At 41.5% G+C, this 72,089-nt stretch overlaps 2 protein-coding genes across 2 annotated transcripts; one reads left to right on the forward strand and one right to left on the reverse strand.

The window, feature by feature from the left end:
* Positions 1-28,187: 28,187 nt before the first annotated feature.
* Positions 28,188-34,506, forward strand: LOC306919864 (uncharacterized protein; the record flags this gene model as incomplete). Its single annotated transcript, XM_079496413.1, has 11 exons — positions 28,188-28,252; positions 29,379-29,399; positions 29,529-29,602; positions 29,744-29,878; positions 30,732-30,900; positions 31,014-31,193; positions 31,314-31,614; positions 32,668-32,735; positions 33,521-33,594; positions 33,758-33,801; positions 34,449-34,506. Exons 3-11 carry the CDS (start codon positions 29,531-29,533, stop codon positions 34,504-34,506), a joined length of 1,101 nt encoding a protein of 366 aa, XP_079352539.1. The 5' UTR covers positions 28,188-28,252; positions 29,379-29,399; positions 29,529-29,530.
* Positions 34,507-40,373: 5,867 nt separating this feature from the next.
* On the reverse strand, positions 40,374-45,262 carry LOC306920284 (uncharacterized protein). The gene is made up of 18 exons (XM_079496987.1): positions 45,170-45,262; positions 44,947-45,076; positions 44,722-44,796; positions 44,253-44,636; positions 44,047-44,148; positions 43,720-43,952; positions 43,453-43,634; positions 43,238-43,331; positions 42,985-43,111; positions 42,676-42,887; positions 42,391-42,508; positions 42,210-42,301; positions 41,979-42,096; positions 41,751-41,861; positions 41,481-41,556; positions 41,037-41,146; positions 40,745-40,918; positions 40,374-40,614 (listed from the first exon to the last, which is right to left on the reverse strand). Exons 1-18 carry the CDS (start codon positions 45,257-45,259, stop codon positions 40,385-40,387), a joined length of 2,658 nt encoding a protein of 885 aa, XP_079353113.1. The 5' UTR covers positions 45,260-45,262; the 3' UTR covers positions 40,374-40,384.
* Between the last annotated feature and the right edge of the window lie 26,827 nt (positions 45,263-72,089).

Genomic DNA, 72,089 nt, shown 5'->3' on the forward strand with positions numbered 1-72,089 from the left:
AGGCAAACAAACGTTGATCGAAAAAACTTTACATTCTCTAATAGTGTGTAGACTTCTTGTAATTTATGCAATGCAGATGTTTAACAATAATTTAACTCTTGAGAGCGTAACATAAAACCAAATTCATTGTACACTCTCAAGAGTTAAAGATCTATGAAGAAATACACTCCTCAATGTCAAATAGTTTATTTAATGACAAAGATGAAGAAGCCCTGCAGTACAAACAAACAATCATAAAAAAACCTTAACTAAAATAAGCAGGCTAATTATCACATGAAAATGTATACAAGCAAACATTTACTCAGAGTGTAAACAAAATAAAGAGACAAAAACTATACCATAGTTCCATATATAAGCATAACATAAACAAACTTACAGTTATTAGGTGAAGAACTTCCAACCAACACAACATGCATCTCTCAATGTGAACATGAAACTGACAACAAACAAAATGGCTCTCTTCTTCACTCTACAGAACAGGTAAGCTAAAGAGATACTGCCCCCAGTGGATGGCAGAGAACCCTTCAATCTACAGTATAATGCTCTAGGTTAATTTAGCTGGGGACCACTTGGAAGCCACTCAAGGACCAGTGGTGTAGCCACGGACCACTGGTTGAAAACCACTGCAATATAGTGGTTTCATTTTCCTCTAGACTTTTCAGAAAGTATTTATTTAAAGACGTTTACGCCGCGGACAAAGCCAACTCTTGTCGCGACAAATCATGACAATAAACACAATGTTTTGGGCCAAACAAAGAATTAGAAAGTAGAAAAAAACGGCAGGTTACAACACTTTTTTTTGTTGTTTTTCTTCTTTGTAATTATTTGTTTGGTCCAAAATATTGTGTTTGTTGTCATGATTTGTCACGACTCGAGTTGGCTTCGAGTCGTGCCAGATGCGAAGCAGCTTGGCCTACATTTGCAAGCACCACTAGTGATGACCATAAAAGGTCTTTAAATAAATACTTTTTGAAATGTCTATGGGAAAAATGCATTGGGATTCATTTCCTGGGCCTGGCGTCGTCATGAAAGGGGGCGGGACTGCGACGCTCTATACCCCTATGGTTGTGGCCCTAACAAAGGCTGGCCCTACATCATTGAAAGTAACCGATACTGGGTAAACGTCATATCCAGCATTTGTCTAAACAACATTACTTTGTATCTAAATAGCATGGCCTGTGTGAACTTATTTTTTTACATCTCAATAGCATAACTAACATTTATCAAAAATAGGCACCAATCAAAGGAAAGAAGAGTGCTAGGGGGTGAGGTAGGTTTCCAGACTGTGGTTGAAAATGGGAAGTGAGTCTCCAGTCCTGACTAGGTGTTTGGGAGGTGGGCAGTCATTCCACAGCTTTCACCAGTAGAGAGAACAGTCCAGGTCCGCGATTCCTATTGGAGGTGGGCAGTCATTCCACAGCTTCCACCAGTAGAGAGAACAGTCCAGGTCCTGACTAGGTGTTTGGGAGGTGGGCAGTCATTCCACAGCTTCCACCAGTAGAGAGAGCAGTCCAGGTCCTGACTAGGTGTTTGGGAGGTGGGCAGTCATTCCACAGCTTCCACCAGTAGAGAGAGCAGTCCAGGTCCTGACTAGGTGTTTGGGAGGTGGGCAGTCATTCCACAGTTTCCACCAGTAGAGAGAACAGTCCAGGTCCTGACTAGGTGTTTGGGAGGTGGGCAGTCATTCCACAGCTTCCACCAGTAGAGAGAGCAGTCCAGGTCCTGACTAGGTGTTTGGGAGGTGGGCAGTCACTCCACAGCTTCCACCAGTAGAGAGAACAGTCCAGGTCCTGACTAGGTGTTTGGGAGGTGGGCAGTCATTCCAACGCTTCCACCAGTAGAGAGAACAGTCCAGGTCCTGACTAGGTGTTTGGGAGGTGGGCAGTCATTCCAACGCTTCCACCAGTAGAGAGAACAGTCCAGGTCCTGACTAGGTGTTTGGGAGGTGGGCAGTCATTCCAAAGCTTCCACCAGTAGAGAGCACAGTCCAGGTCCTGACTAGGTGTTTGGGAGGTGGGCAGTCATTCCAAAGCTTCCACCAGTAGAGAGCACAGTCCAGGTCCTGACTAGGTGTTTGGGAGGTGGACAGTCATTCCACAGCTTCCACCAGTAGAGAGAACAGTCCAGGTCCTGACTAGGTGTTTGGGAGGTGGGCAGTCATTCCACAGCTTCCACCAGTAGAGAGAACAGTCCAGGTCCGCGACTCCTATTTGATACCATTGGGAATATTGGGGCGGCTGTGGTTCAGGAGGTAGAGCAGGTTGTCCAATAATCGGTGGATTAGCGGTTCGAATCCCGGCTCCTCCTGTCAACATGTCGAAGTGTCCTCGGGCAAGACACTGAACCCCACCTTGCCTCCAGTGATTGGGCAAGACACTGAACCCCACCTTGCCTCCAGTGATTGGGCAAGACACTGAACCCCACCTTACCTCCAGTGATTGGGCAAGACACTGAACCCCACCCTGCCTCCAGTGATTGGGCAAGACACTGAACCCCACCTTGCCTCCAGTGATTGGGCAAGACACTGAACCCCACCTTGCCTCCATTGGTGTGTGAATGTGGGAAGTGAGGACGCTGGCGTTGACTGTTCGCCGCTTCACCTCCCAATGTATGAATGAATAGCCCATTGTAAAGCGCCTTGAGTAGGCTCGTAGTGCATAGAAAAGCGTTATAAAAATGCAATTCATTACACCATTTGTTTTTCTATCTGGGACCACAATCTACAAACTGAAACCCAGAGTTACAGACCACCAATGATCCTTTTGGGCCTGTGGTGGTGGTGGGCCCCGGACCCTATGTTGAGAACCACTGATAGATGAACAGGTGTTCGGGGGGGGGTAGGGGGGAGGAGGAGTAAGGGCCAGCGGAGGAGAATGGAAGCAGGGGAGAGAGGGGGAGAGGGAGAGAGGGGGAGAGAGGGAGAGGGAGAGAGGGGGATAGGGGGAGAGGGAGAGAGGGGGAGAGAGGGAGAGGGGGAGAGAGGGAGAGGGAGAGAGGGGGAGAGAGGGAGAGGGAGAGAGGGGGAGAGGGGGAGAGGGGAGGGACGTGAGGCAGCAACAAAGATGACCCAGATCTAGCGGTGCGACTGGTTATGAATCCACAATGAGGCTTGTTGCCGGGCTTGTTAGCAGCGCGGCTGCACGGGGAGCCAGGGGTGATGGGGAGATGCACAGTCGGCTATCTCGGCTAACCCCCTCTGCAATTCTATTACACTTGTTTATAGCTCTTGGCAAACAGCACACCAAAGATATTTTAGCTCGCGGAGAGAAAGGTGGGGTTAAAGGAGGGGACGGCTACTTAGCATTTCACAAGGAGACAGAGAGGGCACGCCGAGAAAACACAAGTGAGCAACGGAATGCGAGGAGGAGGCATGGGAGAAATATAGTAGTAGATTGAAAGATACAGAGTGGGATGAATTGTTTTTCAAGCAGTATATAGTAGTAGTACAATATAGCATAATAGTGATTAGAGCCAGGCCGATGTATCAGTCTGTATACGGTCAATATTTGACTTGATTTATGCAGCCAGTGTGCATGTGTGATTTTGTCTAACTTTAAATATGCCCACAAATGTCGGTTTGATTCTAGATTAAAATACATGAACCTATAGGATTTTTCAAACACTAGTGCGATATAGAGATATTGCAATCAATACATAACATTGCATAATTGTTGCTGCCTTGTATCTCCATTGATCCGTCTTCTGTGGATTCAGGCAGAGCTCCGACGGGCTCAGGTAGACATGCAGACTATGACTAGATGAATACACACAGACTAAACTAAATGTTTCAATAAATGTTTCTATTTACGAACTCAAACGTGCCTTTATAGGGTTTTTATTAATGCATTATTAAACACAAAACACATATAACATACACACGATGGATCACTCTCCCCCAATCACAAGATGTAAGTAACTCTGGACTCAGTCCTATTAGTCTGACTCCTAACTTGCTCTATCGGTAGGAGCTCAACTCTTATTGAAACACCCTAAACTGCATGCTCTACGATCGGCTCTTGTTATGTTCACCTATAGTGATTAGAACCATTCAGATCATGGTACAATTTAGCTTCCTTCATTGATTTCAGAATTAGTTCAGTTTGGTGAACGGCTATACCGTTTGTGGCAAAAGCTTGTAAATAAGCTATTAAGAGGCTACCGTTTGTGGCAAAAGCTTGTAATTAAGCTATAAGAGGCTATACCGTTTGTGGCAAATGCTTGTAATTAAGCTATAAGAGGCTACCGTTCGTGGCAAAAGCTTGTAAATAGGCCCACAGAAAACCCTTTACCTGTACTTTGTGTGGCGCTCAAACAAAGCGCTCAAACTTTTTTTTTCTGCCCTGAACACCTTCGAGAATGAGAATGAGGTTGATCAAGAATCCACATACCAAACAAACCTCTGAATGATTCCCAGAGAATACAGTTGCAGACTGCAGGCACACACAGACCCTCTGATGAACAAATTAAATTAGTGTCTAATTTCACTAGTCGGAATAAACACACCATTGGGGAGGTTTAAGGGATTTATTGACAGTGAAGAAATGGAGGGATGAAGGGTTTTAATCGTTGGCAAGGTGAATGTACTGTAGTAGTTCTAGTACCGAAAAAGCTCCTTTGGGGGGAGTGGGGAGAGGAGCTACTATGGAGGTGAAGGGGTGGGGTTTGGTTGTGAGAAGCCTGTGGGAAGGCGGCTAGTGTGCGACGCAGCGAGGCGGGCGAAACATGGAGGATTCTGGGTGGTACTGGGCAGGTAATTATAAATGGGGACAGGTAGATTGACGTGGGGGGCGGAGAGTGGCATGAAGGGCAGGGCCAATGTTTGTTCTCCTCCTCCTGAACATCTGTTGTTCCAACTCCATTTAATTTGGATCCATTGGAACACATTTTCTTTTATACATTTCCTGAAACGGTTTTGGACATAGGCCTACAAGGTTTCTGAGTGACAGGCATGATAATTTGAGAGGATTTGCGTATAAGCCTAAGGATACTGTTTCTGGTCTGCCTGAATATTGTGAACTCTTGATTGACAATTACTCATTTGGTTTCTAGTCCTTTGCCAACTGGCAGACAGCTAACTGTCACGGCCAGTGTACATTTGGAGTTGTCAACTATACTGTACACGCTGTCTGCTATAGTGCACCTGCAAATGAACAACTGTCATCAGTCACGCACGCAAGCACGCACCCACTAAATTAATGCCAATTTAACTTTTTATTCCAAACCTAACGCACGCACGCACACACGCGCACACACACGCATGCACACACACGCACGCGCGCACCCACGCACGCACGCACGCACGCACGCACGCACGCACGCACGCACGCACGCACGCACGCACGCACGCACGCACGCACGCACGCACACACACACACACACACACACACACACACACACACACACACACACACACACACACACACACACACACACACACACACACACACACACACACACACACACACGTGCCATGTGCCAGTGCATTGAACTGTAAATGTATTATAGTTATTATACAAAAGGCGGTGATGGAGCTCTGTCTTCTTTAGGGTGTGCAGTTTATGCATCAAAGTGTGAAACATTATGCTGAATATTTGAGTTGGAACCCATATTGCATTAAATCTAAATAATCTACTGAACAAAACAGGGTGGTTTGAATTAATTATGCAACATTACAGACACAGGTGTGTTCTACCGTTACGATACACTATACGTAGTATAGCTAAGAGACCCTTTGGTTGTACAATTTGTAGCAAAAGCTTGTAAATAAGCTATAAGAGGCTACCGTTCGTGGCAAAAGCTTGTAAATAAGCTATAAGAGGCTACCGTTCTTGGCAAAAGCTTGTAAATAGGCCCACAGAAAACCCTTTACCTGTACTTTTTGTGGCGCTCAAACAAAGCGCTCAAACCTTTTTTTTCTGCCTTGATCTCCTTCAAGGTCCCCCAGTTTGACTACAGGCCCCCATTGAATGGCATTTCTATCTCTGGGACCCCCAATTTATATTGTAAAATCAATGTTATTTTAACTCTGAGAGCGGGTACATTTGGTTCCATTTGTACACTATCTGAGTTACAGACCCATAAGGGTCCATTTGGTTCCAAACTATCATTTAGCTGGGTACCCCCTGGGAGTCCCTCAGGTACCCCTGGGGTTCCCCGGACCCCACTTTGGGAACCACTGGGTGCAGGAAATGGTTATCATATGCCCTTCTACGTACCTTCTAACACATCGCACATAGAGTTACAGTTGCAGTGTCACTTACTCACTTGACATAAAGAGAGCAGATATTCAGGCTATCAACACCTTGTGGCATGGTGATGCATGGGTAGCCTTTAGATGTGGGAATGAGGTTGATCAAGAATCCACATACCAAACAAACCTCTGAATGATTCCCAGAGAATACAGTTGCAGACTGCAGGCACACACAGACCCTCTGACGGATTCACAGAGAATACAGATGCACGCACAGACCCCGCTCAAGCAAATGTTGACTTATTCACTGATTAGAAGTTGATGTGTTATTTTCACTTGTTATTTGCGTTGAAGCACGAGTGAATGGAGATGATTATACAATACAGATTTAATGGGCTTTAATTGCTGATCTTCGGTTGGATGCAAAAAAGCAATTATACATCAACATTCGTCATCAACAAAATGTATGTTGTTGACGGAGTGAAAGCATTCTGGGCATTTTGGCATGGACTTACTGTCCATGCTTGATGTGCTGAATACAGCTCAGCCCTACGAATTCAATAATCATGAACCTGCTCACATGACGGAATCATGCGTACACGTGACAGACAGACAGACAGACAGACAGACAGACAGACAGACAGACAGACAGACAGACAGACAGACACAGCATGTACAGGTTAGGTTAGCAATTAATATTGTCCGAGAACACGGTGGGGGCAGAGAAATGTGTGGAGGATTTCTGCGCTGGAGGTATTGGCCTGTTGCTTGTCAAGTCTGTTCGATTTGTTTGTGCAGCACCCGCCGCTGTCTGTCATCTGTGTCCTTCTGAGATTCAATTACATACAAAGACATTAACCTAGCAATGGCTGCACGGCACTGATGTTGTGACGGAAATCGCCTTAGACACCTATATGCTGATGATTGCATGTCATTCCATATCAAGTTGAAGTGAAATAAACATTTGAGTCAAGAGAGAACATGTGCTTATGTTGTACGTCAATACAGTCAGTGTGTTGCCTGGAAACCATTCATCCCATGCTGCTCACTCAATAGGACCCAGACATGAATTTACCTGTGCAAGCCATTCAACCCATACTTGCAGGCAGATGATTCTAAGAAATGTCTCTAAAGTCTTCTGACAAACCTCTGTTTGGTATCGTTCCTCTTGAGCACAAACCTCTTATCTGCATGATTTTAACTTATGTTTTTTTTTTTTTTTTTTTTGTAAATTAACACAGACAACCACAGACAAAAAAACAGTCTAACTCAAATATCATTCTGACCCCTCCACGAAAAGGCCTCGTTGTCCTGACCCCTTATCTATCATTTATACATTATGGATAAATAGTGTGGACTTTTTTTCGTCTGTGGCATTCAGTTGATCATACTACACAAAAGTATTCGCGTCACGTTTCCAGCTTGTAGATAGCTATACTTTTGCTACTTTGAAAAGTATAACTATTTTCACAAGGCCTACTTCAAACATGTATGGAATTTCTTAGATCTTTCTTCATGAAATTGTTTTTAATTCATGAAAAATTAAGCTTTTGGGGGGAATGTTTTTTGAAAATGCTTTGCAATTAATACTACAAATACTACAAAAATATAGGGACCAAAAAAAACCCCAAAAAACCCAAAACAGGGTCCCGACCTAGTGTTTGGGACGGATGATACTTTGACTACAGTATTATACTTTGTCCACTGTGTTGTATTGGATGTTGACACTGGTAAGCAGACGGCTCTTCCAAACAGTGTTGTTTTTGGCAGCAAATTTAGATTTTAGTTTTAGTCATAGTCTTTTGAAAAGTTTTCATTTAGTTTTAGTCACATTTTAGTCACCTGGAATGTGTTAGTGTTAGTCTAGTTTTAGTCGACTAAATGTCATGAGATTTTAGTCGACTAAAACTACAGTTGATTTAGTCGAACAAAATGTGTTTAGGCGGGCCCTGATGCTGTCGTAATGACTGTTTTTTTCACGTGCTGAAAATAGCCGATCTACAAGTTGTGTTGAGCTTGTAGATCTGCTATTTTCAGCATGCAACCAAGTGTAAAATTACTTATACTGGATCTCTTGTCCACTAGTCCCTTCCTAACATTTTAGTCTAGTTTGTATTTGTTGACGAAATTGTCAGTATATTTAGTCTTAGTTTTAGTCATCATAGCTTAGTTTTCATTTAGTTTCCATTTAGTTTTCGTCAGTGTTTTTCCACTGACGAACATTTTTCGTCTCAGTTTTAGTCGACGGAAACACATGGCTGCTCCTCACACCTCCTCCTCCTCCTCCTCCTCCACAGTGACTTTGCTCCCGTATGGTGCAACAACTCATGTGTTTTCTCTCCTCAGCCGTTAAGCCAAAGCCCTGCAGCACATGCACCAGCCCCAACCTTCAGGTTGCTGCCTAATGATGCCTTCCTAATTCCTCAAGAGGTGTCATTAGTAGATTCAGATATTTATGGGGTCTGGAGAGGATGGCAGTCAGGCAGGGAGGAGGAGGTTGCAGTGTGCCGTGCTCGGATAAATGTGCCAGCAAAAAAAAAGATGAATATGCATATCGCTGCCATGATCCAGCGGGCTAAATTATTCAGCTCGACCCTGATGTCTGCATGCTGCCTCCTCCTCCTCTCTTGTTTCTTTCCCATCGCCCTGGGCAACCACAGTTCCACTTGCAGCATCATCATCACGTGCATGAAGATCAACACTCACCGATGACTTGTCACCCACAGTCAGCGTTTATAGTTAGGTGCATGTTACGCATATTCATGTAGGCATACTGCAAGTGTTACTAACTACTGCGGGGGTCATTAACCACTTAGGTGCATGTTACGCATATTCATTCATACTGCAAGTGTTACTAACTACTGCGGGGGTCATTAACCACTTAGGTGCATGTTACGCATATTCATGTAGGCATACTGCAAGTGTTACTAACTACTGCGGGTGTCGTTAACCACTTAAGCCCTATTTTCAAAAAAATGTGTGGACATAGCAGATGTACAAGAGCATAACTGCAACATAATTGTGTGTGTTGTCGTGTGCCCGTAGATTTGCTTATATATATATATATATATATATATATAGTGTTTTGACAACACTGTATATATATTATATATACAGTGTTGTCAAAATATTACTTTAACAGTAATATACTACTTATTACTTATTACTTTAAAAAAAAGGAATAAAGTTACACTACTTATTACTCCCTGAGAAAGGTAACTAGTTACTTATTAGTTATTACTTTACTTATTACTTTTTTCTCTCGCCTCCAGTAATTGCGTATTTTGTCCCCAAAAGTTGTTTTTGGGGTTGTTGTTAGGGGTTGTTTTAGGTTGTTGTTCCGTGTTCCGGACGGTTTAAGGCCCGCACTTCTGCATCCGATACTTCACACATACGTACCGACGAGTGTGCATCGTTTCCGTATCCGCTCTAGAGTCTAGATCTAGAGCGGATCAGCAGTCTGCAAAGCAACTTGACCCCTATCCAGTCTACCATTATAAATAAACACTCAAACCCACAGTTCTACCAAGGCTTGTGAAAATAGTAATAATGTTACTTTAGGAAAAAAGTAACATGTAATATTATTACTCAAAATGTGAAAGTAACTAGTTAAGTTACATATTACTGGAAAAAAGTAATAATATTACTGAAATTAGTATATTATAGTACTTAAGTTACTTGACAACACTGTATATATATATATACACACATATACTAGGGGTGTAACGATATAGTAACTGCATAAAAATGTTTTTAATTTCAAGAATCGAAGTATATCGAAATGAAAACGGCAACATTGACTATGTATCGTATCGTTTTGCAATGGAAATAATCGGTATCGAATCGTTTTGCTATGCAATTAATCGATTGTATCAATGCTACATTTTTGTGCGTGGTATTTAGCAATTTTTAGAAGAAAATTTTAAAAGAGGGGTTTAATTACTTAAAGGGGAAAACCACCCATTTTCAACATTTTACTATGTCATTAATATACCTTAGAGCTGTTGTGTGGAAATAATAAAAAAGTCCCCCCATTCTGTGTTTCCTAGAACTGTAATTATGAAATAAATCATTAACATGGTGAAACACATCTTGATGACATCATCAAGATGTGTTTCACCATGTTAATGATTTTTTTCAGACCTCTAGTTCTAGTAAATACAGAATGGGCGGGACTTTTTTATTATTTCCACACAACAGCTCTAAGGTATATTAATGACATAGTAAAATGTTGAAAATGAGTGGAATGCCCCTTTAATTTAAAATAATGTCAATGTATTTTAAATAGTTACTGTATCGATTTCAAATCAATGAATCGGATCAGATCGCCATAATGAACCAATATCGTCCATGTATCGTATCGTCAACCATGTATCGTGATACGTATCGTATCGCTGTTAAAATATATCGTTACACCCCAAATATATACTGTATATATATATACACTGTATATTTTTTTTTACAAACAAATACACAAACAAACAAATAATAACAATTTTGAAAACTTCCACCTATAATGATGTGCCCCATATCAGGTTCAAGTGGCTCACAGACATACCAATTAACCATCACCTGCGTGCACACATGTGCATTGTGCTCACGCATTTGTGTGTGTTCCCATGTACAGTAGAGGACTTGTGCGACCGCATGTCTTAACATGCCAGCCCACAATTGAGTTACAAACTATAATTAAATGAAACCTAATTAAAATATTGCTTCCAACGCCGCAAGCGATGCATGGAGTGGGACTGAAATCTGTCCATTACTAATGCGTCTTTTTCCACAGTTTTCCTTTGTGTATTCATTAATAAAACTGGCCACATGATGCAAGAGAATGAACCGAAATGCAGGCAGTGACTGTATTATTATTATTGTGTGTATCAGCACTTTTTCTAGTCGTATGTATATGTTCAGCCCGCGGCGCCATCTGCCCATGATTGACACGGACGCCCCTGGATTAGAACGATGATAGAGAACGATGGCATGCCATTGCAGACGTTACGTGTCCCGAAGGGTCTCCATTTTCCCCTGATTTCACTCAACGGGAGATATAATATGAAAAACTGCTTTCAAGGACTCTATCTAAAAATAGATATATCGCCTGAAAGCCCGCGTGGAAACAGACACCGCGGCAGACAGCTGTTTCTCACACATTACCTGCCAAACCAAGTGTACTCTATGTACTCTATGTACTCTATGTACTCTATGTACTCTATGTACTGTACCCGCTCTTCAAGTCACCCCTGGATGAGCATTGTCTCTCACTAAGTTCTGAGATGAAGAATGCCAGCACTCATTGTATGTCCTTTTACATGATTTTATTTACCTCTGAGACTGAAAAACGGACGCGCTTCGGCCTGCGCATTTCGGCCTGTATGGCCTTCCTCAGGACTGAGGAAGGCCATACAGGCCGAAACGTGTCCGTTTTTCAGTCTCAGAGGTAAATAAAATCATGTAAAAGGACATACAATGAGTGCTGGCATTCTTCATCTCTACTTATATCTTCGAGCCTTGCACCTAGAAGGATTTTGTTTGAACCTGGAGTGCTGCGGGTTGTCTGCTACGGCAGTACTATTCTCTCACTAAGTTCTTCATTACATTGTCCTAGAGTTGGACTTTTACATTTTTTTCCTTTTTTTACAGCACAGCTCTGCAGGAGGCTGGTTGGCCATCAATAGAGAGTATGCGCATGCTTAAAGTGAATGGCACATCGAGTGGCAAAGCAACAGGCAAAGTGAGTTTAACATTGTTTAATGTTGTTTAATGCAATCAGATAATGACTTTTCTGTGTGGATGTATGGGCTGTCGAGGCCAGAAAGTCGTTTTTTGCCACTCAGTAGGCGTTCCTGCATAACTTCCTGGTTTGATGATGATGTCACGCGCATACCCTCTATTAGATGATTGGTCTGTGTCTCTGATCAGCACCAACTTTTTTATTTTGTATGCTGAATGATACCATCACTGTGTATGCTATAAATAGTTAATCTGAATGATACCCATCACTGTGTATGCTATAAATGGTTAATCTGAATGATACCATCACTGTGTATGCTATAAATGGTTAATCTGAATGATACCATCACTGTGTATGCTATAAATGGTTAATCTGAATGATACCCATCACTGTGTATGCTATAAATGGTTAATCTGAATGATACCCATCACTGTGTATGCTATAAATGGTTAATCTGAATGATACCCAGCACTGTGTATGCTATAAATGGTTAATCTGAATGATACCCAGCACTGTGTATGCTATAAATGGTTAATCTGAATGATACCCATCACTGTGTATGCTATAAATGGTTAATCTGTGCGAGTCTCACAGGAAGAGGCTTGTCTTCTGCCCGAAACGTCACAGATTTGTTTGATGCAATGAAGCATCTGTCACATATTTATAGCCCTTGGTGTGCGAGAGTGTATTTATGCGTTTATTTGCTTCACTATACTGTTCTATATACTCGCCAAAACATGGGTTGGGTATTCTCTCATGGGCAAACTAGCCAATCAATATTGTACCGATAATGAAATAAACCTTTACTGATGCCTATGTGGGAATATTCAGGTGTCATACTGTGAGTACTTTCCCCACCATTGTACAAAAGGACATCATTCATAACGTCTTGTAAGACTGGTTTCAGCTGTATTTGGCGTAACCCTCAACCATACTGTAAAGTTTCATAAACCTGTGACTCTGCATGTATGTATTAGGGGCAGAAGAAGAATTTTCATAAAACTGCAATTTAAAATGGCAAGTTTGCAATTTCAATTGAGTGCTATAGTGCCACCCTTTTGGCCAATGGTCGTGGCCTTCGTGCCCTCACGGTTTGGCCCTGCATAGCCCTCTACCATATTGCCAAGTTACGCACAAAACGACCACGGTTCAGCCAGAACTGGTATTTTTGGCGGAAGAAGAAGGAGAAGTAAAAAACAGATACATATAATAAGGGATCAAAGTCCCGCACTTCAGGCTTGTCCTCTTAATAAAATACAGATACCTGCACTGGGTCTGTATCTCAATGAAGAAATGATGATGAGATGTACATTCTATAAATAGGAATAAATGTACAATAAATCACCAGAATATATGCATGAATTATGCATCCATCACATGATGTCAACAGTGAATATGAGATTGGATATTATGTACATTGTCAAGTTGCCTTAATCAGTGATCTGGGGAGACGTGTGAGAGAGACAGATGAAATTAAAAGAGGAATAATGAGAGCATTTAACCCATTTAGGCCTGACATTGAAATTTAAAAAAATGTCATGACAGTTTTCTGAAATACCTATGTTTCTGTGTCGGTGCTCAATATTTCATGTCAAGAAACACAAAAATGTATTTGGCCGCCGACCCCCATCTGAAAATATGTTGTTCAAAGATTTGAGTTTAAAATGTTCTCTCTGAAAGAATATATATTCAAAGATTTGCGCCACATTTTCACAATTTTTCAAAAATAGCAGATCTACAAGCTCGTAGCGCGGCACTCGGTGCCGCGCTATGAGCTTGTAGATCTGCTATTTTTCAATAGCTAAAGTATAACATAATGCTTGAAACACCAACAGGGGTTCCCGTTTAGAATGGGTTAATTGCTGACAGTTAAATTGATGAACTTCTTTCAAAGTGACTAATGGATCCCCCGGCAAACAGGCACTTGAATATCCTCGCTGTCAGGCACACATCTTATATCTACATAATATTTAAACTTTTCTTTTCACTTGTGGATTAGCTTTTTTTGTTGCTATATGATATGATATGGCATGCCCAAAATAGAGATTGAAAGGTTGAAAGTGTTTATTGTGTCCGTGGGTTTTAGACACATTTAACCAGTAAATTGCCTCTGTCGGGTGGAAACCTCATTTAGGGCTATGTCCAGAACTGTTACTTTTCAAGATGTCACATCCTGGGTCTTACTCTGTTCCATGCCTTTTCCCTGTTCTGTTCTACCCCATATATAAAGGATAGAGGTCGGATTGCTATTTACACCCTCCGCGCTATTGGCATAGATCTAGGTCAATTGAAGCCTATTATGTATTACTACGCTTAACGCCATTGCCGTAGATCAATGGCAATTGCGCTTTTATAGAGGTTTCGATCGATCAAGCCATAATGCTACTTACGTTAGCATCGGGTAGCTACCTGTTGTTGTCATGACAATGGGTCGCCCATCCTAGATCGTCCTCGCCATAATAATCCATTCTATCTGTTTCTTTCAATCGCCTGTATCTCCTAATCCTTGTCCCAGATGGCATTTTTTGGTCAAAACAATGTTTCTTTGATGGCACAGAGCCGGCGATGAGGAGCCCTCCAGTGCCCCGGTATAGATCCATCTTGTAAACAAGGCCTGTCCAGGACCCGTTTTGCTTACTACTTTATGTTCACTTCCGGAAGTCTGGAAATGTGGCTTTTCAAAATAAGAGCTCAACTGGGAAAAATGCTGGCGTGAATTAGATCCTAATTTGTCAATAAATGCTAGCGGGCTAAGTGTTAATTTCAATGTAAGTTGCTCAGTGGCATTTTGAAGCACCCAGGAGAACGCTCTACTTCCGCATTTGCCAACAAACTTTTGGTTGGCAAAATGCGGAAGTGCTAACGAGCGATCAATGTTAAACCGCAGCTGTGCACCACAGGTGCAAGCTGTTGGCATTTAACGACTGCCTAGTTGGCCAGAGACTATTATTTAAGACTGTCTGAGACTGCTCTCAGACAGGTTCATTGTATTCTATGTAGCTTTATTCCGGGTCTCTGTGCACCGCTGTTTACCTTAAGTACAGACGTAGTTTAAACTGTCCGCCTGACTTTGAGGTTGAGTTCTGAATTTGGGTCCAAAACACTTTGCGGGTCCTGACTTGTGACACGAGATTCAAATTCAAAGGTAGCAAAAAGTAGCTGAACTACAATCTCAAAACACAGCATTTTGAGCTTTCAGAACTATTACTTGATACTGTTAGTACGAAAAAAATCTTACTGTTACTTTTCAGGATTCAAATTCAAAAGCAGCAAAAAAAGTAGCAGATCGACAAGCTCAAAACGCATCGCTTCGCGCCACATTTCTGCTACTTTTGCTACTTTTGTGTGACGCTGTAGTATGAGCAATAGGACGTTAATTTACGAAAAAACCACAACGAGCACAAATATGGAGATAAGAGGTTTCTGCCCGACAGCAACCACATGAAAGGCTATAATCCCTCCACCCACTAGCTTGTGGTGTCTTTTTACTCGGCTGAGCAGAGGCCTCCATCCACGCGCCCGGGGACCGTCGTCCCCGAACCGACCCGTCCTCTCTGTCTACCCTTCAGTTAGACAGAGTGCGACGTCTCCGGCCCCCGTCATTGACTCATCACAAGCCTCTCAACGAGTGTCAGGCTCCCCCACAGCCTCCATCTGTCTCCCCCCTAGAGCCAGCCAGCCATGTCCATCCCAGAGAGCAAGAGAGAGAGAGAGAGAGAGAGAGAGAGAGAGAAAAAGTCATTCCCAAGACAAAGTGCATTATGCCATGCGGGAGCGCATTCCCCTTGAAAGTGAGAACTCCATTTTCGGGGGTGGGGGGGTGGGGGACTGGGTCCAGTTTGTGCACGACACAAGTCACCCCCCCCCCCCCCCCCCCCCCCCGACCGGGTGGGTGTCAGAGAGGCCATGGGGAGGAAACATGACCCAACTTTAACGCAGAGGAAATGTGCACGGTGGCAGATAGAGAGGACATTTGTCATCCTGAACAGTGTCCTGACTCCTGACAAGATGCTGTTGGGATGCTTTAACAACTTTAAAGCATCATTGCCAAAATCCCATCATGTACAAAACCTTTCTCAAAATGTTCAAGTTCTTAAAAAGAAAATGTTGTTTGAAATTGTGAAAACAGCAGATATACAAGCTCAGCAGCGTGTTGTATGATGATGCGTTGCAAGCTCATAGATCATATATAATTATGTACATACACTCCGGCAAAGCCCCAAGCACATGTTGTACGTTCATGGTGAAAGACCAAGCCACCCACGCACGCACGCACGCGCACACACACACACACACACACACACACACACACACACACACACACACACACACACACACACACACACACACACACACACACACACACACACACACACACACACACACACACACACACACACACACACACACACAGCTTATACACTCATTTCCAGCATGTAAACAGAGATAAATCAGACAAACAGATTAGCACTCTGTGTGAGTTATCCCGATGCATAAAGGCTTACAGCGATTGGAAAAGTACAGCGTTGTAGGCAAGTTTGCTTTAATCAGACAGCAAAGTGTAGAGAGGCAGCGAGCTGGGGGGGGGGCAGGGTGGAAGAGAGCACTTGAGTAAAAGTACATAAGTATTGGCATCAAAATGTAGCATACTTAAAGTACCAAAAGTAGTAGTAGTCTCAGTAGTTTCATTTCAATTTTTCAAAATGTATAAAAATCGTTTGAAAATAGCAGTTCCACAAGCTCACAATGTGTCACTTGCGACGCTTTGTGAGCTTGTAGATCAGCTATTTTCAAATGGCCGAAATGTGTAGGGCTGAAGTGGTTAATCTCCATCCTGAGCGCTGAGCGTTGGTAGGACGGAGACCTCCGTTTATGGCGCTCAGGGTGTTTTAATGTAGCCTAGTTTTGTAATAATTATAAAAGTAACAGTTTTCAGTAGTGGAGACATTACAAGAACAATTTTGTCTCTGCCTCTGAGATGTGGAGTAGAAGTAAAAGTAGGCCTACTGGAAATTGGAAATACTCAAGTAAAATAAAAATAAATACCTCAAAATTGTAGGCTATACTTAAAGGTTTCATGACATTAATTTGAATTTATTTTAATTTTTTTGTTTTTCTTTTAGGTTTTATTACCTCAATTACACCCCACCCGACCTGAACTTTGAACATTCAGTGGATTTGCTGTGGTCCGGGGGTTTCTCTGTGTGTTCTGAAGCCTTTTGAGCTGCAATGAAATCAGGCAAAAACAGTGACATCTGCTGGCAAATTCCTATGTCATATATGGCATTTGTGGACTCTTACCTCACAGTCCACAGGAACATCAGAGCACTTGTTTGAGCCAGAAAACCCCAGACCACATAAAATCTATACTGAATGTTAAAAGTTCAGATTTTTTGGGTGCAAATGAGCTCAGAAAACCTACAAAATTACAAAAAACGTTGTTTTTATGTCACGATCCCTTTAAGTACAGTACTTAAATAAATGTACTTATAGTTTCTTTCCACCACTGACAGAGAGGAGGTATAAGACGTGCAACCCTAGGTCTCTGGGTTGTGTCAAACAACTGATGGGAACATTGCGATAATATGTGGCTGACGCGTTATTCTGTCAGCATGACAGTGTACCCCAGATAATATGGTCTCTGTCGGCTGGAAACCTTTTACTTTACTTTACTTTATTTGTTTATTTAGTCGGGACAGTGTATATTAATGAACATTACATTAAAAATGCAGTGTAAATATACCAGATTTAGCAAAACATGCTAATTTCCATCTGCAGTCCCCAGACATCAAACATCAAACAATACAAACAGGACTGACATACAGGACATAGCATACAAATACCTAGTACATTTCAAACGTAATAAGACTAGTAAGAATACAAAATAAGAAAAGATTAAACTATTATTAGGGTAGGTTTACTCTAATAAGCTCTCCAACACAGCATAACAAAGAGATACACCTAAAATAATCATGAATGGTTGCAGCTTTGTTTTCAAGCAACCATTTTTTCAGATTGTATTTAAAGGAGGAAAATGTAGCACATTCCCTTATATGCAGAGGAAGTCCATTCCATTTTACACAGCCCTGTACTGAGAGGACATTTTGGCCGAATGTTGTTTGCCAGTGCGGCACTTCGCAGTCTCCTCGAGTTGTTGCTCTGGTACTGATTCCCCTATCAGGCTTTCGTTTGATGAATTCACTTAGGGGGGGCGGGCACAGACCATGTAGGGTCTTGTATATGACCCCAACCTGTTTGAAAATTTTAAAGTTATCAAAGCTAAAAAATTGAGCCTCCGGAGGATGTTACAATGATGATATGAGTGGGGCTTCCTGTCAAATACCTTGAGTGCACTCTTGTAGAGCTGTTCTATGGGTTTGAGAGTAGTCACACACACATGTGCAAGACCAGTTTGTGAAACAGTATTCAATGTGTGATAGGATCATACAGTGAAGATACGATCTGGCCGCTCCAACTGTCAGGAATGATCTAATTTGTTTAACATTTTGAAGGTTGAATTTAATTGTATTAGTGACTTTCTTCACATGTTTTTTAAATGTTAGGGTTGAGTCTAAAATGACTCCGAGGTACTTGAACTCTGTGACAAGGTCAAGTTCCTCTCCACCCAGTAACACATTTGATGACTCCAACACAACTGGTCTTTTGGCGAAGGCCATGCAGTCTTTTTGGCATTCAAGAGCAGACATGAATCTATAAGCCAGTCTTGAATGCTTGTCAGGGCTAAGGTTAGAATTATTGACACATCTGCATAGCTTTTACCATGGGCAGGTACAACAGCATCATCTGCATACATCTGGATACATGTAGATTATTACATACTTCAGGTAGGTCATTTATGTACAGAGAGAACAAAATTGGACCCAGTATTGAGCCCTGGGGGACACCGACCGAACAGGCGTGGTAGGGAGATTTTACACTTCTTTTGACACTTACACACTGTTTTCTGGTGGATAGATAGGAACTAAACCATTCTATAGCTTCTGGAGAGAAATTAAAATGTGTTAATTTGGATAAGAGGACCTGGTGACAGGCGGTGTCGAACGCCTTCTTGAAGTCCAGGAACACCACCATTGCACAGGGAGCTCTGTTCAAAGCACACTTTATTTTTTCTATGAACAGGCAGTTTTGCTGATTCAGTGGAGTGGAAGGCCCGAAACCCAAACCTGGAAACCAAAACTGTGTTACTTCAGGATTTACATTGAAATCAGATCAAAACGTGACGCAAATGCAGATCTGCTATACTTTTGATGCTTTTGTGTTATGCTGCAGTATGATAAAAATGCACGTTAATTTACGTCCAAAACGTTTCAGTAAACGGGGAAAAAGAGCCTTTGTAGCAAAGGACAAATACATCAATAAATTATTATTTAGTCACAAGATCTTGTTAACACTTTTCACTGGTTAAATATTTATAAAACCAAGAAACACACGTACAAAAACCTACAAGCTCACAATCTGTTACTTCTGTGACTTTGTAGATCGTCTATTTTCACTGTAGTTAGTAAACGTTGAAGTATGGAGAAGGAGATAGGCTACAAGGTTTCTGCCCGACAGCAATGATATCTAAAACGTCTGAAATCAGAAATGAATGTCCCTATATATCTATCCACTGTCTATATGCTGCCACGGTATAGGGGGTATATAGAAGATAAGCCTGCTGAAGGAGAGGGAGTATATAGGGTATATAGAAGGTATATAGGGGGTATATAGAAGATAAGCCTGCTGAAGGAGAGGGAGTAATTAGTGACAACTGCTCTGGAGTCACTGTACTTCCTACTTTTTTTTTTTTTTTTATAATTTTTATCCCACGATTTTGCAACCCAGTTTTTTCACCCAGTGCCAATTTTCTAATGTAATCCTGGGCGCTACACTTCCTCTGCCAACCTGGGGGGGCAGCGGACTGACCTCATGCCTCCTTCCATGCATGAGGCGCCCCGGCTGGCCAGGGGGAGGTAGTTTAGAGACCAGGATTACTGCATGTTTTTGTGAGGGTACCTACCGTAGGGGACACGGGGAGAACATGCAAACTCCACACAGAAAGGCCCTTTTGCCAACCCCACCTCGGGTATGGGCACTGATGACGCGGAGGAGGGAACACGCCCCCAGCGCCCACAGCGTCCGCAGCGGGAATCGAACCCAGGACCTTCTAGCTGTGAGGCGACAGCACTACCGACTGTGCCACCGTGCCCCGACTGTACTTCCTACTTGTCGCGAATGTCGCGCCCGCCACTAATGTCGCGCCCGCCACTAACGTCAAGCAAAGCCCGCTACAGTCATCACGCCAAACCTATAGCTAGGGATGTCCGATCACGCATGTTTTTGCTCCCAATCCGATTCCGATCTTTTGATTTTGAGTATCTGCCGATACCGATTTTTCACAGTCCGATATTTGTACTTTTTATAGAACAGCTATATATGCAATATCCATAATCACAGACAATATCTAGTCTAATTGCGACTGTAGGTCGCATTTACTATGAAAAAAGCTGAATGGTTTGTCACGGTCACGCCTCCATATATGGTCACACCTGTGACATCACACTTCCATATATGGTCACGCCTCGTGACATCACGCCTCCATCTTCATATATGGAGCTGACCTGTTCTGACATTCCATTATGTTGATCCTTATGTCTCCCTTTTGACTGATGCCTGTCCATTCAAACTCTAGACGGGCCTGCCCTGAAGTTATTAGTGCCCGGCAGCCGGCGAAAACTAGAGTTCTCAACAGGCCCGAAACTCACGACAGTGCCCCTGCTGCCACCCTTAGATCTCCATATGGAGCTGACCTGTTTTGACATTCCAAATGTTGATCTGACCTCATCAAACCCTGTACACTCAAGACACTCTCCATATATGGCTAGACCTCATCAAACCATGTACATTCAAGACACTGCCCCGCTGCCACCCTTAGATCTCCATATATGGAGCTGACCTGTTCTGACATTCCATATGTTGATCTGACCTCATCAAACCCTGTACACTCAAGACACGCTCCATATATGGCCAGTACATAATTCATTCCATTATGTTGATCTGACCCCCATGCCAAAGCGCCAGCGCTCGCCCAGCAGTCTGCCGTCGCCCAGGCTGATGTGAGGTCGCTTCTCGCCCTCTGGGCGTCTTACTGGTATCATGATATACAGTTGGGTGCCTCCGACTTTGTCCCTTTTCCTTTTTCTGTCCTTCAAATGTTTTGCTCTCGATCAGATCACATCGGAAATCCGGAATCGGATCGGGAGCAAAAAATATATAGCACACATGTCTCACAAAGCCCTGTCTATCACTCAAGGATTCCGACTGCATCAAACGTTATCAGTAAACTACCGTATATAAAAACTGCTCAAATACTTGCCAAATTGTCACTGGCTTTATTGTCTCCACCAGGCCGAAGGCATGGGGAGAGAGTATGTTTTGCACTCCGTCCGTCAGTGTGTGCGTGCGTGCGTGCGTGCGTGCGTGCGTGCGTGCGTGCGTGCGTGCGTGTGTGTGTGCGTGTGTGCATACAGCTAATCTCCGGCACCGTTAACCCGGTCGATGCCAAACTTTGCACACACACTCCCTGGATGGCAACGACGAACCTCTGCCCCACATTTTCCAGAACGGCCTCAAATATAATTATTTTGGGAGGTTGTGGCCTGAAAATGTTCATTTCTTTTAGTCTTGCATAGGCAGACGACCGAAGATCTATGCCTATAACCCAACAGTACATTCAAAAATTAAATTGTCTCTGTCAGGTGGAAACCTACATTCAATGCAGTGGCCAAACCATGTTGCAATAAGTGCAGTGCAGAATCAATCCTTCATGTTGGGATGGTATCAGGAGGATGAGTTCCTTAAGGGGCGACTCACACCTTCGCATCTAGCATACAACATTGATGCATGCTAGATGTATGAAAGGGTTTGTTTACATCTTGCCCCAATGCATTTCCAATGGAAGTCACATGGTTTGACGCAACCTTTGTGTTGTACGGCTCTCGGCTGTGTTTCGACTGCCCCCCACCCCCTCATACAACAAAAATGTTGCGTCATACCATGTGTGACTCCCATTGGAAATGAATTGCGAGCTTGCATCAGTAAATAAGTCTCATGCATCAGCTATACATCAGTCTGTTGTAAAGGGGCGAGTCAGGCCAAACAGTGCAGAATCAATCCTTCATGTTGGGATGGTATCAGGAGGCTTGAGTTCTTTAAACAGTGTAGGTGTAAGTTTGCTAGCATAGTTTTCTCCACTGTTCTAGCCCCTATTACATTTGGATTTCCCCAGACATATCAGTCAGTATACATGGAGTCAGTATTTATCCAATCATCTGGATATACAGACTAATACAATACAAATAAATACAAAATATATATTGACGGCTGTTTACTTCGTTTTTCTGGACATTATTTGGGATAACAGACATTATGCTGACCTAGATGCAAAAGGAACTTTAAAGACACACACCAAAACAGATGGATGGTAATTTATTTTTGGTAAATTTTTTTACTAAACCCTAACCAGCTCAAAGGAATCCTGTTGAGATGTGAAGCTGAACATTTTGTTTTCCGTACAGGCAGCACTTTCTTCTCCACCTCCCCAGCTTCAACTCAAATTGCTATGCTGTAGGCCTACTTATAAAGTTATACTGTTGCGTTAAGGCTCATTCATAGTCTGGATTTTCGGTGGTGAGGTGACCACCGCGGTGGTGAGTAAAAACAGAGAGAAGGCCTGGAGCGGTGGCGGTGGTTTGCTCTTCACCGCCTCGTGACGTCATGTTGTAGTTCGGTGGTCACCTCACCACCGAAAATCCAGACTATGTATGAGCCTTTATTGCGACGTGCATCTCCTGCCCGTCCGTCACACACCCATGCCTCCATATATGGTCATGTCTCCCTCGTGACATCACGTCTCCATATATGGTCACGCCTCGTGACATCACGTCTCCATATATGGTCACGCCTTGTGACATCACGTTACATCATGAAGTCCCTTAGTTATCCATATATGGTGCCTTGTGACATGTCACGCCACCATATACGGCCATCTCCATGTATGAAGATCACAACACTGACCTCATCTAACTCTGGATAACATGGAGAAGACTGGATCATCACCTAGATCTGCATATATGGAGCCGGCCAGCAACTCTACATCTGACCTCAAACCTCAAACCCTCTGCATATATTTAGCTGACCTGTTCTGACATTCCACATGTTGATCCTTCCATTCTTCAATCCTTATTCTAGAAAATACACTTCATGCATAATGTATCATTTCAAGTTTTCAAATGTATATATATTTTGAAAACAGCAGATCTACATTTCCACAACTATATATATATATATATATATATATATATATATATATATATGATTTATGATACTACAGTAAATTGAAATTAAAAGGTTGAGTAATGCTGGGTATATTGTTACATGTTTCACTCCTTGACAGCAGCAATGACAATTACCAATCCCTAAAAATGCAGTGCAAATTACTTGGTTAAATTTCAATGTGCCAGCTGGAACGTATAGTTGCTCTGGCTTTTGTCCTACTGCCATCTACTGTCCATTTATTGTATTACACAGTGGGTGAAAAAAAAACACACCCCTTAAGGCTAAACCCCACCCATCAGAGGTGTGGTTACCAAAGGTACCTTTCGCCTGAACGGTACCTTTCAAAACCTTGCAAAACCTACAAGGAAGAGACGAACAGAACCCCACTGTATTGGCCAGTACAGAATTCATTCCATATGTTGATCTGACCCCCCATGCCAAAGCACCAGTGCTCACCCAGCAGTCTGCCATCATTCAGGTGGATGCGTGCATGCGACCTCGTCGCTTCTCACCCTCAGGGCATCTTACTGGTACATACTTATTGGGTTACAGTACTGTGAGTTATGATACTGTACTGTTTTATTGAGTTGTGATACTGTACTGTTTTATTGAGTTAGGATACTGTGCTGTAACTGTTGTATGGAGTTATAGGATACTGCAAGGTTGTATTGAGCTGGGATACAGTTTTGGTAAAGATCCATGAGCCCAGCAGAAACCTAATCATGCAAAACAGTAGGCCTGTACATGCATGGAGTTTTAAAGACAAGAAGGACATGAAAGCACACTGTATGGCTGAGCAGCAACACACATGTGCATGCTCACACATGTGTGTGTACACTGTACACACACATGTGTACACTGTACACAGACATAAAAAGTGTGCACGTGCACGCACGCACGCACACACACAGAAACTGCAAACAAAGACAAAAACAGAACAATAAATAATACCTGCCTTTCTGCAGGCCATCATCAGTGTGGATGTGTTAATTCAGTCATTTCCTTTGATCGTTACAGTGTGGGTATATATGTAAAAGCGAGCTCAGGGTCGTGCTGAACTTTTCACTTCTGTGGCTTGCAGCATTACGAATGGATTAGTGCAAAGACAGGGGCAGAATGTTGAATATCCATATCTCTCACCCATTATACAGTGACCCCTTTTCCGTCACATCTTGAATGCCCCACGCCACACATCTCATTGAATTTCTCCCACACACATCTGTGCAGCTGATGTGTGTGAATGCTTCAGAGTGTGAGTAGTTCACACAAAAGAAATGTGTATTTTCTATCAATTTCTATGCAATAATAAGCAGTGGCGTGACATTTAGAGGGGCAGGTGCTCAAGTGAAAAAAGGGCACCTTGTGCAGCGCGTGGAACCGGCCGGTTGCCGCTTAATAGTGTGAGATTTATAGATTTTGGGGCATAAATAATATATTAGAACCTCTTTTTTTGGACAATGGTCCACATACTGTACACTGTACTTTTTTTTTGTTTTCAAAAGGGCACATTGCTGTCCAGAGGCCAAGGGCAGGTGGTGTTCTAGCACCCCCTCGTGTCTATCTGTGCACGCCACTGATAATAAGATGATCGCAGACTCCGTCAGTCGGGTAATTATTGGCTTCGGAATGGGCCAAAAACAAAAACAATCCTGCATGAATTCAAGGCGTCATGCATGTATAATTGATAGAAAAAAATATATTTTTTGAACTACTCCTTTAATGTATAATGCTGTTGTACGGCTGTATCACTTGCCATTATCGCAGTCCGAAAATATCCTACGGTCTCTACAAGCTCGAGCCTGTAGATCGGCTGTTTTCAGCCTGCAACACTGACGAACGGCTTCTGAATCAGGCTTCTGAATCTGCTTACTGTTACTCGGTCGTCAGTCTTAAAGGACCACTTCACCACTTTTCAACTTCTCTTCCTATAATAGGTCCTCACTAATGTTCATGATAAAATACCACCATTTTTTTCTACTCAGTCTGTGTCTCATAGGAGGGCTGTGGGCAGTTCAGAAACCCGTCCACCAGTGACATCATCGATGGGGAATACAAGCTAATATAAACGGCAGGCGTTCTTTTCCTGAAAAGTTGCAATGCAAAAATGGAAGTCATGGTTCTCACAATAATAAAAATCTAAATATATTTTAAAAAAAATCTTGTTTAAGAAAAATCTGCCTAACGATGATGTCACTGGTGGACGCGTTTCTGAACTGCCCACAGCCCTCCTATGACACACAGACAGAGTAGAAATAATTGTGGTGTTTTATCATGAACATTAGTGAGGACCTATTATATGAAGATAGGTTGAAAAGGGGTGAAGTGGTCCTTTAAGAGATGAGTTTCTGCAAGCAACCGCAGCCTTTTCTAGATTTTCACTGTGTTGGCCTATCAGAAGTATAGCTCATTGATGGTGCATATAGTTTCTTCTTTTACTGGCCTGTAAAGAATCTTACTAAAACCATGCAGCGTAATTCAGTTTTTCCTCAAATAATCTCATCGAGGGGCCATTTATTATATAACTGGCTGAATTTGTATGTGCTTTGCATTCATCACAGTCTGTGGCAAGACAGTGTTCTTGCTTGCAGGCACGGAAATGGGTGTTTGCTGTCTTGAAGAAGGAGATAAGACTACATTGGCCCTATCTTGAAGAAGGAGATAAGACTACATTGGCCCTATCTTGAAGCAACCCGGTCTCCCCCAAATACGGTGAAATAGCACGGATTGGCACACAGCAAATGCGTGCATATGACACTAGATTCCCCGACATTCCGTGGATATGTACTTTATTTCCTCCCCGTTCACTTCTATACGTTTCTCGTCGGTGACGTCACGAGGACAATCCGTGGATATGTACTAGATTTCCTCCCCGTTCACTTCTATACGTTGCTCGTCAGTGACGTCACGTCACGAAAATAAAAAAAATCGATAGGTTTGCAATATTAACAACACTCAATAAAATATATATCACTACTGATGATGTTTGACGACTATTTCTATGTATTTGATGTATGTGTAAATCACTCTGGAAGCTAAATGCTATAATAGTTCAGCCATTGTGCTACTTAGAATAATAATAATACTTCTATATTATTATTATTATTATTATTATTATTATATTAATGATACATTAATAGAAAGCCCAACAATCTGTAGGCCTACATATTTACTGCTTCTATATTATTATTATTATTATTATTATTATTATTATTATTATTATTATTATTATTATTATTATTATTATTATTATTATTATATTAATGATACATTAATAGAAAGCCCAACAATCTGTAGGCCTACATATTTACTGCTTCTATATTATTATTATTATTATTATTATTATTATTATTATTATTATTATTATTATTATTATTATATTAATGATACATTAATAGAAAGCCCAACAATCTGTAGGCCTACATATTTACTGCTTCTATATTATTATTATTATTATTATTATTATTATTATTATTATTATTATTATTATTATTATATTAATGATACATTAATAGAAAGCCCAACAATCTGTAGGCCTACATATTTACTGCTTCTATATTATTATTATTATTATTATTATTATTATTATTATTATTATTATTATTATTATTATTATTATTATATTAATGATACATTAATAGAAAGCCCAACAATCTGTAGGCCTACATATTTACTGCTTCTATATTATTATTATTATTATTATTATTATTATTATTATTATTATTATTATTATATTAATGATACATTAATAGAAAGCCCAACAATCTGTAGGCCTACATATTTACTGCTTCTATATTATTATTATTATTATTATTATTATTATTATTATTATTATTATTATTATTATTATTATTATTATTATATTAATGATACATTAATAGAAAGCCCAACAATCTGTAGGCCTACATATTTACTGCTTCTATATTATTATTATTATTATTATTATTATTATTATTATTATTATTATTATTATTATTATTATTATTATTATATTAATGATACATTAATAGAAAGCCCAACAATCTGTAGGCCTACATATTTACTGCTTCTATATTATTATTATTATTATTATTATTATTATTATTATTATTATTATATTAATGATACATTAATAGAAAGCCCAACAATCTGTAGGCCTACATATTTACTGCTTCTATATTATTATTATTATTATTATTATTATTATTATTATTATTATTATTATTATTATATTAATGATACATTAATAGAAAGCCCAACAATCTGTAGGCCTACATATTTACTGCTTCTATATTATTATTATTATTATTATTATTATTATTATTATTATTATTATTATTATTATATTAATGATACATTAATAGAAAGCCCAACAATCTGTAGGCCTACATATTTACTGCTTCTATATTATTATTATTATTATTATTATTATTATTATTATTATTATTATATTAATGATACATTAATAGAAAGCCCAACAATCTGTAGGCCTACATATTTACTGCTTCTATATTATTATTATTATTATTATTATTATTATTATTATTATTATTATTATTATATTAATGATACATTAATAGAAAGCCCAACAATCTGTAGGCCTACATATTTACTGCTTCTATATTATTATTATTATTATTATTATTATTATTATTATTATTATTATTATTATTATTATATTAATGATACATTAATAGAAAGCCCAACAATCTGTAGGCCTACATATTTACTGCTTCTATATTATTATTATTATTATTATTATTATTATTATTATTATTATTATTATTATATTAATGATACATTAATAGAAAGCCCAACAATCTGTAGGCCTACATATTTACTGCTTCTATATTATTATTATTATTATTATTATTATTATTATTATTATTATTATTGTTGTTATTTCTTGGCTCGCTCCACATGGAACTTCCGGGACGGGGGGGGGGGGGAGTCGCTCCACAATCCACATGCGACTTCCGGAGAACAAGGAGCAGCTTTTCAGGTGTATGTTTAAGGTGAGTTTTTATTATGGATAGCTTTTTTATTAATCTAATGATCTGCCCGTTCACACAGGCAGATTAAACGATGCGGTCTACCATTCGTTGTCAATGGAAGCCAGCGAAATCACGTTGATAGACGGAACGATGCATGTAGCTAACCAAATCTGCCCGTGTGAACGCTCCATTGTTGTTGATGTTGATGTTGTTTACGTTAGGGACCATGTCTCAGATTTGCAATTTATCTTTGTATTTTTTAGCATGCTAGATGACGCTGTAGCCCCGCGGTGGCTATTCAGCAGCTATATGTATTGAATGAGTACTTTTTTCTGCAGTTTGCAGAAAAAGCAAATGAAAATATAGCCCCATATGTGCCCTCTCCCTACGCTCATTCTGTAGCTCGGAGCTACAGAATGAGCGTAGGGAGAGGGCACATATGGGGCTAATGAAAATACAGTTCATTACATGGTATGCTAAGAGGATCACCTCATGTGTTGCTCAAACCCTTACCACAATGCAATACCCCATTTGAAAAGACATGCCAGGGACCCCCATAAGAGAAGTTTTTACAGTTTAATTTCAAGGACCCCCAGTTTGACATGCATTAGTCTACGGACCCCCCATTTAATGGCATTTATATCTCTGGGACCACCAATTTATATTGTAAAATCAATGTTATTTTAACTCTGAGAGTGTACAAATGGAACGGGTCCATTTGGTTCCATTTGTGTAGACTCTGAGTTACAGACCCATAATGGTCCATTTGGTTCCAAACTATAATTTAGCTGGGGACCCCCTGGAACTCCCTCAGGTACCCCTGGGGGTCCACGGACCCCACTTTTGGAACCACTAGGTTAGATAGAGATAGGTATGTAGGTAGTGGTTCTTGGTTTACTATGAATCTAGATTACTATTTCTATGCATGTGGTGTATTAATATTACCTTATGTCAAATTGAGTCATTTGGTCATTGTAATTCAAATCTCATCAAAATTGTAGGAGCCAAAATACATCTTTTTTTTGTATAAATAAATAAGATAGAATAAAGACGACAATTACATTACATAGTTATTTAGGATTACAGTATAATATAGTGTAGTTATGTATGTTAATTCTCTCTCTCTCTCTCTCTTTCTCCCCCACAGTGAAGCTCAAGCACAAAAAGAGTAGGTTATTATATTATAACGTAGTCTACTATACAGATTGGAGAAATGTACATTATATTCATTACAATGTTTAATTAGTGCTGCTTTAAGTAATTGTTTCCCCCCTTTCCCTTAAAATAATAATTGTAGAAATGCCCTCTAACACCAGGACCTGCCACCAATGCAAGGCAAAGATGCCATGTGGCATTCAAACATGCAAAAAGGTAGGTAATATATACAGTACAGTATGCCTTTAGCATATACTGCATTTGAAATAGAATTTGACTACGTTTTAAGAGAACCCTTGTATCTTAATTGTACCTCTTATAGTGCTCTCATCCTTGCTCTCTCTCTCACTTACACAGTGTGGGCAGCTGTTGGGCTTTAAAGAGCGCCACACCAGGAACCTGGTTCTGTTCCGCAAAACCGCTGACCAGTGGGCAGCAAAGACCAAGAAGGCCGGCAATGGCTCAAAAGTCGTGGACCGTGCATTGGAGATGGTAATACATTTTTTTTTCTTTCTATTTTGTATTATTGTATTTTTGGTCTATTGTATTTATTTTGTAGTTTTATACTATGAATGTTTTTGTCTTATTTAGGGACTTGGTTTATTGACTTATGGTGTTTCCCTTCATCCGAATGCTTGTTACATTCAAAATAATTTCTGCCTAAGTCAGAAAGTTGGCCTCATAGCATAAGTGCCTGCGTAACTTTTGGAATATAACAAGCATTCTGATTTGGATATCCGCAGTCTTAGATGGAGAGTGGAAATGTCAATTTGGTCAAAACATGACTAGAAATTGAACCATGTAGCACCTGCACAACCTATGTCTTGTCTTAAGCCCAAACCACACCAAAGGGTTGGGACAAAACCGTTTTTAAGGTCAACCACACCAGTGCAACTCAGGAGTTGCATACTGTAGGTGTGGTTGACCTTTAAAAAACGGTTTTGTCTCTACGGCTTGGAATAAACTCCCATTATACCTAAGACAGGCAGTAGATAGATGGCTTTAAAGTTCAAGAGCAATTTCTTAATACTTGCTTTTAATTGATTTTTAATCCTGTGTTATTCATGTCCTCGATGTTTTGCCTTATTCACTGCCTTTTTTGATATTATTTGAATGTATTTTCATGCTTTTGCTTTTATTTTTTCTTCATTGCTCTGTAAAGCACTTTGAGCTACATGTCATGAAAAGTGCTCCAAATAAAGTTTTATTGTGATATTAGTCTGGCCATGCCAGGCTAAAGCATAAAGGGCTTTTTTCAGTGAACGACACCAGCTGAAATAGCCGTTCATTGGGCTTTGTGACCCTGCCATGACAATGTTTGCTGTTATGCTTTTCATTGCTTTAGGTGGAGAGAATGAAGGCATTGGGGCACGTTCCCTTGCTCCTCTGGGGGAAGCCCACAAAGGGAAAGAATGCCGGCTGGAAAGCCGACATGCACTTTCCCTTTCAGCTTCCCCCAGAGGGGCATGTGTTACTGCGCAAGATGCTGGCCCTTTTTGAGGGATTACTCCAAGGTAGGTTAGAGCACGATATCTATATCCATGACATTGGTCCTGTATTATGTCCAGATGGAGCATATTTAAATGTACTATACCTTTTTTGTTTTTCTGTTTTTGTTCTTTAAAAGCATGCAATTCTGTGAGGGAAGAGGGGAGAGACACGCAGGACATAGGAGAAGGAGAGGAGAGCGAGAGAGTAGAGGAGAGAGAGATGGGGGCAGAGTTGGCAGGGGATGCAGAGGGTGAGGTGGAGGAAGACGTGGGTGATGAGGATGGACAAGTAGGGGATGTAGAAGGTGGAGAGATGGGTGAGGGCGGGAATGAGAGCAGGAAGGAGCAGGAAGAGATGGTGGAGGCAGAGGAAGTTGAGACGGAGAAGAAGGGTGGAGAGATGGAGGAAGACATGGGTGATGAGGATGGACAAGTAGGGGATGTAGAAGGTGGAGAGATGGGTGAGGCCGGAGAAGAGGGCGGGAATGAGAGCAGGAAGGAGCAGGAAGAGATGGTGGAGGCAGAGGAAGTTGAGACGAAGAAGAAGGGTGGAGAGATGGAGGAAGACATGGGTGATGAGGATGGACAAGTAGAGGGTGGAGAGATGGGTGAGGCCAGAGAAGAGGACGGGAAAGAGAGCAGGAAGGAGCAGGAACAGATGGTGGAGGCAAAGGAAGCTTCTTCTTCGGCTGAGCCGCCGAAGAAGAAGAAGAAGAAGAAGGAGGGACCAACTACAAGGTAAGTGACGATACAGAATAGAAGATGCTGAGCAATTGAGTATATGCAGACCGCAGCCATCTTGCCATTAAAGGAGAATACTAGAAGGCTTTCTTACCTTTATTTGTAGTTGTTACGTCCCCACCAAAGAGGTCCAGGTGTTATTTTGTGCAAAAGCGCATTATTGGCTATTTCCCCTACCATAAGCCCTCAATGAATTGCATTGAATTGAATGGGGCTATGGGGTGTTGTGCCAATTCGCTTATTTCCATCGCTCAAAAATCTTTTTTTTTGTATCCTCTTCAGAATGTAAATAGTATCCCAAGTGGCACACTTTACTACTTATTTCGATGGAAATAAGCCAATTTTAGCACAAAAACCCAACCCCCATTGAGGGTTTATGGTAGGGGAAATAGCCAATAATGCACTTTTGCACAAAATAACACCTGGACCTCTTTGGTGGGGACGTAACAACTACAAATAAAGGTAAGAAAGCCTCTAGTATGGAATTCTCCTTTTAAGTTAATTGCAGGTTGCTAACTAGTTGCAATTCCTTGCAGGTGATTATTTATGTGTTGGAGTTTGGAAGCGCTTGTTCGATATCACTCAATGGCCCTGCCCTGCATACCAACTGTTTTGAATTTGCACATAGCCAAATGCAGAAAGCAGCAGGACGTTGCTTTGCTGAAAGCGAGCGCTTCCAAACTCTTATCTCAAGATGGCCACGGTCTGCATAAGTCAATAGAGGTGATCATAACTATGCAGAACAGGTGGGCAATCTTTTGCTCTTGCTCAGCAACTTAAATTTCATTTCAATAGAGGGTATGCGCATGCATAAAGTGAATGGCAGATCGAGTGGCAAAGTGAGTGTAATGCAATCATATAGGACTTTTCTGTTTGCATGTATGGGCTGTCAAGGCCAGAAAGTAGTTTTTTGCTACTCAGTAGGCATTCCCTCATAACTTCTGGGTATGAGGACCAGACCAGAGACTGGAAAGGTGCGTGGTGTTTGAGAACCTGGCTTGCGAGGCAAAGACCACAGGCCTTAATTCCCTTTTTTTCCCCTCCATGTAGCACGCCTGGCCCTGTGGTGACCATCTTGGCCAAGAGGAGTGAGGAGAGTGAGGAGAACGGGGATGATGGTATGAATGACTATTGTTATAATCCTGGATTCCTGTGCATATGTTGCCATTTATATGATTGCACTAATGGTGCTTGCTCAGGGGATACATTGAATCTTGACCTTCTGGTCAAAATCTGTGTCTAGGTGAGACTCCATTACCTTGCACCATAGAGGGTGTCTCTGAATCTGACAAGTCAAATGAACTTGGCAACTTGTGCCTTGGACTTGTGACTGTGATCATGTCTTGCCCAAATTGCATTAAATGCACAATGTATGCACATTTTGTTCAAAAGAGCTGGAAATAAACTGAACTGAACCAGTTTCAAGGCCACGCTTGGGTAAATGGAGAAGCCAGAAGTCTCTGCAGACCCATTTAATTTGTACATCTAATCAGGTTTTTCAATAGGGCCTGAAAAGTGTTCTGTGTCGACTGAATGAGTCTCAGAATTCTAGTATGCTGCTGTCTAACCCCAGCCTCTGAGTTATCATATGTCGGTGTACTTTTTGGAAAACACTGCTCTTGTAATGGCATTCTTTATCTATGTAAAGTGTTTCTTATGTTGTCTACCTGAGTCTACACACATAAACTTGACTGATAAAGAAAGAGAGGTAATATGTGTCACTTCACTTACGGGGTAAGGCAGTGCATGTCAGCAGCGGAGCGGTGTGTTGAATGTGCAAAGAGTAGAAGGCAGGCACTACGTCCTCTGGGTGGAGGCTCAACAGTATGTGAGTGAGTAGGGTATAATACAGAAATTAATTGTGTAACAAATAAATTTGAAGTGGTATGGTTTGTGCTTACAGATTGTGACTTTCACAACAACCCCGCCGAACCGTACACAATAGTGTACGTTGATAAAAAGAGCCGCACCAGAAAGGTTAGTATCTACTGTATATGAAGTATTTGGAACATGTAGAGTTTGAGCTCTGATATTAAACAAAACAATTACATTTTGGTTGTATGCTGACAGCATTTTAGAAGCTGGGAGTAATTATTTTATTTAATTTGTACTTTATTTTCCTGTTTTCCTTTTACCCAAGGGCAAGAAACAGTCCCTGGTCCATTGGGCCCCATGCCCCAAATGGTAACTTGAACTTTGTTTCTCTGATGTATTTGATTTGACATAAAGTTATATATATATATTTTTTCTGGAAGAAGCATCTACAAATAGGTTATTATTACAAAGCAAGGCAGTTTTATTTGTTATATGTGGTGTCTAAACACTAATTAATGCTTCCCCACGTTCAAGCAGACCTTTCCTAGCCTGGTAAACCATCCCGGTCACGTGAATTCAGTCTGTCAATCACAGGGACCTGAGCGTCTTCTACGTTTTCACAGAAGACGCGTGAATTCACTGGAGCAGGATGGTTTACCATGCAGGCTGACCTGCATGGGCACCTGAGGTGTCTGGGTGATTCATGTACAAGATCAGAAATTTATTTTGTATTTCGTTTAATATACCAGCAGTATTTTGAAATCAATTATTTGACACAGGGTGTCAATTTAAGGATTAAACTCCTTGACAGCCATCGACCCCTTGGTGCTTTATTCGTTTTTTATATTGCATGTGCAGAAATTCACAACGGAGAATATTCTGTACTCTCCAAGCTCAAATTCTACCGGCTGAAGCAAACTACCATAGAGATAAATAGGCTGGCTGTCAAGGAGATGCGGAGTGATATACTACACTTTCTTGGTATTTCATAGGACTATCATCTGTTTTCATTTCAGCAATAAAACCTTCCCGCCCTCCTGGATCCTAACAAAAGATGTCCTCCTGAAGACCTGATGTTTTTTTTTGTTTTTTCTATTTTGTACAAATAAAGTATTTGTTTATAAATCACTGTTTCATCATTTGCTCAGTAAGGCTGTGTTGGCAAGGAACTCACCCTATACAATTAGCTGCAGGGGCCAAAGTATTGCACTTAACATCTTTACAGTTCCACTGCTCAGATTGTTAGATTTTCTTATTGAATTGGTAGGTATTTTGAAAATTGATAATGATTGGTGAAACTTCAGAAAATGTGTGAAGACCATGCTATTTCTTCCTGTACCTTAACGTGTACTTAGTATGCAATACAACACGATGACAATACACAAAGCACATACATGAATCATTGTGTTATAGATCTGTTACTGTACAATAAGCCTACTAATGGTTAGCGAAAGCATGAACAGGAACTCAAGGTGTGTAACAATAGCAACAGAAATAGGTATCAGAAGTTCTGTTTTGAAACGTTGCCTAGTCTGTTAGCCATTGAACAACTCGTCTCTCTCAGTGGGTGAAACACAGTACAGGAATAGGGTTATAATACATGTTCTATAACATGTTTATAACCCTATTCCTTACAATATAACCATATGCAGAGTTTATACTTATGCTAGTACAAAATGAGGGGCATATGTTTCAAAGCCTTCATGGTCAGAGGGCACTTAAAGTTTTAAGGGGTAGACCTAACAGTGATGGGCAAATGTGTGTCAGTATTCAATTTGAACAATAATAGACCTGTTTTACCCAGAATGTAGCCTATTACATCAACATAGTACATCACACCATTCCAGATCTCCTTAAATATCCCATTCTCATAATGTAGCTGTTTTGAAGCACTAAAGCAATGCCTGTACAGTTTGGTGCATACTTTCTAAAGTATTTAGGAAAAAAACCACAAAATGACATAATTATAGTTAATCCCATCCACATGCAATAGGCCTACATGAAGATGTATAGGCTATACATGACTGCGTGGTGGATCTGGTCTCAGAAAATATCACAGAATGAAAGGCCACCAAAATAGGTTAATGCAGTGCACCAGTACTACTGTACAACTTGACTGGTTTGATCACAATGGTACAGATGTCAATTCAGCTCAGATTCTGTGAACAGAGGTGAGCCGCATGGATAACTGCATGGATGGATAAATGTATAGCACCTTTCATGTCATGGAATGCAGGTCAAAGTGCTTTACTAGAGACACACAGATCCCCCATCACTATTCTTCATATATATTTCTCTACGACATTTCTACGCAAACTCTATAATTAGCCAACTAGGGGCCAATTAAGGCACTTCTGGTTGTCGGATTGAGATATAACCTACATATTCTGATTCAGCACCATTGGTTTTCGTTGGGGTAGAAGGAGTTTTGGAGCAAAATGACTAAAATTCGACAAAATATGATTTTTTTTAACTTTCAAACAGCAATTTGACCCATTTCTCAGTCTTCTAGACAGTTAAAACTAACACCATTAGATTTCCCTTACTTGACATAGGGGGGAAGTGTATTTAGAGGAATCCTTAAAAAATTGGATTTTTAGTGGCCTCCAACGCGTTAAAATCAATTAAAAATCCAGAATTTGTCCGTTTGTTTTGAGCAGGCAATTTTTTTCTTCGTCTCATCAAGCTGAATCCATTGAACTTGGGTTCAATGAGTTCCTGAGTCTCTACGACACTTCTAACTATCAAAGGTCACGCCCGTGACCCCTGTGCGGCGTCGAGCCCCTTTTAAGCTATGGTCGACAGGGAAAAAACAAATGTTCTAAAACAAAGGGTGTCTATCCATGTCTGAAGCACGGGGAATCCAATGGAATTGGTTTCAAGTCTCTACGACACTTCTAAATATTTTAGATATTTTTTTAGACACGTTTTTTGGACCCCACAAACACAATTTTTTTTTTTTTTTTACAAAAACTACTTAGTCTGACTCACTTTTTCACGCTGGATTTAATGGAATTGGTCCCGTGGAAAAAAAAATTGTTGTTATTGTTCTAGCCTCTCTAAGGCCTCTAAGTCAAAATCCATTGGATATTAGAGGCCCATCTTTTAGTATGTTATATAGCTTGTCAGGACGAACAATCTGATATGTGTTTCTCCAAACACGGTCATGTGGTTCAGAAAACTAGGGTTAGACTTTGACGCGCGATAGCTCCTCCCACAAAGGTCGAAAATGGGCGTGCTTTACATCCACGCATAGCTATCAATCTGACGAACGCGCCAATATGTGTCTCCCCGCGCACGGACGTGTGGTTCTCAAAATTAGGATTAGCATTTCATCATTCAATACACTGTAAGGTTTATCATGTCTCTAAGGCTTGTGGATTACAGGTCAGAGTTGGACTCTTGCTACGGGTGTCGCACGAGAATGGCGGACCTATCGGAGCGTAGATCTTGGAGAGCTGTACGCGCCCATGTGAATTACTTGGCTGACGGACCTATTGTTCCCGAGCTATCGCGCGTTGAAAACGAACCCTAACGCTAGCCAATTAAGAGAACCGTAAGTCTGTGTGCTGGGAAACACCGTCGAAGGCCGGTGGGGGCAATTCCTGCTAGGACTGGCAGGTAGGGCACAGGGGTCGGCTTCAGGCAGCCAGTTAGGATCCGAAGAGCATTATTGATGACAGGGTCAACCTTCCTCACGTGTGGGGTGTACAGTACACTACAGAGGCTCTATACATCTACGGCATAGGCGACAACCTCAGTCCTCTTGGCATTCAGCCGGATGGTGTACAGTACAGGACTGTTCAGTACAGTGCTAAACTGAGGAATCCTTGTTGTTCCCTTCCTTACACTCCTCTACACCCAGCAGCACAATATTGTGGCCTTGCTATGCATCCCATCTGTAATACTTTATAAATATACCCCTAATGCATTCAATGCGTTCAATCCCCGGCCGGGTCATACCAAAGACCCAGTGCCTCCCTGCTTGGCACTCAGCATCAAGGGTTGGATTGGGGGTAAGTCCCTGTGACATACTAGTGTCATGTCCAGGGGGTGTACATCAAGCTGCCTCACGCTACAGAAACAGGAGATAGGCTCCTGCCCTATGGGCCTCATGGCTCATCAAGGCTACTTACTTATATTTATACTCATAATGCTTTATAACTATAATAAATAATTATAAAGCATTTTATAATGACTTAAGATCATCACATATCATTATTATTACTGGTCACTCGCACTAAATTTCATTATTCATAGTTGTAATACATATTATAAACATTTATAAAGCTTTATAATCACTGTTATAATGCATATAGGGTGACTGCAGAGTTCAAAAGTTCATTACAATATCTATGACAACCTAGCATCCACAACATCCAACATCAAAATCATTATACAATTGCATATGGTAACTTGCAATGGGCCTCGATTTAGAAGAGAAGCAACAGTGCCCATGTACTTGTCTTACTTCAGTAGAGAGCAGTGGTCATCAAAGGTTCTTAATGGCCTTAAATTGTCACTTTAGAGATGTGCAGCCTATACACATGTACTGTATGTTGAGAGAGAAAACCATGCAATTTTTTCCAAGACATTCTGCATGCAGCAGCATCCACTCTTAAATCCCTAGACTCTGTTTATCGATTCGATTTATTACAGGTGATAGCTATGGTACTCACCATTGTATCTTATATACCAAGGTTGGATGGTCCTCCCTGACAGAGAGACGATAACTGCATTGGCACCTGTTCTTGTATAAAGTCATGCTTGGAGATTGTCCTAAATACATCATTTCTGAAATGGGACTCTGAACCCTATCACACCAGATCAAGAAATGTCCCCAAAAGTTAACTCTGAACTTGGTAGATCTGCTTTTGGCCTCTGTGGCCCTAATACATGGAATCACCTGCAAACTACATTACAATTGACCACATTGGTACCCCTGGGTCGTTTTAAAACCTTGGTGAGCATACTAGCATACTATTACTCGACACTGAGAAAGATCACACCCGTGTGAAGTAAGTGGTGCAACTCCGTGTGGGGTGGGGGGAGTTCCAGACAAACAGGAACGCACCCAGGGTGAGGGTGACAGAGTTACCGTGTGGGGGTCTCTCTACTGTACCCACTACTGTACTGGCACACCTGAAATCACCATATATACAGTTAATATGTGCGTGTGTGTTTGTGCGCATGTTAGGTTGCGCACAGGTGGTGAAAAAAAAACCATGCTGTTTTCATGCTCAGACGCACCCAGGCAGGCAGGCACCCACACACACTCACTTAAGGAAGTGGTTTGCACCACTAATGAGTTAAATTACTGTAATCGAGAATAAAAAAAAAACTTGAATGAATTAATGAATTTTATGGCCAAAAACAGACAACTCAGCTATGTTGCAAAACAAGGAGTTTTCAGTACAATAAAACATTGAGAACCCATTGGAGAAGAACGCTATTAAGAACATCTAAAGTTACATCAATATTAAAAATGCAGATTACAAAAACACAGAAAATAGATGGACATATGTATGTTACTGTCGTCGCAAAAATAGCCGATCTACAAGCTCAAAACGTGACATTGTGACGCGTTTTGAGCTTGTAGATCATCTATTTTTACTATATTTGAATTGAAATCCTGAAAAGTAAAAGCTAATACATTGGACATGAAGACAATGTATTACTAGTCATTAAGCTACTAATTTATAGATTGAAGTATTTAGTAGGATTTCAAAGTCAAGAAATTACAAATAGGTTATTAAAAAGCAAGGCAGTTTTATTTGTATAGCACATTTCAACAAGGGAATTCAACATGCTTTACACAGATCAACAAGCAAAGGTAGTACTATTGATGCTCCAAATGAGTCAAGGATGCATTTTTCCCTGTATAATAGGCCTACAAATAGCCATCTCCTTTTTAAAAAGGTAAATAAATGTAATAGCTCTACAATAATGAAATTACGACCGATATCAGAGCTACGATTAATCACAGGGTCATATTTGCCGATACAGATTCTGACTGATTCCGATATTATACAGAATACCACAATGGAAACAAGCCATGGCCCTATAGGGGCTTAGCCCAAAGCCTGTTAAGTATTCAATCAATAAATATACAGTGAGGACCTTTAGTCGTAGGCTCACCTTCCATCCGAGAATGAACACAGAGCAGTATACACTCTCCTTTCTGCCTGCTTATGGTCCTGTGTCTGAAGTCTATGGTCTTGTTGTGATTATGTCCAGTTGTGTCCAATGTGTTTTTCTGTTGTTTATTTTTTACATTTTACATTATGCTGCTGTTTGTATTGTAGAGAGATTTGTATTGTAGAGACAGGCCTAAACATTCTCCCCCTCCTCCCCCCACACACAGGAACAGTTGACATAATAATGTCAAAACTGTAATAATTTTGGAAATATTAAAATTTGAAATTGACATTATGCTGAACGAATGCAACGGGAGCACGTCTGACCCAACACTGCAGCAAATTGCCAAAAACAGCAAGCATAAATGAAAACTGAACTGACATGTGTAGATCGGAGATCCATCTGCATCTATGAGGAAAAGGGGGTATATTCAAACGTTTTGAACGTTTTCGAAACCTTGCATGGTTTCCTCCGGCATCGGTGTATAAATGTGTGTGTGAATGTAATGCACCTTGGATAAAGGCGCTATATAAGTACCATTTTAAAAATGAGACAGCCAAAAAGTAAAATGACATTTACAACAGGTCTTTCTGGAAAAACCTTCAAACACCGCTTCATGTCATTGCGCTTGTGTGTAGTGTACACAGTCCGTTCAGCGCAGGACGTTCCTGAGCCGTGCGCACGTTAGGGGTGCCCCCAGTCAAACAATACCGTGAAAAAAAAGCAAATAAAATAATCCACTCCAAAAGGAGAAAAAAAGCAAATAAAATAATCCACTGGTCAACCTTGTATACATCCCAGGCAATATGTAGTCTCATATCTCAGTGTCCTCCTCGTCGTCGTCATCGTCCGAGCTTTCTGGTTGACACTCTCTTTCCTCCTCCATCTCTGCCTCCTGTTCTTCCAACAGTTGGAGACTTGGCCCCAGAATGGCCTTGTAGGCTCTCCCTGCAATCTGCTGCTTGAGTTTAAGGTCCTCCAATCTTCTCTTGAGCAGACAGATTAGGCCCCTCGAACCCTCCTCGGTCAATACATTTGGAAAAGCTAGAATATATACACAAGAACATTAATGGAATTCAATTCAAACCACACATGTTAAAATGAACGGTAACGAAAAACCAACATGTCTCTCACTTGGACAATTTCATAAAAAGACAGATGGAGTTGTACTTACTTCCCGTCTGTGACAAGACAGTTCCCATCTGTGTTTGCACTTTTGCTACAGAGTCCTTTAAGAAGGCACAGTGTTGCATCATCTCCTTTACCAGAATCTGCTTTTCCTCTGCCAGTCGTGACAGAAGCATCACCTGGTCAAAAAGCTGTTTCTTGCAGAGGATGTTGACACCATCTGTGATATGACAACATTAATAATGAAAACATTGAATTATTAATTATAAATAAATACAAAAAGTCATCTCAAACGAGCTCACAAAGTCTAATAGAGATACCGGTATTATAATAAACACCTGTGTTCTGTTCCTGCCATGGCCATATCATGCTCTCCACAGCTTTGTTGGACAGTTTCTGCACAACAGTGCTTATATCCACAGGGGTTGCATCAGGTTGTTGGTTGTACCTATAATGTAAAATATTAATACCAGGCAGGGTGAAGTGTTGAGAATGAAGATTAAGCCAGAACAGCATACAGATCAACAAGCCTCCTGGCCTGTTCCCCAAACCCAATCTAATGTGCTATACTGTAAATACCTGGTCATAAAAGGATATATTCTAAAGATGAGACAAATACACTTCGCTGACAGAGTGATAGTAAGCATGGAGGACCACTGTGGTCTAGTCAGCAAGCTCTCTCACCAATGTGCCATTTCAGACTGGACTATTGAATGGAAGGCAGAGAAATACACCAATATATTTGGCAATCGATTTAGGATTCGAAAATATCTATTACATACCTCTGGACATCATCCAACAAGCGTTTCTTCTCCTGGCCAATCTTCTGGGTGATTTTCTGACGCCTTTTGTTGCGATCTGCAAAATAGTATTACAAAAAGCTGTGATTTGGGCTCTGTCCAGTAAATGAATGAAATGTATTATGTATAGTTATAGTTTTACAGGCAATGTAAGTTTTGCCCTCTTGATTAATTGGTTTGCAATTTAATTGCTGTGTAACGAACAAAACTGACATACTGCAAGAGCCAGCAAAATAATTTCACAATACATACCATTCTGTCTGTAGAGGTAGTGTTTCTTCTGACAGATGCTCACAAAAAGCGAGTCAATGGAGAGCTGCAAACAATGCATCTCTGATGACACAGAACTGGCTGCTGCACTTCCTAAGAAACAAAAAAGTGTTCACACAAGTTCTAAAAATGTACTCATTGTCAGCCGTCAGATTGATTCTTCCCCACACACATTGATGCGTGTTGTCCATGTGAGGACATTGTTCTTACCGGTACTGGCCCACTGCTTCACATCAATGACCCACTGTTGCAGCATGTCATCTGTGCACTTAAACTGTTCCTGCAGCTTCCCGAGTCCCTCCGTTACCTCCAAAGTCTTCTCGACAGTCTGCAAAATTGCAATACAGAACACTGTAATTTACAAATGTGTTCATGAAATAGCATTTGAAGTTGAATCATGATCAGAGTTACACATTACGTTTTTTTAACAAAAGAACATACCTTTTTGTATCTGGAAGACAAAGCGGAGTGTAGGCCAATGGCTTTACGGAGATTCCACCCCATGGCATGGACCGCAAGCATGTCAGTTCTTACTGTAACACAAATCCAAATAAGATTGTTGAAAATGTTTAGTGTACCTTTGCAGGCTAAAAGTAGCAGGGGGTTAAATAAGCTTACAAACCTGACTTCATCATATACTTGGTGGTCAGGGCACATCTGGACAGGAAACTGTTGACCTGCTCAACCTCTTCACCGAGAGTGGTCCCAACTCCCTCCTGGTTCCTCGCATTCCACTGGATCTATAGGAAGTATGAACAGTGTGGCCAGACGCATGGTCAATATTGATGCATAGCCATAGGTTACTATGGTTATATAGTTTGGGTCAGTTCAGACCATTGTTCTGTGGCTAACATTGCCATGCATTGTGACAATCTAATTTACATCATCAAGCAATATGACGCATCACCTCGCATTTTGTAGTGTGTGCTTTAGCATGCATGACAGACAAGCACGGTTTCATGCTCAGAAGGGGTTGAAGATGGGCCAGGTTCTCCGACACCTTCGCCAGGTAAGGTACGTATCTGCAGGTCACATCCATGGCCAAGAATGTGGCACTCTTGTACTCTTGCTGGAGAAACATCGGGTAGGCAAAGATTTCTCCTCTGTACATATTCAGACCTTTGGAGGGGAGGGGTGATTAGGAGCATATTATTGTGCTTTAGATAATCATGATATCTTTTTGTATGTTCAATTTATCATCAATACTAATACTAACCTCTAAGAAGGAATCCGTGCCTACAAACGGCAACTTCAATGCCTTCTTCGTCCAACCTGTTGGCCTGCTTGGACGTCTCCCTAGCAGCTCTCCAGTGCGAATTCCCACACGTCGCTTTTCCCGCAGTCTACCAAAGCACATAGTTAGAATATACAGTATTAATAGTTAGACAATAGATAGCAGGGCTCAATACTGAAACATACAGTCAAGACTTTTTTTTGGCTGAGCCATGTTTCACTTGTTTAAAACTTACACTTGTTACAACTCCTCTGACCTCCTCAACAAAAGTTGACACCTCAGAGTCTTTTGCCAAGAACAAGCCATCAAAGAACCCTGGCTCTTCACTCCTACATACACACATTTTCAAAACAAGGTCACAAAGTAACAGTTATTACATTCAACAGCTGAAGTGTCATCTTAAATAAATAAAAAACATTACGATAGTGTTTATAGGAAAGACAAACTAACTGTTTTTTTTGCTGGAACCTGTACAGTTTTCTGTTGCCATCAACTGAAACAGCCAGCATGTCCGGGGTGCAAGCAGGACAGACAAAGCGTTGTTCATCTCCGTGAAGCTGGTTCTCAACAGACTTGCAGTACATATACTGCAGAAAGCTTGTCTGAAAAGAACCTGCATTCACTTTGCCAGTCTGAAAAGATATCATAATTAATATGACTGCTACATAAATAAAATTAAATAAACTGGCTTAACGACATGACAAACTAATTACTCACTCTTCCAAACTGCTTTGTCCTCTGGTCCAACATGGTTGTGAAGGCTTGTCTAGACAACGCTGGAGCTGATGTCTTCATTGCCTCAAAGGAGTGGAAGACATCCTGGTGGAACAGTGTCTGGGCTTGCATGGTTCCAGGCCAGTAGCCACTTCTGACAAAGTCCCTGACCTCCGGAGACCACTGCTTAGAGCACTGTTTGCACGACAGCACTGGGAGGCGAAGATCATAGCGGCCTGAGAGTAAATGAGACATAGCAAGGAACTTAAGTAATGTCTATTAAACACATACGGTGTGTGCATCTACATAGATGAAGACTTAAATTCCTACCATTTATGGAAACCAGTATGATGGCTCTACCAGCTGAGACTGAAACATCAAACGTGTCACAGGTGCATATCTTTCCAGGATATGCTGTTGGCAGCAAACAATCTGAAGGGGCAAAGGACAATCAGGATGAAATGTTTGGGTTGTGTGAAGGTACTGGGATAACAGGTTATAATGAGCCAATGTTGTCTGTTAATTGAAAAAGAGACCTTGTTCACAGATGATGTATTTCCCATCACTGAGATTCACCGACTCTGTTGGGGGAATGTATTTATAATAACCACACATGGTGGTTTGCCTATTGTGCAGAGTGTGACGTTCATGTACCAAACGATCACACTCTGCACAAAACGACTCTGAAGGCATACATTCCCCACAACGGATGACAGCTTCTCTCAAGTGACAGTGTTGACACGTCCTCTCCACGATGTTCTCCGCTGACAACACGTTGTCCACATTGTGGTCTCTTGCCTGTTGCCAGCCTAGTTGGACATCTTTCTGCCTTTGACTCCAAGTGTGAGACTGTGTTGGCTGCTCTACACAATCATACGCAGTGTCCTGAAGAAGCTCTTCGAGCATCTGCCTATTAAAATCTTCAGGGAGAGAAACACAAGAAAAATAAAACATCACTGCCATAGTCTTCTTTGAGTAATTTATTTTAAGTACATTTATACTTACCAGGTTCTTGGTAACCGAGCCATGGTGTTGACACAGATGGTGTAGTGGACGTAGATGGTGTAGTGGATGTACCAACTGGAGAAACAGCAACCACATTAGACCAAATATGTTCAAACTCTTTGCCAGCATAAATCAAAACAATAACAGACACTATCAAATGATTACCCTATACATACTCCAACCACTTCAATCCATCAAAATCACTCTCCATAGATGGAGACTAACCATAAGATGAAGCCTTTCTCCTGCGTTTGCTGGTTTTTACACGAATCCCATCAGCATCCCTCATCGACCAGCTAACTTCAGGCTTCTGAGTTGTCGCTGTAGCTTGGCTGGTAGCTTGGCCTTTAGCTCTCTATACGGAGATGTCATGAAATGTAGAGAAATGGGCATCAACTAACTGGAGTTAAAATTATTTCACATGCATGTACAACGAGAATGTACTTACCTCCGTCTCAACAAACGCATCCGCAACCTCAGCAAGCGCTTCCAGTCTCTCCTTGGCGGACAATGGCTCGCTCTTTCTGCGTGTCGACATTTTACTGAAACAAAAATATTGGGAACAGTCAGCAACCAAACAGATATAAATACACAGACAAAACATGTGAAATTTCTCTCGTTTGTTTTGTCCACTCCCTATGGAGCATTTATGGATATGGGCCTTAACAGGACCTTATTACCTACAAATGTCTGTACAGGGACCTAAATTGATAGCAGTCAGGAGGATGAGGCTAGTCATCGAGACAGAACTCCCTGGAAAAAAGCTTGTGCTGTGGTAACCAACACAAAGCTGGCATCAATCAGTAGGACATCACATTCTCAGAAGTTGAAGCCGTTTTAAAGGACCCACTTTTAGGCCAGTGCAACAGAGCATGCTTGCACTGGCCTTCCTTTTAGTCCCCTTCAGCCTATCCCAGTGTTGATTGTCAATTTAGTATAGGCCCTACCTGTGTGTGCCATCTGTTATCCCTGTGTCTATTTAAACCCCGCATTTGCATTGTATTCTTGTTGGTTTCTAGCTCCCTGGTGAGTGAGTCTGTCCTGTATTCGGAAAGTCCTGTTATTTACCCGTTTTCCCATTTATGGAAGTTCCTGTGTTTTGTTAAGACATCCTTCTAAGTTTACTTGTTCTGCCTGCTGTCGCTTTTGGGTCCAACATACTCATTCGTAACAGATAAAGCCCTTTGAATGAAGGTGTGTGTGTGCGTGTGCGTGCGTTTTCCATATTTCTCCTTACCTTAATTCTCTTCCCTTCCCTTCCCTTCCCTTCTCTTCTCTTCTCTTCTCTTCTCTTCTCTTCTCTTCTCCTCCTCCTCTTCTTTTCTTCTCTTCTCTTCTCTTCTCTTCTCTTCTGTGAAAATGAACGGTAGATATATTGGGAACAGTCAGTATAAATACACAGACAAAACATGTGAAATTTCTCTCGTTTGTTTTGTCCACTCCCTATGGAGCATTTATGGATATGGGCCTTAACAGGACCTTATTACCTACACATGTCTGTACAGGGACCAAAATTGATAGCAGTCAGGAGGATGAGGCTAGTCATCGAGACAGAACTCCCTGGAAAAAAGCTTGTGCTGTGGTAACCAACACAAAGCTGGCATCAATCAGTAGGACATCCCAGACTTACCTCTGGAATCTGGACGTAGACAGATGCTGGTGTGGGAAGCACTAAGGAGATGGTCAGATGTCTGGAGAATTAGGATGACTGGAGACTCCAATGACGGGCTTGTCTGGAAAGAAGACACACAGACACAGAATTACCATACATAACTACTACACCATACTGTATTCCTAACTACTCCAGCACGTAAATGCAGAGCTAACCATGCTCATGAACACAGCAGAAAACAGCTTTTACCATGTATTTTTCTACCTCTATTGCCAACTTTATTCTATTGTATTTGTTTTAATACAATGACTCTTTAGATTTACCATAAGCAATGTCAACATACGGTAATACACCACATGCATAGAAACCGTAATCGAGGATCATAGCCTATAGGTAAACCAAGAACGTATCAGTACAAAGGTTGAATATAGATAATAATAAAAGTACATTGAAACTATAACCCGGGGCCTATAAATCCTATAGAGCCATAAGAGCCATGGCCTAATACGCAAGCAGCACCGTATAGCCTACACTATTGATTGATTGAAATATATATTAACAGTTTGCAGAATTACAGTACATTTCGAGCACAAACTCAATACAAAGACTGTTAACTGTGAGTGGACGACCCAATTAAGCATTACACTTGTTTACAAGAGGGTTCATCAAAACATTTAGAGACGTACAAATAGACACTTCTATATAGTCAAAGAACAGAACAGGAATTCATCATAAGGGAGGTAAAAATGCTAACAACAACAATAGCATGCTAACGAGCTCTGTAAATAGTAGTTAGTAGCTAGCTTAGCCTAATATTTAGACTCCCGTAGACGCATTCATCGATTCTGCTTGAAAACGAATATATTTAGAATACGAGTCTAAATCTTAGGCTAGCTAGCTACTAACTACTATTTACAGAGATCGTTAGCATGCTATTGTTGTTGTTAGCATTGCCTTTAACTATGGACCACTGCTAGCAGCTAACATGCTACTAACACTGAAAAAACATTTATACAGTTGTGATTTATAGCAACAAATCTTACCTTGGCTCGAATATTCACCTGTACAATAAACAGACTGGCTGGTAGTGGGTACTATAGGCTGTGGCTAGGCTAAGTAAGCAAAGTCTGAGGACAACCATTCACGACAACAAAAACAACGCAATGAATGTTATTATGCAAAAACATTAGGATTAGCCTGGCAGCAAAAACACTTCCGGTTCCGGTTCCGGTAAACATTTTTCTTTTAAATAAATACAATCCAGAGTGATTTACAGTAAGCAAGAACAACACCTGGTACATCTAATACATAGAAATAGTCATCAAACATCATCAGTAGCGATTAAAATATGATTTTATTGAGTATTGTTTAAAATATCGCAAACGTACGAGTCCAAATAGGTGATTATGCACGGGACCAGGGCACTTCCGGTCAAAGATAATATCAAAAAGAATTATTCTTATTAATGAATATAATAATAACACTCCATAGCGATTTGCAGTAAGCAAGAACAACACCTGGGACATCAAATACATAGAAATAGTCATCAATAAATCATCAGTAGCGAGATTTGATATTGTTTAATATCGCAAACGAATCGACACGAGCAACGTATAGAAGTGAACGGGGAGGAAATCTAGTAGATATACACGGATTGTCCTCGTGACGTCACCGACGAGAAACGTATAGAAGTGAACGGGGAGGAAATCAAGTAAATATACACGGAATGTCGGGGAATCTAGTGTCATATGCACGCATTTGCTGTGTGCCAATCCGTGCTATTTCACCGTATTTGGGGGAGACCGGGTTGCTTGAAGAAGGAGATAAGACTACATTGGCCCTATCTTGAAGAAGGAGATAAGACTACATTGGCCCTATCTTGAAGAAGGAGATAAGACTACATTGGCCCTATCTTGAAGAAGGAGATAAGACTACATTGGCCCTATCTTGAAGAAGGAGATAAGACTACATTGGCCCTATCTTGAAGAAGGAGATAAGACTACATTGGCCCTATCTTGAAGAAGGAGATAAGACTACATTGGCCCTATCTTGAAGAAGGAGATAAGACTACATTGGCCCTATCTTGAAGAAGGAGATAAGACTACATTGGCCCTATCTTGAAGAAGGAGATAAGACTACATTGGCCCTATCTTGAAGAAGGAGATAAGACTACATTGGCCCTATCTTGAAGAAGGAGATAAGACTACATTGGCCCTATCTTGAAGAAGGAGATAAGACTACATTGGCCCTATCTTGAAGAAGGAGATAAGACTACATTGGCCCTATCTTGCACCCTGTGCAAATCGGCACAAAGTGCAGGGCAATAGTCATTACTTCTAGTTTACAATGGACAAGTTGGCACTTTCATATGCCCTAGGCCCGTAGGCTGGGTCACCTGTCAGCAGGGAGTGTTGAGCGGGAGGAGTAGGACAAAGGCTCTATACGTCCTCCCAGTGGGGGCTCCTCACTGGTAGGTGAATCAGTACTAGGATACAACTAGCCTTGAGTAGCCCCCTAGCCCCTTAGATAGCACTTGTAGACTTAGATAGTAGTTTAAACAGACTTATAGCTTGTTACGTAGACAGCACTAGAATTGCATTTTATGTAGTCATAGCACTTCATAGTACGTGTATAATATATAATATAGTATAGTATCTATAGTTTACATAGATACTCCACTGTTACGTTCTTAGTTTACGCATGCTTCATGATAACTACTTTTTATATATGCCATGCTTTTGTTATTGCTTAATGTAAATCGCTCTGGATTAAGAGCGTCTGCTAAATGCCTAAATTGTAAATTGTTAATTGTTGAGTAGCCAGCCATATTGCCCCAGGCAGATTAAGTCTGGCCCCTCTCAATTGTGGGAGGACTTCACGGCCAAAATGGTGACCGACCATATTCGTCTGGAACCAGCTGGCCCAGTATATTCAGATATGGGGCGGGACCAAGGGGCCAGTCAGGCGCTCCAACGTTGAAGCTCTGGGCCCTAGTGGTAAGAGGAAGGACTGCAGGCGGACCCGTGCACGGACACGTAGGACCATCACTCCCTACGTCACCCATACGTCACCCCGGACCTCTTGGGGGCGGGGCTAGTGCTCCAGTTCGGTCTCTATCCTTTATATACTCTATGGGCGGGACATTGCGGGGAAAAAAATAATCTAACACTGAGAGGAACGAAACTAATATCCATGCAGTGATATTATAGTATCGCTATTCGCCACTCGAGGCTAGAAAAGGATACAACAGCAGTGACAACACAAAAATGTCTGTGGGGAGGAATCAATTGAACAAATAATTAGAAAGAAGAAAAACACCAACAAAAAGTGTTGTACCCTGCCCTTTTTTTCTTCTTTCTAATTCCAAAAAATTGTGTTGTCATGATTTGTCACAATCCGAGTTGGCTTTGCCTGAGGCTTACAGGTCTTAAATACTTTTTGAAACATCTATGGAAAAAATGCATGGCAAATTCTCTTCTGGGTCCTTCGTCGTTCTGAAAGGGGGCGGGACTGCGACGCTCTATAGCATTGATTCATTGAATAATTCCATCACATTGACGCTGTTCCCGTAGAATCTATGGGAACGGCTTTCATATTTGATTCCTCCAAATTTAGCGGATTTGAGTGTTATCAACCCATATCAACCAATAGGTTAATTATCAAGCTCATTTAATGAAGCCAGTATAGTCTCTACTGAAGTGGACGTTGTTGTTGTTGTTGTCAGCCATTGTCCGACAATGCATTGGTTGCGTTGTCCTACTATTACTAACCCTAACGCTAACCCTATCCTCAGTCTTAACCAGCCACGTAAGTCCACTAACCCTATCCTCAGTCTTAACCGGCCACGTAAGTCCACTAACCCTATCCTCAGTCTTAACCAGCCACGTAAGTCCACTAACCCTATCCTCAGTCTTAACCAGCCACGTAAGTCCACTAACCCTATCCTCAGTCTTAACCGGCCACGTAAGTCCACTAACCGTATCCTCAGTCTTAACCAGCCACGTAAGTCCACTAACCCTATCCTCAGTCTTAACCGGCCACGTAAGTCCACTAACCCTATCCTCAGTCTTAACCAGCCACGTAAGTCCACTAACCCTATCCTCAGTCTTAACCGGCCACGTAAGTCCACAAACCCTATCCTCAGTCTTAACCGGCCACGTAAGTCCACTAACCCTATCTTCAGTCTTAACCGGCCACGTAAGTCCACTAACCCTATCCTCAGTCTTAACCAGCCACGTAAGTCCACTAACCCTATCCTCAGTCTTAACCAGCCACGTAAGTCCACTAACCCTATCCTCAGTCTTAACCGGCCACGTAAGTCCACTAACCCTATCCTCAGTCTTAACCAGCCACGTAAGTCCACTAACCCTATCCTCAGTCTTAACCGGCCACGTAAGTCCACTAACCCTATCCTCAGTCTTAACCAGCCACGTAAGTCCACTAACCCTATCCTCAGTCTTAACCGGCCACGTAAGTCCACTAACCCTATCCTCAGTCTTAACCGGCCACGTAAGTCCACTAACCCTATCCTCAGTCTTAACCGGCCACGTAAGTCCACTAACCCTATCCTCAGTCTTAACCAGCCACGTAAGTCCACTAACCCTATCCTCAGTCTTAACCGGCCACGTAAGTCCACTAACCCTATCCTCAGTCTTAACCGGCCACGTAAGTCCACTAACCCTATCCTCAGTCTTAACCGGCCACGTAAGTCCACTAACCCTATCCTCAGTCTTAACCGGCCACGTAAGTCCACTAACCCTATCCTCAGTCTTAACCGGCCACGTAAGTCCACTAACCCTATCCTCAGTCTTAACCGGCCACGTAAGTCCACTAACCCTATCCTCAGTCTTAACCGGCCACGTAAGTCCACTAACCCTATCCTCAGTCTTAACCAGCCACGTAAGTCCACTAACCCTATCCTCAGTCTTAACCGGCCACGTAAGTCCACTAACCCTATCCTCAGTCTTAACCGGCCACATAAGTCCACTAACCCTATCCTCAGTCTTAACCGGCCACGTAAGTCCACTAACCCTATCCTCAGTCTTAACCAGCCACGTAAGTCCACTAACCCTATCCTCAGTCTTAACCGGCCACGTAAGTCCACTAACCCTATCCTCAGTCTTAACCAGCCACGTAAGTCCACTAACCCTATCCTCAGTCTTAACCGGCCACGTAAGTCCACTAACCCTATCCTCAGTCTTAACCAGCCACGTAAGTCCACTAACCCTATCCTCAGTCTTAACCGGCCACGTAAGTCAGTTTCACGATGTTTTCGCTTCGGCGGGAGTCATTTCACTTCCACGATTCTGAATCACAGCCAGTAGGCTCCATCACAGCCAGTAGGCTCCAGCCGCTCCATTGCATGATCTTGATGGGTAACCTATACTGATTGTGATTATGAGTTGATAGCATTCGAAGCGGGTACCAAGTTGGTACCATTTAAATATTTAAACATTTAAATATCAATGTGCCATGTTGCATCAGCACCTAGCTCTAAACCACTTAAACACCAGCATCCGTATAGGCCTATCTCAAAGAATTTCCCCGCCCCCTTAATACGCCCCCTTTCGGGGCTAGTGGTGATAGCGTGACGTCACTCCATAGACGCACGCTGTTAACAGAGGTAATTTAAGAAGTCTACAACGTTTGTTTTCTCAAGGTAAGGTTTGTTCTATCTGTTCGACCTGATTTACCATCTTGTTTGCTTCATAATAATATTGGTCTGTCACATTTTTACATTAGGAAATGTACTTAGATTCTCCAGAGAAAAAAACGTGTAAATGCTAATGTTAAATGACACCACTATCTACCGGAAGGGGGCGTGGAAAGGGGGCTGTGAGATAGGCCTATTGTGGGTAAAGCTTTGTTAGAAAGTAGCAGATGTCCAAGTTCACAACGGGTCACAATGCAACACGTTTGAGCTTGTAGATCTGCTATTTTTGAAAAATGTAAAAAAAAAAAAAAAAAAAGGTTAAATATTTTCGAAAACAAATACAAAACTAATCTTGTTGCGGAGGGGTCCCTGCATGGCACAAAATATTTTTCAAAGATATCCTTGAAATTGAAAAAGTTTGAGAATAACTGTACGATGCTGCACAAAAATACAATATCCATACTGGCATTTGGGGAGAGGTTGATAGAGGTGAAAGCAGAGAGAGTTCCATTATACATGTGAGCTGAAGGCAGGCTGTGAGCTGTTTTATATCCAAGGCCACCGCTTTGAGGAATATCAATAGCAGACAGTGTTTGTGTTTGTTTGCGCGTGTGTGTGTGTGCGTGCGTGCGCTCATGCTTTAGGACAGCACCTGCCAGTGATTGTGTGTGTGTGTGTGTGTGTGTGTGTGTGTGTGTGTGTGTGTGTGTGTGTGTGTGTGTGTGTGTGTGTGTGTGTGCACGCAATTGAGCGTGTGTGTGTGTGTGTGTGTGTGCATGTGTACATGTACGTGTGTGTTCATGTGCATGTGCTTGTGCATGCGCGTGTACATGTACGTGTGTGTTCATGTGCATGTGTTTGTGCATGCGCGTGTACATGTACGTGTGTGTTCATGTGCATGTGCTTGTGCATGTGCTTGTGCATGCGCGTGTACATGTACGTGTGTGTTCATGTGCATGCGCGTGTACATGCGTAGTGTGTGCGTGTGTGTGTGTGTGTGTGTGTGTGTGTGTTTGTGTGTGTGTGTGTGTGTGTGTGAGCCAGAAGCTCCTTCATAATAATACATCCACACGAGGCACCTGTCCCAGACGGCGTCCCTCAGTGCTGCTGACCAACTGGCAGATGTCTCCCCAGACATCCTCCAACCTCTCCCTGCTCCAGTCTGTTAGTCCCTTCATGTTTCACAAAGACCTGACGTCGTTACCTGGCCCTAAAAACACAGAGCCCTGCCCACCCATGCTCCACTGGCCCTAAAAACACAGAGCCCAGCCCACCCATGCTCCGCTGGCCCTAAAAACACAGAGCCCAGCCCACCCATGCTCCACTGCTTGGCAGGGCAGATAGTCAGTCAGTCGCAGACTGCCTTTCTCTTCGTAAAGACAGACACTAGACTACTAGAGGGTGGCAAAAAAGTAACAATAAATAATAATAACTAGAACTGCACTCTGTCGAGTGCCTACTAGTGCGCAAGCAGAGCACGCAATTACTGTCGACCGCTACGAACTTTCAAATCTCAGCCTCTCTGTAAAACATTGAAATTCAATTCTAAAGTCGGGTTATAACTGACCGTCAATGGTGACGTAATTACGTATGATATCAATAATAAAGCTTATCAGACGGAGCATTCTGCCAGAAGCAGTTGCTAGTTAGATTCCTTCTGGCGGAACGTTACGTCACAAGCAGTAAGTCTGTTAAGTAGTTCCGGTCATTTTGTGGGGGGCACTGGGGCCACGCATTAAAAGTAAATTAATCCACAAAACTAACGTCATTTGTATTGTTGACCTATTTCTAAAATATTTCGTTCATTTTTTACCCCTCTATCACACAATGTTTGTGTTACTTATAGCCACTTGATAACAAAGTGGCTATAAGTAGGCCTATCCCATCTAAAATCGTATTAAAGTTTTTGCACATAGAACAAAAGCTGGATATAGGAGAGGTTAGCGCCCCTCAAAAACGCTGAACATATGAATATGTCTTGACAAGGTAAGATATAATGAAAAAGCCTGGCAGAAGCTAAACGCAGCAAGAAATAAATCTGTCAGTCAATGAGTTAAGTAAACGTACCTTTAATTTGTACAAATTGAGCACAGTCATTGAGTAAAGGTATACTTTAGTTATACTTCCCACCACTAACTCCAGCTGCATGTCCTTCTGTGTTCTGGCCTGTTTTTTGTTCTTTCCACCATTGGTATAGTTTGCCTAAAATATTTCAATGGACAATGGCCATCACCTTACTTATACCATCGCCCTCCACACTGCCCTCTCGCCCATACCTGGAAACCGAGGAGCATATTATCCCATTTTGGGCGGGAACCCCTTTTGGTGTTTTAACTAAGCATTATGTTATACTTTAGCTATTGAAAAATAGCAGATAGGTCTGCTATTTTATGAAAAATCGTGAAAATGCGGCACAAATCTTTGACGATTTATCTTCTTCCTGCTCCTTTTCTTTTCTGGTATGGAATACCATGGAAAGTAAAATGAATATAATCATGTAAAACCATAACTGAAATTAAATAAATATATATGAAATGAAATGAAATGAAATGAAATGAAATTAAATGAAATTAAATGAAATTAAATATATATTCTTTCAGGAGACTTTTATTTTATTTCGTCGTCAGGTCTAAAAGTGTTAAGTGAGAATGCTGTTCATTGACTACAGGTCGGTATTCAACAACCATTGTGCCCTCCGAAGCACGTCAGCAAGCTGCAGTGTCAAGGCCGAGGCTAATGAGGTGAAGTGGAATGGAATGTGGCTGTGAGCGAAAGAAGAAGAGGGCAGACATACAGAGCACGACACCGAAGACATCTAGGGACCGACGTGTGCAAACTGGGTCCTGGACTTAGTTTAGTTTTAGTTTAGTTTATTTGCACATGATGTACATAATAACAACAATATGGTAAAATAAAAATAAATACAGAAAGCAAATATTTCAATAAGAAACAAGATTAGTTACATACATGAGGAAGTGCCAAAAGAAAACCCAAAGGGGCTTATCGAGGGGCCTTCCTATAGAAGCTACCAGTTGAGCTTAGATAACAGAAAATAAGATATGAATAATATTGGTAAGTCTAAAGATTTAAAAAATAATAATGATAATGAAAAAATAAAAAATATTCTAATAATAAATATCAAATAATAACATGACTAGGGTGTGTTGCCCAAGCTTGTTAATACAAATTGCAGTAATTGTCTCTTAAAAGAGCTGAGACTAGTACAGACTCTGATATGAGACGGTAAGTTATTGTGTCGCAACGTATTGTGATCTTTTTGATCTGCTATTTTCAAAAGGCCGAAATGTAAATGGGGTTGAAGTGGTTAATGTATGTTTTATAATGAAAATCTACAAGGTAACTAGTAACTAATTGTCAAATAATTGTAATGGAGTAAAAGTACAACATTTGCCTCTGAAATGTAGTGGAGTACAAGTAAAAGTACTGTGTAACATACTCAAGTAAAGTACCTCAAAATTAAATGTACTTTAGTTACACCACTGCTATAGCCGCCACAACTCGTATAGGTCTGCTATTTGCACGATCTACAGTAAAACATGTAATCATCATGTAGTCATTTTAATCGAGGCAAACGTTTGAAATAATCATGACATTGATTTGGTGTCATATGGCCAAGCCCTAGTTAAAGCTGCCAACCAAAAGCCCAGTGGATCATGCAGAAGTCCCAGTCATCTCAGCGATGCATTGCTCACTCTGCTACCATCTGGCAAACGGCGCCCAGCACTGGGGCTTCATCCAGCAGACTGCAGGGAGAGCTTCTGTCCACAGGCCCCCATTCTGCCATTCCCTCACTCCCCAAAGAGGGAATATACATACAGTCTGCAGTTAGAATCATCCCTCCAGTATAGTTCCATCCCTCCAGCAGAAACCTCCTTATTTCCATATTCTAACGTTTTGTGTTTTTTTTTTTTTTACATATAAATGGATGCCCTACTTGATCATAATTATACTACAGCGTCACACAAAAGCATCGAAAGTAGCATCGACCACACTTTGAGAACCACTGCATATTGCGGTCCCAGAGATAAAAACAAAGATAACCAATAGGGGTCAGTGGCCTATAAGGCATATCAAACTGAGGGTCCTTGAAATAAAAAAAACATTGAGAGAATCACTGGCATACAAACTCTCGCTCCATTAAACTAGAGGGCCGGCCTCCCCATGCAGTCAATAAGAGTTCTAACAGAGGCCAGACAGGCAGTAAGTGTCAATCAAAGCCAGGCCTGCCTCCCTCCATCTCCTCACTGCTCATATAGTGCCCTCCTGATCGCTGGGCTGTCTGTCTGTGTGTCTGTCTTTCTGTCTGTCTGTCTGTCTGTCGCACTGACCACTGACTGATGACAAGTGACAGCCAAGGACAGCAGTGAGCTCGAGCCCACAGCCGCGGAATTGAGTCACCAGGCAAGTTTACAGCTCGAGCGCAGACACCCACCCACCCACAACCACCCACGCACGCACGCACGCACGCACGCACGCACACACACACACAAACACACAAACAAAATCAAAATCAAACTGCAATCATGCCTGTGAGGACATAGGCATGCATAAATAGGCATAAATGTAATGAGTTCCTGTTAAAAACGATCTATCCATCCATCCATCCATCCAATTAAGTGTTCCGACTTGGATCAATGGAAACAACAAAGTATACCAATTCTATCCATCTCAATTTGGGGGTCCTACAGGCACAGCAGAGCCACAGAATCGGCTTCAGGGTTTAGGGTTAAATAAAGCAAGCTTGTGGAAATTAGGGGTGCCCGAAGGCTCCATGGATGGATGGGGCGTAGCCTATAGGCTCTGGTGCCTGGCAGCGGGTTCCTGGTTCGACTCCTGTGCTGGGTGGGCCATTTTCTGTGTCACTCCCCTGCAATCTCCCCATGTTTATTCTGTCTCTTCACTGTCGCTGTCAATGAAGGATAGACAGATATAGACAGATAGACATAGAAACATTTTCTATGGGGAAGCGACCCGCAGCGCATTAAGAAGGCTTATCTTCAGTCGATGGGAGGGATGGCTCTTCCATAATTTACCAACTACAACTGGGCATGTAATATCCTGAAGATTATTCACTGCAGGCTAACCCAGGGAACACTCCTCTGTGGGGCCCAAAAGTCTCTCCATTCACTGTTATGCCCAGGCCTACCACTTGCCTCTGTAAGCTCCATGCCTTCTGTCATACACACTATTCAAATTTGGTCACGATTTAGGGGGCACTTTGGTCTCAAAAGCTTTATCTCTTCCTCCAATACACCGTATAATGTGTTCAAGACCTCATGTACTGATCTTGCTTTCCAAACCTTGGTTTGACAAGGGGATCATGCAGAACTATCAAAGACCTATACGGCAATGGGATTCTGGTACCATTATCATACTTGACAGAGAGATTCAGTCCGCCCCGGCTCCCATCTATTTAGCTACTTTCAGATTAGACACTTTCTACAAAAACAATTTCCAAATTTTCCAAACCAGCCTAATCATTCTGCAATTGACTCTATACTCTCTTTGAACACCAACACAAAGCGCTTATTATTTCAATAAACCCAGAAACTCTTAACCATCTTAAGACAGCCTGGGAGCCTGACGTGACATATGGGAGACAACTCCTCAAATTGTGCTATAGACATAAATGGTAAATGGTGCATTTATATAGCGCCTTTATCCAAGGCGCTTTACATTCACCCATGCATTCACCCACACACACATTCATACACCGATTGCGGCGGAAGCCATGCAAGGTACCAACCAGCACATCGGGAGCAATTTGGGGTTCAGTGTCTTGCCCAAGGACACTTCGACATGTAGCCATGCAGGAGGAGCCGGGATTCGAACCGCCGACCCATGGATCATTGGACGACCTGCTCTACCTCTTGAGCCACATAGACTTATAATGCAAGATAATTCATCGTGTTCACTAAATTAATGCGAGACTATCAAAGATATTTCCAGGTATTAGTGCCGTGTGTAACCAACGCTCCCACCCAGACAACCCTCTGCTGATCTGTGGTATATGTTTGGGTCATGCCCTCGGTTACTGGACTTGTTCTGGACAGACATATGTTTGGGTCATGCCCTCGGTTACTGGACTTGTTCTGGACAGACATATGTTTGGGTCATGCCCTCGGTTACTGGACTTGTTCTGGACAGACATATGTTTGGGTCATGCCCTCGGTTACTGGACTTGTTCTGGACAGACATATGTTTGGGTCATGCCCTCGGTTACTGGACTTGTTCTGGACAGACATATGTTTGGGTCATGCCCTCGGTTACTGGACTTGTTCTGGACAGACATATTCACATCCTATTATGACATATCAGGGGTCAAAGTCAAAGTCATACGATTTGTCACACACGTTACCACAGTGAAATTTGTTCTCCGCATTTGACCCCTCTCTTGGAGCGGTAAGCCGCAGCCAAGGAGCGGTGAGCTGGAGCGATGCGCTGCAGCGTGCGCAGCGCTCGGGAATCATTTGATTAGTAGATTTGACCCCCAGTCTTTGGTATGACCCGGCCGGGGATCGAACCCCAACCTCCCAGTTTCAGGGCGGACACTCTAACCACAAGGCCACTGTCTGGCCATCCCACTCAACCCTAACGGCCCTATTTGGTGTTCTCCCTGGGACTAATCCATCCGTCTATATACACACTTTATCAAGACCAAAATCAGTTCCAATACCAATATTTACCCATGCCTGCTCAAACATTGTTAGTGTTGTTGCGGTCATTACTCGTTGATATTATTACAATTATCAAATTACATTATCAAATTTCAACGCAATGTCTTTTTATGTCATCATTATTATTGTTACATTTTATTTTGTTCTTTCAGTGTTGTCTCTGCATCTGGGAAGAGCGGTATTTATGCATTGCATGTATGTAAATTCATGAATAATGACATCACACAGGAGGAAAACAAATCTTAAAGACTATAGTGAAATGAAAAATACTGGCATTTTATTTTGAAGTTTCACTCTGAAATGGAAAACTGTGTGTTTTTGAACCAATCAGAACGTCACAATCCCCCAAGTTTACGGGACGTACCGTAGATCTGTTACATGCGCGACGCCGCTGCGTACACGCGACGCCGCCGCGTGCACGCGGCACGCGTGCCATTTATTTACAAAGTCACAGAGAGACAGGCAGCAAAGCTTGTGGCTTATTTCTAGCCTATAATGTTTTCAGATATATGTTTGTGTGCTGATTAAGTTTAAAATGAGTAATACACTGTCTGGATGTCATCTTGAATGAGATTAAAAACGGAGTAGTTCTGTAATCATCTGCTGTGTTTGGACGGACGCGCAGCAATTGGTAATACAAATCAAGCTTAAATTGTATTCATGCAGGACTCGACACGTCATCACGCATCACATATTCATTCAAAGTAAGAAAACTAGATTTGTATGGACTTTTGAATACACAAAAATGGAAATGTTCCCATTGTTTTGGCATCCATTGTTAGGTATGCCCATATGAATGACCACGGATATTGGTCTGAAAGTGTGAAAAACTATTTCACTAGGTCTTTAAAAAACCCTCTAAACAGCTGGAAAAGAAGTGCTCTCTGTGAACACCCCTTAGGGCAAGTGCAAGATATCGCTGTTGTCGGGCAGAAACCTCTTATCTCCATATTCTAACTTTTTGATCGTTTTTTTCGTACATTGACGCCCTATGGTACTAACAGCGACAGCGTCACACAAAACCATGAAAAGTAGCAGATTTGTGCCACGTTTTGAGCTTTGGGGCAGCGGTGGCCGAACGGTTTGCGGAGCGGTCTTGTTATCGGAAGGTCGCCAGTTCAAATCCCTGGACCGGCACGTTAAAATTACCACCGCTGAAGTGCCCTTGAGCAAGGCATTGAACCCCTACCATGAAATGTTCTATGAGCAGTGTCTGGCTGTAAACAAGCATCTCGAGCTTAGTCCATTCACCCTGGGTAAACAAAGAACTTTGCTTTGCTTTTTGTAGATCTGCTACTTTAATTTCTTTTTTATTTGGGTTTTGGACATATGAGGTTTACACCAGACAGAGACAATATCTCAAAATGTAATAGGCCTTGGAACTACAGTATACTGTAATTCGATTTTGGTGAACACAATTGTGTGTCTCGAAATAATACCTATGAAGAAGCATATTTAATTACAGCACATGGCATATGGTGAGTCGTGACTGTGGTGGCTTAGGAAAAACTATTGTATTTGTATTGAAATAAACAGATATAAAATGTATTAATAAAACTATGTTGCCCGATTCCCTGCTAGGGATCAAATATTATGCCTTATGGCCTAGAGCCATGCATTGTGAGGAGTCGTGTTCTCGGCAAGTGTAATAATGAAATCCCATATTATTTATAATGAAATCAAAGGCAAGGTTGGTTAGGTTAAATATTTATCGGTTCAAAGAGCCTCTTTTACATGGTGGTACGTGCTGCATTCTTGCAAAAATATACATTATTAAAAGCCAACATGGATCATACAGTATTTGAGCAATCCATGGAAAAGGTGAAACTTGCTTTGGTACAGTTTAGTACAAACAGTGTTAACCCATGTTGGCCTGACGTCGGACAGTTTTCTGAAAAGCCTGCATGTTTCTGTATCAGTGGTGCCTAGTATTTCATGTCAATTGGCCACTGACCCCCATCTGAAATTATATTGTTCCAGGAACCTCTCAGAAGCAAAGATTTGAGTTAAAAACGTTCACTCTGAAAGAATATACATTAAAAGATTTGAGCCACATTTTCAAGTGTTTTTTCAAAAATAGCAGCTAAAGTATAACATAATGCTTTAAAACACCAAAAGGAACTGGTTGGAATACGCTACGTCCAACCAGGGAAACTCCCCCCTGTCAGGTGTAAAGGAGCAACTTGGACACTCAGGCAGGAAGGAAGCATGAGTTCAAGTCTGTTGCTCTCCCCATGTCCCCCATATATGGGGACTAGGTTGGCGGAGGGTGTGTAGAGAGCCCAGGATCACATTAGATAATTGGCACAGGGGTGAAAAAATGGGTTACAAAATCGAGGGATAAAAATGTAGTAAAAACAAAAAAACACCAAAAGGGGTTCCCGCCCAGTAGGGGTTAAATAGGCTACTATACAATGTGCTATTAGAGAGTAATCTGTATAGGGTTAAATGCAGTGGAACACACATGCATAATATATGTGTGCTTCTCTGTTCCTCGTGATGAAATGGGACATCCACTGTAGTGTAATTTTCTACTCATTACAGGGAGATAAGTGGATTTCTTAAAAGCCAGTATAATTGTAAAAGCCACTGGGAATCGCTGTTACGTATAGGGGTTATGAATTTAACAGTAAAATCTGCCACACCTAAGAAAAATAGCGCTAAGTGCAATATAAGTGAATTCTTTACTGGGGACACTTAAAGGTGTCACACGAGGCAAAACAAGCTTCTCGGAAAATGCTATTGTGTATTATTAATCGATGGAGGGAAAACATTTTGAGCCTAATTAATTTATTTCCAACACTCAGGATTTTACTCTGTACAGCTTGCTGGGGAAATTATGACATTGGTTTATCATTTATTAAAAAATAATAAAAAATAAAAAAATTATCATCACCAGTGGCACCGACTAGTCTTTCCCAGGGCCCGAAATCCCACGTACAACACGTAAAACACAATCAATATACATGATTCAACATATGCATGCAATTTATTAGAATCTGTACATTTATTGCATACAGGACAACAGCTAAGGAAGAGTTTAGAGCAGCCATATACAACCCCAAATTGCTCCCAATGTGCTAGTTGGTGCCTTGCATGGTTTCCGCTGCCATCGGTGTATGAATGTGTGTGAATGGGTGAATGTAATGCACAATCTCTGTAAAGCGCCTTGGATAAAGGCGCTATATAAATGCACCATTTACCATACAGTATTCCCAACATTTTCAGGACCAAGGTCCACGAAAGAATCCATCTGACCACACGTTCATCCATCTATCTATCTATCTATCTATCTATGCCTAAACTGTAATCCTGGGTGCTACTCTCCCTCTGCCAACCTGGGGGAGAGCCCCGAACTAAGCTCATGCTGCATGAGTGAGCACGCCGCTTCTTATCACCTGACGGTTTCCCCGGTAGGACGTAACGCGTGGAAGGGACACATTATTCAGTTCCTTTCCCCTCCGTCAGGCACCCGCCCCGGCTGACCAGGGGGGATGCAGTATAGAGTGTCGCAGTCCCGCCTCCTACCCTGGCCCAGGAAATGAAACCCAATGCATTTCCCTCATAGACATTTTTTAAAGTATTTATTTAAAGACGGTTACGCCGCGGACAAAGCCAACTCGAGTCGTGACAACTCATGACAACACAAACAATATTTTGGACCAAACAAATAATTAGAAAGAAGAAAAAAAACGGCAGGTTACAACACTTTTTTTGTTGTTTTTCTTCTTTGTAATTATTTGTTTGGTCCAAAATATTGTTTGTGTTGTCATGAGTTGTCACGACTCGAGTTGGCTTTGTCCGCGGCGTAACCGTCTTTAAATAAATACTTTAAAAAATGTCTATGAGGAAAATGCATTGGGTTTCATTTCCTGGGCCAGGGTAGGAGGCGGGACTGCGACGCTCTATAGAGACCAGGATTACTGCATGTCTTTTTTTGTGAGGTTACCTACCCTTTCCTTGTGTATGTTTTTAAATCCTTTGTTTCCTATATGTAAGGTACTGTTTGCTCGTTTTGTTTTATGTTTTTAAGTGGGGACTGCGGATGAAAATTTGCTTTTTATTTATTTTTGCTAAATCCGGTGTACTTACATTGCATTTATGTTATGTCCATTAAGATGCATTGTTCCGTCCAAATAAACACAGAAAATGAGTAAATAGGGATGTCCCGATACACTTTTTTTGTTCCCGATCCGATCCCGATACCACAATTTCTGTGTTAGCTGATACCGAATACCGATACCAGTGTTGTGATCTCATGTTGTGTTTATAGCTATCTAGCTATATATCTCGTGTTGTGTTTATAGCAGACTCCTCACTCATATGTGCACTTGCAGTTTGGGCAACTCCAAAGCAAACTCCACATGTCCCAATATTTTATTTACCTGCCATAGTGTCAACCCCTTACCCCTGTGTTGGATCGGTGGTTAGACTGGCATAATCGCCGATACCGATATGACCGATACGGCAAATAAAGGCCGATACCGATACTTTTCCGATTCCGATACAGTATCGGGACATCTCTAAAAGTAAAGTATAGGGACACAGGGAGAACACTCCACACAGAAAGGCCCTTTCGCCAACCACATCTATGGTATGATGGCGCAGAGGAGAGAACACGCCCTGAGCACCCCCGGCGGGAATAGAACCCGGGACCTACAGTAGGTGACTTGCAGCACTACCGACTGCGCCACCGTGCCCCAACAAAGCATTCTTAAATGTCCTTCTTATCTGGACAATGAGATTATACGTTGGGGTCCGTATATATACGGACCTGGGGAAAAAAAGAGTTAAAGTGAACGCTAATGGCTGGTGGCAGAGGCTAACTACATTTATGCTAACAGCTAGCAGCAGAGAAATAATGTCTCACTTGAAATATCCTCACGGCCCACACCAGTGGGCCCCAAACCTGCTTTTTAGAGTAACTTTAAGATACTGTAGGTTACCTCATTGCAGGACCCACAGAAAAACTGAATAATTTTTATATATATTTTGTTTAACATAAATATTCCCTTCTGGGGGCCCCTATAGCACACAACATTTCCAGATAGGGAGGTCCGCGGCCAAATACATATCAATTTGGGTGTCCTTGACATGAAAAAAGGTTTGAGAACCACTGCCTTTTAGTGAAGTTCAAGCAGCAGTTACAGTGCAGTTAGGTCCCCGGTGGGGCCCCTAACTGCCCCTTTCCCCCCGAGGACAGATTTGGTCTGACACGAGCTGGATGGCATGCCATGCGGCCACAGAGATGCTTGGCCTCAGTAGACAGGAGAATGAGAGCTCCGGGGCTCCATGCAGCAGCACACAGGACACAGCACAGAGCCATGTTGTATGCCTCTGCTAAACGTTCTGTCTTCAAAGCTCATCAGAGCACTGCAGAGCCTCGGGAGAAGAGTCTCTATCACTGCAGTCCGTCTGTCAGGGATCAGTGGTGGAAAATTACTCGTATAACTTTGTGTGTTTTTAGCCCAGGTGCAACCTGGCTATACTGTCGATGTTGAGACTAGTGACGGGGCGGCTGGGGCTCAGGAGGCAGAGCAGGTCGTCCAATGATCCCTGGGTCGGCGGTTCGAATCCCGGCTCCTCCTGTCCACATGTCGAAGTGTCCTTGGGCAAGACACTGAACCCCACATTGCCTCCAATGAGTTGGTCGGTGTGAGCTTGCCACCATTGGTGTGTGAATGTGGGAAGTGAGGACGCTGGCGTTGACTGTTCGCCGCTTCACCTCCCAATGTATGAATTAATGAACCATTGTAAAGCGCTTTGAGCACTTGGAAAAGCGCTATAAAAATGCAATTCATTATTATTATTATTATAGTGAGGACGTAGACACTTTTCATGATGGGCAGCCTCTACGCCAATGGGAGAGAAAACCCATAGTCTGAACGCTGCAACATGAAGCCGTATCCTGTCTAAGCCAATGGGAGATAGAACCAGTAAGTCGCTTTGCTGCACCTGGCAGTTATGACGTGAGTCATTCTTGTTTTTCGTAAATTAACAACCTACTTGTCATAACAAAAGCAGCAAAAGTAGCCGATCCGCAAGTTCAAAACGCATCAATTCGTGCAGAGTTTCGAGCCTGTCGATCTGCTACTTTTGCTATTGTTGAATTTGAACATATGAGGTTTCTACCTGGACAGAGACAATACCTTAAAGGGCCACTTCACCCCTTTTGCAACCAGATATTATTTTAATGATGTTTAGGACACAAGAAACACTTTCCTGGGGTTTTTAATGTGTTAAGATATTTTAGTATTTCAAATGCCTGATGAATCATGTGTATTGTGTACTGTGTACTTGTCTATTGTGTAACTGCACTGTGGCTCAGGAGGTAGAGCAGGTCGTCCAATGATCCATGGGTCGGCGGTTCGAATCCTGGCTCCTCCTGTCTACATGTCGAAGTGTCCTTGGGCAAGACACTGAACCCCAAATTGTTCCCGATGTGCTGGTTGGTACCTTGCATGGCTTCCGCCGCAATCGGTGTATGAATGGGTGAATGTAATGCACAATCTATGTAAAGCGCCTTGGATAAAGGTGCTATATAAATGCACCATTTACCATTTACCATTTTATTGTACAGTATACTGTTTTGCCTGTGTATTAGACCCCCTCTAAAATGAGATGCTGCATCTCAAGGGGCTATCCTTTCAATACAATTCTGACCAAAAATTCATCAGGCTTTGTTTGGTCTCACTTCCTTCCTGGACTACATGTTGTCTAAGTAAGACCCTCTCCACAAGGAGGGGCAGTGCACCAAAGCATTATGGTCATTGTAGGAATTCAGCAATCCAGTCAAACATGGACTACATCATTTTTCTAGTTTGAATACAAGCCTTTTACTTGTAACCGTGTATTGTATTGGTTGGTTGTATTGGTTACTTACAGTAAGTGAAGACAATCCAAATACTTTTTGCACCACTGAGGAGATGTGACTGTCCAGTTCGCCTGGAGATGTCAGCCACTGACAAAAAGCTCCTAGGGATGGGATAAAAACAAATAAAAAGCAGACACGGAGCGCTGAACCAAGCTTTGCATGTTCATACGATCCTGCAGCCACGGAGTGGAAAGGACATTGCTTATTGCTTCAATCAATCTCTCCGTAAACTAAAGCCCAAAGAGAATCGCAACAAATGTGCGTCCGTTTTGGTTTTCTGTGGAATGTGTCTGAAAGGCTGTTATATGTTATTTAGGTTCTGTCAGGGTGAATGAGAAATGTGCACAATCACAGTGTTTTTTTGTGTTTTTTTGCTACAGAGGTAATAGCCATGTCTTCCATTTGAATGCGGAGGACTCATTTTTCACTGACACAGCCACTTGCCTGTCGCTCAGACACGATAGCCAAGTTGCTCCTGAAATAGCAGTGAAAATGAAATGCTACTCCATGACTTTCTGTTTCTGTGTCTCTCTATACTCCACCTAGGAATTTACTGGATCTATCTGCAGGAAAAAAAGAGCAAAAAAGCAACAAAAAAAGCTGATGTGACTGGTAACAACGTAACAAGAAAGATTAGTGGGAGCAAGGTATGTCTCCCTTGCAGTATTGGTTTTGAACTTAAAGCTGCAACCCATGACTTTTGTTTTTGAGTGAATTTAACTTTATTTAGACAAATCCATATGGTAGAGCAACGATTCCAAAAATCTGTGGGCCGGGGACTGTGCCCGGTATCGAGTCGGTCGGATGTGCACTGCCGAGAACACCCATATATGGAGATTCGGTTGTCCAGAGACCAGAACCAATTGGTTGATCATTCAAATAAATATGCTCTATAAAAATGCACGCGGGAAAACACAAGTGACTACTTAACACAACAGCCGAATCGCTGTGGTCATAGTGTGGTCATAGTGTGGTCAGCCGTGAATGCTTTTTTACAATTTTGGGCCCTGATCTAGAAAAAGGTCAATACCATTTTTCTGACCGGGTTTCTGATCCGGTCCTGAAGCGGAAATAACTTAACGCACAACCTGTGCACGTCCAAAATGATTCCCCTGGTGTGTTTAATTTGATATAATGGTGATCGTTTAGTTTCTTTTGGTATAATAAACGTTTGGTATACTGTATGTCCATCTTTTATTTTAAAGCGCAAATAACATGCATTTTAAAACTGTTTTTAATATTTAATATCATATTGTCTATGTCCCTCAAACTTAATTCTAATGTTTGAGCCTCAATCACCACTCTGATATAACCAGTCCTTGTCTTTTCTTTCTGGACTTTGAAAGCAGTTTTAGCTGCAGTACCACAATGTCCTGAGGTGGCGGGGGGTGCTGATATGCAGATTATTTAATATTTGAGTCATTATAATACTGATGCTAGATAAATCCAGGCTTGTTTCCATTCCATGCCAGCTTGGAAAATCAACAATGGCGGACATTGTAAAGTGTAAACAAAGTGGAAATGCAAATTTGGAACTGAAGACTGAAGAAGAGGTGGAATTATACAAAGTAGGGTGACATTGATGACATCACGATGAGGCCAAAATCAGTCGAGCTGTTCCTGAGAGCAATTTCCATTAAAGCACCCATATGATATGATTGTTCAAAATTGGTTATTTGTGGGGATAGAAAACACATATGGGAGCCCCAAAAACACAAAATAAATAGAAAAAGTTGAATTTTATGTTATAGGTCCTTTAACTCGTACCGTGACTAGCGAGACAAAACTAATTGATTCACATTATGTGGGGGGGGAAACCCTATTGTTTTATTTGTTTTTATTTTTTCCTAAACCGGATTACATGGCTCAGTTTTAGAATGAATACCAGGCTTTCCTCCGAGGTGGAAAGCCTGTCGGAGTATACTAATCCAAAAATATCGTTTTCAGGATTCAAATTCAAAAGCAGCAGATCTACAAGCGCGAGACTTAGGCCTACAGGGAGAGATCAGGAAGAGAGAAGTGTGAAGAAGAGGTCACAACCTGTATGTCATCTGTCTGTAGGACATACAACTTAACCGACTGCAGCACCACACCTTACTACTACACCAGTCCCCAAAGCTACACATGTAAGCTGTCCAAAAAAACACTACGTTGTTTGCAGAAATATGAAGTCAGGGTTTAACGCATTCTAGACGGGAACCCCTTTTGGTGTTTTAACTAAGCATTATGTTATACTTTAGCTATTGAAAAATAGCAGATCTACAAGCTCATAGCGCGCCACCGAGTGGCGCGCTACGAGCTTGTAGGTCTGCTATTTTGGAAAAAATCGTGAAAATGTGGCGCAAATCCTGACAGAAAACTGTCAGGATTTAGAAGACATTTTATAAATTTCGACGTCAGGCCTAAATGGATTAAAGGTGTTTACTGTTGGAACGAACGCAGGAAATTGTTACAGAAAATGACCGCTCTGTAAAACTCCTCTGACCCTGGAGAAGACGCCAGGCCATCTGACAGCTTGACAGCCATTGTCTGGCTATACGGTGCTGCTGCTGTCAAACCCATAACTGTTTACCCCGTTGGGTCTGGAGGCCACCAGGGTGAAATGAACACTGAGGATTTTAGAGGTGTAGCTAATGTATATTGAGGGTCTCTCAGAGATAAAACATTTGATCAAATGGGGGTCCAATCCATGGCCTGATGCACATTATACAACAGGTATAGTTCAGATGAAGCATGGTGGAACCGTGCTTCAAATGAGCATGTACAGCACACCTACCCATGGGCCTAATCACATTGATATATCACTCTCTCTCTCTCTCGTGTGCGTGTGTGCACTGCACGCACACACGCATGCTTGCCTGTGTGTGTGTGTGTGTGTGTGTGTGTGTGTGTGTGTGTGTGTGTGTGTGTGTGTGTGTGTGTGTGTGTGTGTGTGTGTGTGTGTGTGTGTGTGTGTGTGTGTGTGTGTGTGTGTTTATGTACTGATCAATGGTGGAAGAAGTATACTCACATTTTATTTTATACTTAGGTAAGTAACAATACTACAATGTAGAAACACTCTGTTACAAGTAAAAGTCATGTACTCAAGATTTACTTAAATAAAAGTATACTTTTTATGTTGTGGCATCAACATAATACATAATAATAAGTACCAAAAGTTAAAAAAAAAAAAGAAAAAAGAAGTACTCATTATACAGAATGTTCCATTCAAGTTTTCAAAATGAATACACATCACAAAGTGACACGTTATGAGCTTGTAGATCGACTATTTTCAATTAGCCATTATTGTGACAGACAGACAGACAGACAGACAGACAGACAGACAGACAGACAGACAGACAGACAGACAGACAGACAGACAGAGATTTTTCTGAGATTTATCTCGCAAATCTGTGAGATTATAAAGTCCGAAGTTTACGAGGTTTTTCTCAGAAATCTCTGAGATTAATGTTGTAATGTCAGAAAATTGCCCCGCCCCCACCAGCGGTTTTTTCTTCTCTCACCGAGATGGCAGTAATAAGCCCACATTATAAAACACACACACACACACACACACACACACACACACGCGTGTGTGACATATTTCGGGGCTTCAAACGGCTGGCAATTTTTTGTGGATCACTTTGGCGTTTTCAGCCGGACGTATTCTCACGTGAAAGTTGGTGAATGGGTGACGGCTTGCGATAGATTTCCAGGGTCCATTTGGATTCATTTTTACGCTCTCAAGAGTTAAAGATCTATAAGGGTACATTTGGTTTCCAACTCTCCATAATTTAGTGGGGACCACCTGGAACCCCCTCAAGGACCACTGGTGGTCCCCGGGTCCACTGGTTGAAAACCACTGCTACAGTACATGTCCTTCTTTCTTTGCACATTCCATGCCAACAGGGACCAGGGTTTGAGAACAGCTCCATCCATGTCCTTCTCAAAGGTCAACACAGTGTTCGAAAGCCCTGGTTAAAGTCTGTGGTCAGTGAAGTGAATACACGGTCACAAATCCCCTCCATCTTCCCAGCAATACTGGCATTTGTAAAACTTTGAAATAACTTCTTGCAGATAATTAAAGTGTGTGGCAATGCGGTTAAAAAGATAGACAGATAGGCCTCTATCGATCCCGCGAGGGAAATTCATACTAAAGCATGCACCGCAGTAGGAACCACAAGACAGGTCCAGATAGGAGAGGGATACATCTGAGCTTCATAAAATAATAAACTAGATAAAGTGTCCCTCGGGGCACAGGTCTCCACCAGGGCAGGTCAGGTTGTGGCCTCCTGGTGGCGCTATAATAGGCCAATGTGAAGGGTGCCATTTCTTCTTACGCCTTGGATGGCAATTGGATGATTTGAGGCATTTTGTTCCAAAAATGTGTTTTGCAAAATTCCACCTGTTGGTGGCGCTTTAACAGGCGAATGTGAAAAGAGTGGGATATATTCCTCAGCCTAGTAGGAAAGTCTGTGAAAGATATGTCACGTAAATTGCACGCTGCGTTCATGATTTGAGGCTTATGTGCGCGCGCGCACATAAGCATTTTGCAATATGTTGTCAAATGTTTGAAAATATTTGACAATAATGATACACATCCAAAATAAGGATGTTGAAAATGGTTCAACTGGCACAATAAGAAATAACCAAATAATATGAATTACATTTGAATTGAAAATTGTGATCTTTGTATATTTATATATTTTGTTCATTCTCCAATTGGACCCCATGATGGCAACACCTCTGATGTCCACGGTCCCAGCTTTGTTTGAAAACCTGTAGATTACATTACTGTATTCTGCATCACTTTCAAACAGGAATGCCCTGGAATTCTCTATGATTGGCTCGATGGGATTGGGTCGATAGTTTTCACCACTGTACTGTACTCATCACATCACATCAGCCTGCAGAGTGCTTTCTGATGTATAAGTGCAATTTCACAGCCTCACACCCACACTCTCACACCTCTCTGCATACCCATGGAAGCAGTGGCGGACAGTAGCTAAGTAAATACACAGAAACCTCTTATCTCCATATTATAACTTTTTGTGCTTTTTGAGTGGTGTAAAACACTCCTACAACTGGCTTTGTTAGTTTACGTGTCTGTTCGTACCAAAAGATTAGCATGGTTGCTATGGTCACTTCTTAGACTTATATAGCATTTGAAACAGACTTATAGCATGTCATGTAGACAGCACAATAAGTGCATTGTATGTAGTCATAGCACTTCATAGTATATATGTACAGCATAGTATAGCATATATGTGTAGTTTATATGTATAGTGTCATTATATAGATATGTTCTAGTTATAGTTTATATGTATAGTGTCATTATATAGATATGTTCTAGTCACGTTCTTAGCTTACGCATGTTTCGCGATAAATGCATTTTTACATATGTGATGTATTCCCATGCTTTTTGTTCTTGCTTATTGTAAGTCGCTCTGGATTAAGAGCGTCTGCTAAATGCCTAAATTGTAAATTGTAAATTGTCACCCAGTTCACCCGGGTGTGATTTCAGCTTTGTTAGTTTACGTGTCTGTTCGTACCAAAAAATGAGCATGGTTGCTATGGTCACCCAGTTCACACGGGTGTGATTTCATTACGTCAGACATTACGTCAGACCACAGCTGATCAGGCTATATAATACCTTACACCACTCAGTTCACACGGGTGTGATTTTTCGTAAATGACTGGCCTAGGCCTACTTGATCATACATACTACAGCGTCAAAAGTATAAGATCCATAAGGTCAAAACACAGCTTGAAGCGACACATTTTCAGCTTAGATCTGCTACTTTGAATCCTGAAGATTAAGAGTTTCGGACATAATTATGAGGACAATATACAAGTAGCCTACTGTACTTGAGTGTTTTTGTTTTTCAATACTTCATGCTCACTCTACTATACTGTACAAATATTGTGCTTTTTTCCTAAAAATACTACAAGTTCACAATGCGTCGCAATGCCACACTGTGTGAACATTTTGACAATCAAAATAAAGAAACTACTGAAACGGAATGAACATTTGCATAATAAGTACGGTACTTTTACTTTAGCTACGTTAGTAATATGTGTATGGCAATATACTTATACTTACAGGACTAGCTCTACTTTGTTACACAGTATTTCTACATTTAGTTATACGCTATTTTCTCTTGGGTGGAAACCTGGTACTTTCCAAATGTAGCAAAAGTAGATCAACTACAAGCTCAAAATGGGTCACTTTGTGCAGAGTTTCAAGCTTGTAGATCTGCTACAGCTACTTATGATGCTTTGTGTGACACTGTAGTATGATCAAGTAGGGTGTAAATTTACGAAAAAACAAGTTAAAAAATAAATCTGGGTAAGTAAGTAAGTAAGTACATTTTATTTATATAGCACTTCTCACAGAGAAAACTCACAAAGTGCTTTACATGCAGGAAATAGAAACCAAACAACAACAAGCAAAATAAAAACGGAATAGTACAGAGCAGAAAACAGCCTATACAATTGATCTCAAAGCAAACAGCAAAATAGCGATACCCACATAGAAAATAAAAAAAAAAC

Source organism: Electrona antarctica (genome assembly GCF_951216825.1).
Source record: "Electrona antarctica genome assembly, chromosome: 3".
NCBI classification, from domain to species: domain Eukaryota; kingdom Metazoa; phylum Chordata; class Actinopteri; order Myctophiformes; family Myctophidae; genus Electrona; species Electrona antarctica.

Coding starts and splice junctions, on each gene's coding strand:
- LOC306920284 (XM_079496987.1), bottom strand. CDS start 45,259: ATGTCGACACGCAGAAAGAGCGAGCCATTGTCCGCCAAGGAGAGACTG. Junction 45,077..45,169: donor ATGCGTTTGTTGAGACGGAG/GTAAGTACATTC, acceptor ATCTCCGTATAG/AGAGCTAAAGGCCAAGCTAC. Junction 44,797..44,946: donor GAGAAAGGCTTCATCTTATG/GTTAGTCTCCAT, acceptor CTGTTTCTCCAG/TTGGTACATCCACTACACCA.